Raw genomic sequence first — 72089 nt, forward strand, 5'->3', positions numbered from 1 at the left:
GCGCGTGCACGACTTCGCGGCACCGCTCAATTTCGTCGATACGTGCTCCTACAACGTTTCGTCGAGTTTGTTTTGTTTCGTTCACCACGGGGATTGCATTATTGGTTGAATTTCGTTCGCCGCAAACCTACCTCAACTAAAGCGGACTTGCCCAGGCGACTCTGATACGCCACAAATGAATTGGCGATCGCCGCTTTCAAACCGTCCGCACTACGCGCTGAAACCCTTCGCTCCGCTCGGAGACACTTTAATATTGATTGAGAACATGTTTATTTACGCATATCGGATACGACCATACATTTCGCCTAAGAGCGTAAGCGCGAAACTTTACTCTCGAGGCGCGAACTCGCACCAGGCCTCATGCGAACCGCAACGGTTTCGTCAAGCACGCATCGCCTTGGTCGCCGACCGAGGCGATATGTGCGGAAAGACGCTTCCGATGAAGCGTCGCAAGGTTGGTCGATCAAACGAACACGGGTACTTTTCGATGAACCTAAGTGGCATTAAAACGCTGCTGCGTCGACGAAACCATCTGCCGGTGTTATATCGTTTGTTTGATGAACTGATTGCCGCCGGGTCTAGTTTTGAAGTGCTAGGCCTCGTTTGCACGCTAACATGGACGAGTACGAGCCCGACCGCGTCAGAGAGCGAGCGCCTATCGTACAGGGTAACCCTGCGACTTTATGAAGTACGTTCTGAAATGACTATAACATTTCTGCTGCTCAACAAGTAGCCAAAGCAATCAAAACTCACCGTCCAATCGGTTGCCACTCCGACTGCATCCGACGAGGCTTCCACCGCACCGCCACAGGTCAACTGGGTCAACCGTCACCTCCAGTTCAAACTCGGGCGCGCGCGCGGCAGTCGGAGAGTAGGTAGCAGTGTTGCCAATTTAGCGGTTTTCCCGCTAAACGTAGCGGTTTTTGGTTTTGTTTAGCGGGTTAAATTATTGCTTTGCGGGCGGCGGGATTTTTAGCCGGTTTTATGAAACCTTGGCGGTTTTTTAGCTATATACAAGTTATATCGATTTACTGTCAACTGTGCACCTTTCATATCCATAAAGACAAGGATAATAAGCCACAGTCGCCTTCGCTTACTCTCAGTAATGTTCTGGTTTGTGAGTGTAACGCCTGTGACGTCATCAAAACATTAAGGCGTCGAATGTCGGAACATGCCTCCCTGTTTTGTGCGCGCACGTTTGAACAGCATGAATGTTTCAATTTTCCTTTGGCATTTTTGTCACTGTTTCGTGAAATGGGCGTGGTGAAGTACGCTCAAAAGTTTAGAAAATACTGGCTATAAAACCGTAAACTTAAAGACTGGCTACTGGAGGTTCCTGGTGTTAGCAGACGAGCCAGGTGCCGCTATTTCAAAACAGAACTATCTGCGAAGAATGTGGATTTGGTCGCGCACGCTGCCACGAAGAAGCATGTTTCGGCCGCTGCACATTTCTCCTCTGGTAGCAGACGACTCTACGAGTTGAACGGTTCTGACTAGTCACGCACTGCTGAAGGGTCCCTTGCCGTGTTCGCATGCGCTCACTCTGCAATTTCGACTTTGGATCACCCGGGTGAACTGTGGCGTGGCGTGACAGATTTCTAGTCAAAACAAAAGGAAAGCTTTCTTTCAAATGGCATTGATATGATATATACTGTTATTATACCTTTGTCAAGAATTAAAGCAAAAAAAAAAGTGTCTGAAAAGTCGTTTTGCGCTGTGTTTTGGATTTAGCGGTTTTTCAGCGGTTTTCGGAATTCCAATTGCGGGTTTTTAATTTTTGAGTTGGCAACACTGGTAGGTAGCCTCGTCCCCGGTGCCTCCGCGTCGCTCGGATTCCGTTCTCATGTTTTTCGCGGCCGGAAACATTCACCGAATATGCGCGTGTAGTCACAATTTCTAAATCCCGGGGCCAAAATCTTGTTTTGCCAAGGCTTCTTTCCAAAATAGCTACTCGAGTGATGCTTCGTCCACTTCATCGAAGGCTTGCGGCAGCCATTATTGGCGAGGGGACTAAAGTATTCGTTAGGGGATCAACTCCAGCGGGAGCAACGAAATGCCCGCGGGACGAACTGCTCGAGTTACCGCTTCTGAATAGAGGGCGCTAGGGTCGCGGGGATGAAAGATGGCGATTGGTCCCTTTGCGCACCTTTTTTTTTAAGAGTGTAATGAAATGCTTTCGAGACCCGTTGCTATGTGCAGCTTTCAATTTAGCTAATAAGTCACGCTTATGTGACTAAAAGCACGTTACGACGATCGATCCACGTGCGTTGCCTTCGCTTCGCCGCGCGCTCCCGATGGCCTTCCCTCGCGACGTCACGAGTAGAGCGCTACAGCCTTGTCTTCTAGCAGGTGTTGCTATAACCCAAGGAGGATAGAAGGTTAGGAGAAGGCATGACGCCAGCCGCGTAGCCTCCACAAGCCATGCTCCATTGATGCCTCGCCTCTTTCTCATTTTTCTCCTTACTCTCCTCACTTATCAGGCCAACGTGACCACATCACGTGACCATAGCTAGCCTTCGTCTAGCTATAAGGTACTAGAATACACCACAGTCTAGCCTTCGATCTGATAAAACCTACCGGACGGAGCGCGCGCAAGCCTGCAAGGAATCCTTCTACAAGCAACCATCCATCTCAGACGTGACATGTCACGCGCACCAATTGCCAGAGAGATCTACGGTCACGTTGGCCACAACATCCTTAAACTTTTTATGACTAGGCTTCACCAATATTGCAACGTGCCCCCTCCTTGTACTTCTAACCTCCTTGCTATAACCAGTCAATCCAGTGCGGCCTCTGTTGCTATATGTCCTAGAGTCTCGAAATATGCACCCCGCTGCCATCGGTTGGCGCTTGCAGAAGGTATTCCCTAGCCCATTTCCCCAGCCAGCGGGGCTGTGGTGCCATCCCGTGGCAACGCTGCGAACTTCGAATACGTGTTCTCCAACCAGTCCAAGATCAGCGCATGTACCAAGGCACTAATGCTGGCGGTTAAAAAAAAAAATCAATGACTGAACTTACCTCGTTAAAAAGAGGAAATAGAAAACAAGAACCTGTCCCGGGCCATCTACGCCGCCACTTCGCAGACGATGCATGCGTACCGGGAAGTGCTGCCGAGAGATGGCGTACGCCGCGTCGAATGAGTGCCGGACGATTCGGGTTAATCTTGGTAGCAGACGATTTCGCAAAATAACCTGAATCGGCCGGCGCTCTCCAGAAAGCATAGATTGCGGAGAGGGTCCATCTCTAACCATGGGGAGCGTTTGCAACTTAAAGGCGGACTCTTCATCTGGATAATGGTCGCAAGCGCGCATGCGCTGCGTTTTCGCGTGGCGAGGTGGAAAGAAGGCAAAAAAGGCAGATACCGTAATATCCTGAGAGAGGACCCACCCTTGAAAGATAACCCACACCTATCATCGGCATTTTTTTTTTCACTTTTTTGAAGGCAGTGAAAGATTACTTCTAGTAATTGTAGGGCCCTGGTCAATGGTGACTTTCGCGGAAATGGTGTTGCTTACCTACAACGGGAGACAAGCGAACATTGCTGATTTGGAATACCAGTCATCTTGGCTTCATCGCCCCTATCTTCGATGACAAGTTTCACAAATCACAAAACCTAAAACTATTCTTTTTTACAGATTTTTTAATGCATTTATAATGCTCGTTTTGACGAAAACCCAGCGGTCGCTGCGTGCGACGCTCTAATTGGTCCAACGTGCTAACGTTAGCGCGCGTGAAACTCTATCTTTCTCCCCGGCGCTGACAAATTGACAGACACCGCCGGGTTTGCGTCGAAACGAGCCCTTTCGTTTTCGGCAAACTCACGCGCCAAGCTGGCGCGGACTCAGAGAGGGGGAGGCGCCGCGCAACACCTCCTAGATAACAAAGCCGTAGTGCTGAATGAGATGACTTAATCAGATTTTGTTGTTATCCCGAGACTGAGGCAGGAAAAGAGGAAAGTTTCAAAGTAGAAGAAAAATGAACAGTCGAGGACACCTCTACGTGTCCTCGACTGTTCATTTTTCTTCTACTTTGAAACTTTCCTCTTTTCCTGCCTCAGTCTCGGGCTAAGAACAAAATGGTTAACATCCACCAGCTCGCCTGCGCAATCACTACATTAACACTGAATCAGAGACGGCCAACGCGTACACAGATTTAAAACGAGTGCTGCGTCAGCGCTGGGCTTCGATTCAAGTTTGAGCCGAACGTAGACGCAATCGTCGTGTCCAATCTGTGCCCAGCGTTGGCCTCCTCTGATGACGCAATCTCAATCAGCACTACGCTTTGTTATCTGGGAGGTGTTGCATCGCGGCGGCGTGTACCCGATAGCCTGGACCCAACGCGGCGAGGAACATCGCGGCGCTACGCTTCTGCTCCTCTCGGCGCCGAGGATCATCGCATCGCCTGAGGCATCTATATCGTCGGCCGCTGCAACTTCGGCAGTAGCGAAACGGGGTCGTCCACGCCTGTGCACCGCAGACGAACTAAGAGAGCGGAAGAACGACGTTCATGCTTTCGCATTCACAACTCATAAGAAGTGCTTTGGTGTCCTCGTAATTATTTTTTTAACAAGGTAGGGTTAGTTGTTTCTTTTTTCTTTTTTTTTTTGTAAACTTTTAACACCTGCTTACACCTCTCTAGTAAATTGCAGCGCGATACGTTGAGAAACCAACTATTGCGGGCCGTTTAAAGTCGTCTGTTTAAGGTCGGCAATTTTTTTAGCTACCCCAACTCTATTTTCCGAATCATCGGCTTTTACCTTTTCCGGTATGCTATTTAGTACCTTGAAATTCTGAATATTTATTTTGAAATCGGCAAGCGAAATAACTTTCAAAACTAGCATTCAAATATCCTCGCGCTTTCCGTGGTGTGAACTCAGGGGAAGGCAGGCTTAGAAGTCGAGCGAGTACTCTAAAAATGAACTATGTCACGGATTTCTATCGTGCAGCTGCGCGGATGCTGGAGCGGGCGTTGAAAGCACTCATTTGACACCATGAAACTGCTTGCAAACAGTTGGGAACAATGTCTACGTCACATTTTCATTGTTGCGGAGACTCACTTTGAAAAAACACGGTGAGGACCAAAATTGTATAATAAATAGGCTTCGCGAAAAATTTATCTGAGCCCAATATTTGGGTTACCATTTCAGCGAAGTTTGCTCTTGCGTTCAGCAGATTCTCAGGCAAATCGGGGACTATGAAGAAACCGCCGGAGTACCCCTTAAAAGCATTTGTTTACGTGCTGTACTTTGTCTTCGAGTTTTCTTCCCCTCTATATGTTTTAACAGCATGACTAGCACTGTTTTTTGTGTGTGTGTTTTCGTGCTTTTTCCATCAAAATAAATGCTGCATTGCGAAACGCTTGGTCCCCGCCCAGACGTAGCGCTGGAGGTACCAAAGGCCAAATTTTCAAAACTTTTTTTTGTTTTAGTGGTAATGGGTGATAAAATTTTCAATAGGAGAATATGGCTCTTCGCGGTAGACGCTGTTCATCCCTGTGCATGCGTGGCCTTCGGCGGCCACCATTGTCCCACTGAAGATTCACGAATTTCGCTTATAACTTTGGAATAAGTTGACGGCAAGCTCTAAATCTGGGGCATCTGGTACAGAGCGTTAGTGTTATATTTGGACAGATGGCTGAGCGTTCGGCGGTGCGTAGTTTATTTCTAATGATATAAAAACAAATCTTATATACGGTGTTGTTGTTTGTTTGTTAGTTTTTTTGTTGTTTTTTTTTTGGGGGGGGGGGCGGTGGGACTCGTACAATATGTTAGTAGCACGATTATAATCACGGAGAAGGTAAAGGTTCAAGTTGAATGATTCAACTTGATGCTCTCTGATGTACCGCTCGCGTGTTCATTTTACAATCGAGTTCACATCATAATATGATACCGATACCACTTCAATGGCACGTCATTAGGTCGCGCATAAGATATCCCTTCATAATTACTCCGGAATTTCAAGCATGTCTCGAATTAAAAACGCTGCTATCAACTCTTTAATGGACCAACGTCAGTTGCACCTGGTGCCACACTGGGAAAAGCTTCGTCATTTTCGGGCAACCCATGCAGATGTCTGAGATGAGTGAAGCTGCGTTTTGCATTTACTTCGTTCGACCCGCCCAATCGCATGCACTGTGGCACAAACGTGAGGTCACCACGTTGCCACAGTTGACTAAGAGTTTCATTTAAATATTTTCATTGACCGTATATTTTGTTGTAAAAATCGCGGTTTAAAATTAAAAAAAAAAGTCCGCCAGAGCGTTTTCTATAACATGGTACGACTTATATGCATTATCTTTACAGGTATAGCCCTTAACACCAGATATTTGCCATCGGGGTTATATTTCTTGTTCACTTCCCTGATAAGAATATTGACAGATCTCACTTGCGCGTATATTGCGCTCATAATACACATCTGTGCGCGTATCAATGCAGTTTCGCCGCGCCGACCGTACAATATATATGTGCGACTTATACAAATGTGTAACTTGTAACAGCAATTCATAAAGAGGGAAAGGGGCGGTGGGGTGGATTTATACGAATGTGTGGCCATTGTACTTAATTTGGCATCTTTATCGCTGTAGTTTTCGTCTCATCATAAACCACTAAAACCGAAATTTGAGGTTCGAATTCTAAAACCTTGACAGCAGCAAAGAAAAGAAAATTTTATCCTGTAAGACGACAATGATGATAACATTCACTACAGAGGGGGAGGGGAACAAGCGGACAAAGGACAAACAAATCTCCAAACACAGCTTGGTGACTGGTGATCAACCGAAAGATCCCGCCTAGTGTATCGAACCAGGGACTTCTCCATTTTCAGTGGAGCGTTCTACTACTGAGCTAACCAGGAGTTAGACGCCAGTATAGCAAAACGGGTTTTATCAGCTGCCACCAGTCTAACACCTTCGTGGCGTTAGACTGGTGGCAGCTGATAAATCCCGTTTGCTCTACTGACGTCCAACTCCTGGGTAGCTCAGTTGGTAGAGCGCTCAACTGGAATTAGGAAAGCCCCTGGTTCGATACCAGGAACAGGCGGATTGTATCGGTCGCGCACCAGTGACCTAGCTGTGCACGGAGCCTTGTGTTTGTCCTTTGTCCCTCTTGTCCCCCTTCTCCAGGGATTGTTATCGTCATTCTTGTCCAGCTCGTTTGCATGAATCGCATTATCATCTATCCTGTAAGTTAGGAATACTAAAACAGTCGCGCCCCGAAAATCTACAAACTCGAGTGGAGTTGCTCTTGAATGTTTTCTTGACGTTTTGATACAAATGTAGAGTCTACTGTTCTTGTCACTGCTTGCTGCAATCTCAAAAACGGCGGCTTCTCACCACTTCAGGCATTTTACAGCTCAAGCTGGACACTTAGATCTGACAACAATGTCGCCTCTGCTCGTTACCTTATCCGCCGCTCTGACACTTGGCGGAGTCCTTGATGCCGCCAACGTTTATAATTCGGCCACAAAGTATCCAGAACTGAGGCCTGAGCTTGGGAAATACCAGGACTTTTCGAAGGTAACCCTTTCTGTATTTAGCATGTCTTGGTATATAAACATGTCTTAAAGCTTCCTGTTTTTGTGCCTGTGTGTGTGTATGTTTTTTTGCCGATTGTTGTATTAGTTTGCAAACAATCGACATTGTGATCGCATCGATTACCATCGCGTCATTTGGGATGGGCGTACACTTTAATTTAGAACGAAAAACTGAAATATATCGCACCTTGTGGGAAAAAAATTAAAAAGACTTTCATTTTAAATTTACGAACCTCCAGGGGAACATGCGCGTAAAGCGAATACTTGGACGACGTTCCCGTACCGATAATGTAGGGGAACAAGGTGAGGCGTGTTGTTCCTAAGAAAAAAGGAGCCGCGCGGACGCCTCAGTATAAGGACTGTTTTTTGGGGTAAAAGCAAAATAAACCCATAGAAAATGAATTTATTCTTGTTCTGCTTGGCACTTCTTGTATAAATGAGGTTTCAATTCGGGGGTCTCTGTCTTAAGTTTTTGTTTTTTGTTTTTTGTTTTTTATTCAGACAGTTTTGGGGTTTTATTTTCGTAGTTTATCGGTGTTTAGCGAAAACACGGAACCCTATAGTTATAATCCGTGTCCCTCTTCTGAAGTGTTTCCCCGTGAAAGAGAAATGGTACATGACGTACCGAAGCCACGAAATCGACCCAGGCTTTGGAGGCAAAGCTAAATGCTTGAGGGGGTCTGTCACCGGCTCAATGGCCGCTGGCACGGCTCCGGTTCTTCTTGGCATTGGAGGAACCGATACGTAAGTGAAGCAAATGACCAACATCTATTTCATAGAGGCTGGAATTGATTACAAGCGCATCGTTAAAGCAAGGTAGCGCATTTTCCATGGCCAGAAATTTGTGAAAGGCGCTTGTAGTTCACTTATCTGTCCCCACGTGGCGTATTCACCTTTAACTTTTACGCCGTGTACAAAAATCTCTCCAAAGCGGAGGGTGTGCCGAGTGAAAAAAAAAAAAACTTTAAAAATAAAAAGGATAAGAAAATTAGTGTCTTGCGGTTGCAACATACTGATAACTTTATCATTCTCCCTTACAATTTCATGGCGATACTGCGATCAAAGGAAGAACATCGGAACTTCTCAACACTTTCGGAGCAGTAATTATCGCACGTATTTCTGCAGTTCTTACAGTTGACTTGAAGGTCGATGTGGGCACCCTGGAGATCTAACTCAGTGCCTATACGCTCGCCTCTCGTTTCGGCGTCGCGCGTACTTATCGGGAAGCGACCTCGGCAGTCGCAGCCCGACTGCAGTGGTACCCCGGTGAGTGCTGCAAGGTCGACATGCCTTCTTGGGCTACCACACTGGCGGAAGCGCGATAGCAGCGTGAGCGGCGGCGGAGCTCTACCGCTCTCCCTACGCTCACTCAAAAGTGGCCGCGCGCGGTGCTGTTCGCTGGGCGATCGGTAGCGGTTCCTAGCGGACGCAGCGTGACCATAGTTAGGTACCTTTAGAGATAACTGTATATTGACTTATTGAGTGAGTAAAGGTCATAAAACGTATGTTTTTATTAATGGTTGATTCCGCACAGGACGTATCTAAGGATGGATTGTAAGCTAATGTGTTGCAGAAACACAATATCTTATGCCTTGATTTATATTCACGTTCCGTCCGGTGCAATGTTGTCACCAATAAAATTATCAGATTGATTTAGAACGAAAAAGGGACGTTTGATGAGTCGAACATGTGCCTGAAACTTGAAGAGAAAGGTGCCACGAGTTTTGCTTCGGGGACGAAAGGGTGACTGACCCGAAACAGTTCGTTACCGCTACTTTCATAGAAGCGGAACATTCAAGAACGCTCTGAATAAGAATACTCGATGACAGCTGTGAATGAGCTGGTATTTCTTATAATAATACAAAATTAATAGAATGAGGATCCGGGCCGAGTGGGACTCGAACCTCTTTCCTCTGCGTGACAGCCGCATCCGTTGCCCAATCCACCACGTACGCGGCTTTTTTTATTTTGTTTTTATTTATTTCCTGATTTGGACGATGACACAAGGCGGTGACACAGAATCGCGAGAAAACACAAAAAGACACCAGCCATATTGGCTAATGTCGAACATGCTACAAGGCTTTGAAACTAGACAACAACTCAAGAAGTTGCAGCCCCTCATGTGTAGGCCCATTTTCTTCAGAAAGCACATTTGATTAACAAAATACTTACGCACGGGGCTAACATCGACATCTGCGTGGCGCACAGCTACGCGACACCGCCACATAATTTGCAGTCCCAGCAGTAGGATCATGTCTGGAACGTAATTTTCCCCTTTTACCGCTCAGTCTTTTTTGAGGATTTTTCGCAGGACGTCCCAAAAGAAGATCGCTTTCCAAGAGTCCAGGAAAGCGTGACCAATCGTTTCCTGCATTTTGCACAGTATGCAGTTGGCAGACCAAGCTACTGGGATACTTGTTTCAAGTAACCAGGCTTTAACTAAAAATGTATAACTATGCAACTTAAAAAAAAAAAAAAAATCGTGTTAGGGGTTGCTACCATTCGCTTGACTCACTTCGATAAATCCTGCCCCGGGCCTGGAATTACAAATAACGACACAGAGGAATAGTAAAAAGACAAATCAATTAAATCCTTCGTCAGTCGTTTGCGCGACACACCAGACAGTATTCGAGTGCGAAACGCGTAACTCAAAGCCAATAAGCACCAACAATATTTTCCATGTACCCGCGTACAAAGGCACTTAGATCCATGCTTGACGAAACAATAAACTCAGGAAGCGCACCACGCAATCTCACTTGAATAACGGTATGTAAAAATGGATTTCTGTGGTCTCCGAAAAAAACTTAATATATGAACAAGTTGACTCACGTACAGGTGAGAAGGAGATATCCCCCCGCCCCTCCTTTTCCCGGCCTTCACTCTACGAAACAGGTTTGTAGGGCTCGTACATTCACAGTCTGAGCACCAAACAAAAACAGCAAAAACACGGTGCATACGTTGTATTTTATATTCGCGAGCAATGAAGCAATGTTAAAACATTTCCATTTAATGCCGAACTCTTCCCCATTGTCTCTTCCCAAATCTTCAAGATGTCAGCGAACCGTTTTTACAAAATATTCATAATTTAGAAGCTTTGCGTTAAATTTCCATAAATCCCAATCAATCTTGCTTCTTTAAAGGTATAAGGCATAAAAGATAGAAGAGCGCGATCACTAAAAGACACGGGATTAACCTCATACTGCTCGCACCCTCTGACAAGGTTGAGACAAACGTAGGGTCTAAGCGCGCGTGGGTTGCACCTTGAGAATACGAAAATGAACTTTTTTTGGGGAAAACCGGTCTAAAAGTGGAGAGGGTTCGGCTGTTTTTAAGCATTGAGTCCTCTTTTCAAGTTTGCCCACCTGTGCCTCGCCAAAGAGTTTTTTGAGGACACCCCGTTTCCCAACTAAAGGTAAAACATAAAATGCAGAGCCCTCTAGCCCACCCCGGTGCTATGGCAAATACTCAAAAATGAATATTACTTAAGAAAACTGGTCTGAAGGTGGGGATGGTTGAGCCATTTTCACGCATTCGTTCTTCTTTTGAAATTCGGGCACCTGCGCCTCATCCAGGAACTTTTTGAGATAGGCCGAATTCTTAGCCGCTGACGAAATACAAACTTTATGACCGCCGACTACAAGCTGGTGCCATTGCAAAATTTTGGGCTCCAGCTCTCTTCAGATAATGTGATATAAAGTAGGATATTTCAATACGCTCCTTTTTTTTTTGCAGAGAGATTGAGATAATTAATTTAATGTAAACATTTAGTATGCGCGTAAATATTCTTTTTTTTGACAGGCGAATGTCGAGTTTAAAAAAAACACAATTATCCTCTCATAAATCATTTATTGACCGCAGTGCTCCCATTCCCTACATTAAAAATGACTGTTATAATCACATAACATTAATAATTAGCAAAAAATATTTGTGGTCGTAAACGTTTAAACGAGAACGAATCCACCTTATTTAAAAAACTGGTCTCAGGAACCCAACAAAATAATTTTGAGAAAAAAACAAGCGGACCCATTACATTTTAGATTCGTTTAGTTTAGTTCAGTCATTAGAAAAATTTTGTATTTAGCTGTGTTCTTAAATTGTGCTCGTTTGAACATCGCTGTTTTCTAAAAATTCCTGTGATGTTCCTCCGAAATATGTTTTTCTATGAATGTAATATACTTCTTAGACTCTACAGCATTTGTCATAATATTAAGGAAGGATCCTAATTTATACAATCATAACGAGTTGTTTATACATAAGAATAAAATTTACACTTCGATTAATTTAAAACTATCCGCCTTGACAATACATAAAAAAAGTTTATTCAACTGAGCAACCTGCAGTGTTCACGTCATCATCTTGAAAATGTGGTAAAATGGTAGAATGGAGTAGTAGCATAGCATATATTGCTCAGAACGTAACGTTTCAGTGTTATGGTCATATTTGCGTATTTAATAAAAGAGCTTCTATGGGAGTGTTGACGTAATCCGCTAAGAGATGGCGCAAGCGTTCGATGGCACAAATTTCCTAGGATGCGGTGCCCAATTTGCGTTTTTTACACAATCCCTTTACACATGGAAACGCGTTTTTAATGTTCTGTGGAGTTACGCGAGGTATATGAGAACTAGTCGATCGAAAACTATTGCATTGCAAGACGACTCTGGATATATATCTGAGCTGCCCGATGTCTGTCATCGTTTTGCTACGTTCTCCTATTTCGTCGGTGACTTAATTACTCCGTGCACTGTTATGGCCGATGCTCCTCTTGAATCTACCCGCAGCTTGGCAGTTCCGAATCTTACGCTTGAAGATGTGCTTTCCGGAATATGAGCTCGCTCCAAAAAAGTCGTGCGGTGAGGACAGAATTCCTGCTTTCATTATAAAAGGACTCAGGGATATATTGCCGGTGTTGATGCATGTTTTGAACATGTCCTTAGAGGCCAATGTATTTCCTCAAAGATGCAGGAATGCAGTAGTTGTACCTACACATACATCTGGTCGCACTGACTACGTTAATAACTATAGATCAATTTCTCTTCTTTGCTCTTTTTCTAAGGTATTTGAAAAGGCAAAATATAAGCGTATTTATTTTCATTTTAAATCCTCTCTTTGTCTCAACCACCATGGTATTTGTCAGGGGCGTTCAGTGAAAACAAACCTTGTATCATTATTGGAACACACTCAAAGTTTTTTATCTCGTAGATCATAAGTTGTTGCTTGCCAAATTTTCGGTGTTGGGCATGAGCATCCCGTTTTGCAGTTGGTTGTCTAGTTACCTTGGCGGAACACCTAACAGAGTGCTGAAGGAATTGTGCTTTTCTGCCTCATATGTTTCAAATACTGGAGTGCCTCAAGTGTCCAATCCGGAGCCGTTCTTATTCAACATTTTTGTCAATAATTTGGTAGACAGTGTGCTTGTGCAATCAGCATCTTTGAGCAGTTACTTAACTGAGGTAATCTAATAACTTTGGTGTGGGTAACAACGAGGGGAGGGCCTTAGAGCGATAAACTCGCAACTGAAAGTGACCCCCGATTGGCCGCCGCCATGTTTCACATTTTGACCACTAGAAACGTGACCTTATTGTTTTGCGTCTAGGTTCTAACGAAGTACCGCGCACAAAAAATTGCTTATTGATCTTTAATAACATTACCGACGAGATAAGTTATGTTTCGTTTGTTTGAAATCCGAAGTGTGGTTTTACGACAAAAGCTCGAGCAGTTTCCTAAAACCTCCGCTAGATGCCGTTAACCGCGGTGCTGTATTTTGTTTTTCTTTTTTACCTTGACACGTGTCTCCGGAGCTAACAGTATTGAAAATATACTTTATCATGTTTTTTTACAGGATCGCGATACAAATCTTGGCTCAGTTTTGCGTAAAAGCCTCAAAATTTGGTACGGTCACGTGTCTAGCGGTCAAAATTGGACAACATGGCGGAAGCAAGTGGGGTCACTTTTGCCTGGGGAACGGAATACCAGTTTTTCGCTCTAAGCTCTCTACCTCGTTGATGGGCAACGAACCGCGCGCATTCGACATATCACTCCGCGGTTTTACCGGTCGGTGGCGCGAGAAACCTTAGTTTGCTATTGGCTGCCAGTGGTCCTGGTCTATACTTCAGAAACATCCTCAGGGCACCGTTAAAGGCATTGTTGTGCATGATATAATGTTATGTTTATACCCCAGGAAAGCAACCGTGACCGTCAAATCTACCGAGGGTTATCGAGACAAGAACGCATTGGAGTTCAAAACGCCCCGTAAGTAGTCGCCTTCGTATACTCACTTTCCAAACTAACAACGCGTGTAGCGAATGCCTGCGTTATACCCATGAAAATAACATTACATTTACGTAATACATGTGTTGGTGCTCAAGCTACTGTCTTCAATACTCAATATACAGGGTGATACAAGGAGAGGCCAGGCTCTTTAAAACGACCGGACTCCGGCCGAAACGTCGAAGAATAAATCGTCCGTTGTTGCTGTTTTCACTAAGGGTTTTTTCTTCTCAGTTATATACCCACGCCTTCGGCCTCCTGCCACCATGCCCGTTGTATATATATATATATATATATATATATATATATATATATATATATATATATATATATATATATAGGAGGCCATGCGCTGATTTAATGGGTTCCAGGGCTACCTATTAGATGGCGCCAGTGTGCCAGATTTATAAAAGCGCTGGTGATTCTGACTTATCCAAGTACCGCCATTCTGTAATGGATCGTGCCGCGAGCACTCCTATTGGATGCCTGCGACGCGTCGCCATTTTTTGGCTCATGGCGCATCCCGCATCCAGACGCACACGCTCCGATTAGTCTGCTGTGGCTGCCGGTGATGCGCCGCCGTTTGCGAGCACGCTCCCATTGGTCTATATACTACAGATGCCGGCGCCGCGACGCCGCGACAAACTAGACTGGGGGCGACGCTCCGCCATTCTTGGCTCAAGTGCGTCCCAGCATGCACCAGCTTGGCGGTAATTGTTCATTAAATTCAAATTCATCCAGCGCTTTAAGCGTTTTGAGTGGAAAGCGCCTAAATGACATTAGTGTAAGAAAAAACCTGAAAAAGTTTGTGAAAAAAATTGCGGTGGCTTAGCTCTGCTATGCCAGGATATACGTAGCGTGAGCTTATGCGCACAAAATGAGAGGCGCTATCAAGCGGCTCCGGTGCACTCTCAGACTTGGCTACTGCGCAACGGAGGCACACAGCTGGGCACGTGGCGGCGACAGTGCGTCTGCCGCGGCTATGACGTCACTCTGGAATGCGCAGACCGGCGAGGCGGGCGAGGTGGGCGAGGCGGGCGCGTCGGCAGCGGAGCGCGCGGCGGCGGCTACGTGTGGCTCTCATAATGAGCCGTGCTCATTATGCGAGCCGTGCTCATTATGCGGAGCTCCACCGCCGCCGCCGCGCACTCCGCATAATGAGCACGGCTCGTATAATGAGCACGGCTCATTATGAGGGCCACGTGAAACTGCTCAACCTCGCCAGTGTAGCTAACGCTACAAAAAAGAACGAGTTTAAGGGCTAATTTTAGCGTATTTTGTCTTGTGAATTTGAATAGCACAAGCATTTGACCCGAACGTATCGATAAACGCGAGAAAAACCGCAAGACCAACCGATAGGTGTGACGTCATACCCAGAGGTTTCAACTGCCTTGCGCGTGCCGCTTGTGAGGGAACGAGTGCGGTGTTTTTGAATGCTGGAGTAAGGCTTGCGGAAGGCGCGGATTGTGATCTCTGTAACGTACGCCACGACTCTCTCCTCCCAGCGAAAGTGCTGAGGAGGAGGGGCTTCAACGCTACTTTGAAAACGCTGTTGCGGCTAACTGAAAGCAGCAATTTAAAATAGAATATCGACATTCGTGATCTTGGAGGCCAAATAAAGATTATTTAACCGTATTCTCTCAAATACAGAACCGCTTTAGTTTTCCTTTAAAGGGGGGGGGGGGGGGGGTGCAACGATTTTATGATTGAGGATAATTTGCATCTTGTCATTTTTACGTTGTTTATCGTGTCCCAGAGGATAGAGAAATTATCTCCTTCATTAAAAATGTCGCGATTCCGCTGCATAATCGCAAAGCAAAAGCCGATCTTTTCCCCCCACCTGCAGCCGCAAGTGGCAGCCGAAGGAACTACGGCTAGAAGATTACGTGACCTCGCTCGGCTCTAAGCTGCAAAATAACGCCCGCTAATGTCAGCAGAGAGAGGGACAGGAAGCGGCCTCCGAGATAGCACGCGGGAACCTACACGGCACTCCGAATGACGTCACTAGGAGGGGGACCAGGTGTGACCCTGAAGACTGGGAGTGAGTTGAGGGGTGCCCAAAATGCCAATATTTTTTCTTTTTTTTTACGCAACAACTAGGACACGCAGGCGAAATCGGTTTTCTGTTCTTTACTTCAGAAGTGTCAGAGGCCAACTTCCACAAATTTTTGACCGAAGTCCGGAAATCGTTGCACCCCCCTTTAAACAGTCACAAGGGAACGCCAAGTAGCAGCACAGTCCAACGCAAATGTCTGAACCAGCATTTAGGCTTTCGATTTTGCCGTGTTTACAAAGCGTTTTAATGATTTCTTCATTCCTTCACAGAGGGATCGGTAGACGTGCGCGTTGCCTACGTGGACTGCGACACTTGCAAGGTTTTTAGGCATCCCTATATCAAATCAGGTGAGGCTTCCAGTTTCATTTCGACTTTGCCACGTGTTGATGACTAGATTCTGCTCCCACTGCAAAATCGAGGCAGGAAATCATCAAAACCTGTTATTTTTGAACAAGGTTTGCCGCAATTAACCGGCGAATTTGAACGGGCACTCTACACTGTAATGAAGTTGACAGCGCAATTCCTCTTTCGAAAGCGAAGTTCCTACTAAAAACATGTCTATTTGAAACACGTACTATTCCGGTTGTTAAGAGCACGACAAGCCCGCAATTGGTACTTCGCGCGCCTGCCAGCCTTAAAAGATGCTCTAGTTCAGACTACAGATCTAAAGCTCCAAGCTCAAGTTCCAATCCTTGAGCTCTAAGACAAATCGTGATCTGAAGAAGGCTGTGGGTGCCGCAGTCAAACCAGAAAGCCCGATCGACTGCTGTCATTCAAATCGTGTGTGGTCTGTTGTATTAAATCTTTATCAAATTAATGTCCAGATTCCGGTCTCAATACGTCGTTTTCCGTAATCACTTTCAATACCTGCGAAAAAAAACATACATAGCATTCTGCTTTTTTTTTTTTTTTAAGGTTCTAGGAATGTCCAAATGCCGAAATTTCAGCTCGAGTTAAATTCAAAGCGAATAATTCCGAATAGTAGCCAAAACTTGGGCGGTGAGATTGGCTAGTGAAAATCAAATATTTAATTTTAATGCAAACAAAAACGAAACACCAACCGCCTACACTAGACAAAATACGCTATATGTTTATTCTACTACTCTGAACGAAGAGCGGAGTGTAGCAATCAAGACGGGGGTTAATCAGCGTTTGCCATATTTGCTGCCAACAAACTTGAGACGCAATTGAGATGTGTTTCACCCATTCGCGTTTGAATACACACGGTCGACAGCGTGATTACTGTCATGTAGGGCTGAACGGCTTTAATCTGAGCCGCGCTTTCAAAGTGCTTGGCAGCTGGGACACAACCGAACAGTTTATGAAGGCCACCGAGGCTCTAATACGATTTCTGAGAGACACAGGACTTTCGGACAGACTCTAAATGACTGAGAACTTTATATGAGACTGCTTACATAATTCACTAGATCATAATCATCTTCATTGACAATTTTCACCTCATATTCCTACCCCACTGCTATGTCTTTCCTTCCCCTTCTCCCTATCCCCGGTGCAGAGTAGCAAACTAGAACTGACGTTCGGGTTAAAATCTCTGCCTTTCCTTCATAAAGCACTACTACTACTACTCAAAATAGCGACATGCGTGGTTTGCCGGTTCCTTTCGAGCACGTCCAATCAGATCGTACGCGAGTGCTTTAAGAAATATCTATTTTTTTTTATTCAACTGGTTAGTTAGTAAAGACTTTTCAAGGCAGACTTGATTGTTATTCGACCGAAAAGATTCAAGGACTTCGTCACCGAAAAAAAAAAAGTTCTTCAATAAACCCAGATTTTGTCCAGCAGAATATTGTGTGTCGAATTAAAAAACTGGAATACTAGTATTTCAAAAATTGTACAGAATTATTTGGGCAATCACTATTCGAATCGAAGGTGAAACTCGAATATCCTCACACCCCTACTTTTTTTTCCTCATTCGCAAAATGTTTTGCCTGGGGCTTCGCCTTAGGTTGGAGGCACGCTTTCAGCGTCTACTTTTGATCTAATCTCTGCGCGCTTAAAAGATGGATCGTATAATTGTTTTTCTTTGTAATTCCTTCGTCTAGTGAGACAAGCGAGCGCTGCTGTATCGCTCGCTTGTTTGCCTATGTAAAAGTGAAAAAAAGCTATTTGCCACTCCAATTTAGGAACAAAAAGCTGTTCGTCTATTTCGCCAAGGATTGGGCACGGCTGTTGGAGAATGATACCGACTGCTATTTTCACCTTGGCTTCAATCGCCACCCCCTTCCATTGCGATCTGAATGAACATCGTACGGCATGCGGTTGTGTGTGATGCACGTTGAAGGCCAAATGCTTGAAGTGGTACTACACTGGCTGAATGTCTTGTATACAGCTGAGACGCCAGACGCCTATTGAAGCTGACTAACTTCCGGCGGTATAAAAATGCGCAAAACACCATTCCTTAATTAATGAATTGAATAAAAAAATAACAATGAATGAATGAATGCCGTTTCACAAGTATCACAATGTATTATGTACTAAAGGCCATCTATGGGTGCATACTGATACTCTCTTGTTTTACATTTATTACACTTTTTAGATCACAAAAGGTGTGCAGTTGTGTTAACAATTTACCAGCTCAAACTTCTTGTTAGCATTCCTTAAATTCTAACAGCGTAACTCTGCTGCTGGTGTCTCCACTCTTTGTATTTCAGGTCCTGCTTGCAGCGTTTTGGTTACGGAGAGTAACCTGGGAAAGACCACCTTCTGTGATTTTGTCTTCGACCTGCTTTGCGGTGCCTCTCCCAAATATCAAATCTACGAGGAAGGTTGCAAATAAAAACGCTAAAAGCAACAACTGTCTGCATTTTGTTGACGAAATACGTGTAAAGAAGTTGTAGACGCCTTTTACGTCCCAAGTGGAAAGACCCTAGTCAAATAATGTCGACGACATATGGAGAATTGCATTGCAATATGTAGGAGGTAAACTAAGGTGGCGCGTGATTTATTACTTGAGAACGGAAATTTTAAATTTCCGTTCTCCGACTTCACTTGGCAGCAGCGGCGGTGGCATACGGTCAGCAGCTAAACAGCTTGCAAATTTTCTGGAGAACGTTGGCTGGCCCGTCAGCAAGATCAAGTGAGCATCACCTGTGCGGGAGCACTTTTCATCGCACCGTCACGTTTTCAAGCCAGCACGCGCAGCGCTGTCATCCGCGGCGCCACTGCAGACAAGGACAGCCCAGCTGATTGGTCCGCCAGCATCGTTACCACCAGCGAAAGCCCACAAAAGGACGGCATCTCTTCTTCGGCCACTTCACTTGGCAGCAGCGGCGGTGGCATACGGTCAGCAGCTAAACAGCTTGCAAATTTTCTGCAGGTTAGTAGTTGAACTTCTGCTTTTGATTTGTACTTACTGTTGTTGCTGCTGCTGCTGCTGCCTTGCTTGCTTCCAACTGTATTGTTTACTTACTTTTTTTTTTTTGCCATTATCTGGAATATTGAATTTCTTCCGGGGAACTCTAGAATTATTTTGTAATGGCGTCTTGCGTCGGTTGTGACGAACCAATTGATGAAAGGAAAAATTCAGTGACATGTGTGGAATGTAATTATTTATACCATTTGGGAGCCTGTTCAGGTGTCTCTGAATCAACTTACAAATCGAAAGGTGAAACATGGCGAAATGCATGGCGCTGCCCGACATGCAGAACAGCTAAGTCAAGGAGCAGTCAGAGTGGGAAGCAGAAATCAGATGACAGCGATGCGACCGCTATACTCGCTGGAATTCATGAAAAACTGGAGTCGCTCATGTCACTAAAGGCAACTGTTTCTGCCATCGAACTGTCTGTGAGCATGATGTCGGCGAAATATGACGAGGTACTCCAACATATGCGTCAACATGACACCGACATAAAAGATCTAAAAAAAAGGGTGACAAACATAGAAAACCGTGACAGAGAAATAAACGTTCAACATATTGCCCAGGACTTGAACGCACTCGAATGGCAAAGTAGGAAAATGAACCTTGAGATACACGGAATTCCAGTGTCTGAGCACGAGAACCTTGTCGAAAAGTTAAACCAGGTCGCTGTAAAACTGGACGTGCCGGTACTTTCCGAGATTGAGGTTGTTGCCTTGCACAGGCTACCGGCGCGACAAGACAAAGTGCCCGGAATTATCGTTCGCTTTGCAAGACAGGACACCCGTGAACAGTGGTTCAATCAACGGAAGAAACTAAATCGCACAGGAGAAGACGCATACATTCTTGAGAACATGACTACCCAAAACCGTGCTCTGCTCTGGAAAACAAGAGAATGGGCAAAGCAAAATGATTACCGCTACACGTGGCACCGAAACGGTGAAATTTTCGTGAGACGAACCGACGGTGATAAGGCCATTCTTATCAAGAGCGAGATGAACTTGCAGCATTTGAACTGAATAATGTTACTGTTTTTTTTTGTTTTTTTTACATGACTACTTCCATAAAAATTATGCCAGAGCCGAATTATTTTTTGGCCTCTGAATTAAAATCCTATCTCGGGAATGAGTATAGTAAGTCATTCAAATGTTCAGCTCGGAACAAAACTGAAGAGCTTGCTTTATTTTTTAATGAATTTTGTTTTTTGTTCGATGTTATTATGTTTTCAGAAACATGGTACTCAGACGACAGTGATGTTTTTGAACTGCCAATGTATAATGGATACTTCCTGAATAGAACAACTGGGCGCGGAGGAGGCGTGTCGTTAATGCTTAGAGATAATATGTGTGGTGAGGTTTTAGAAGAATACTCGATCATTAATAAAGACTATGAAGTGCTATCCCTGCTTGTGAACAAAAATCTTATCTCTGTGTTTTATAGGCCACCGGACGGGAGTTTGACGTCTTATTTTGCTTTTCTAGAAACATATTTTAGGTTCGCAACAGAAAACAGATATAATATTATTCTGGGGGGTGATTTTAATCTAAATATGCTTCAAGACACCCCAAATAAAAGACAATTAGAAGTACTGATTAACAGTAGTGGTTGTACGAATGTCATTACCTCACCTACCAGAATTACAGCAGAATCATCAACTTTGCTCGATTTGTTTATAACAAGTTTTGAATTACCCTGCGTAAAATCGGGGATAATTAGTACAGATATAAGTGATCATCTAGGTATAATTTTGTGTGTGAAAAAAGAAATATCTAAAACTACAAGGAACAGATTTCGAGGATCCTTTCAGAATATTACTGAGTATAACCTTTGTGAATTTAGGACTAAAATCTCGGAACTAGACTGGAACGAAGTCTTTAATGAAATGAACGCTGACGAAGCATATAATTTGTTCTTAAACAAATTTCAGCAACTATATAAAGTGTGTTTTCCTTATAAATCTGTTAGATTGACCAAAAGAAATCGTAAACCATGGGTAACACCAGAGCTTCTTATTAAAATTAATAGAAAAAATGTTTTGTATAAAAAGTTTGTGGAAACAAGGGAGCCTGAACACCTTAAAGTTTTCAAATCATATCGAAATAGACTTACAAAGGAACTAAAAACAGCTAGAGCAAGGTACTTTAGTAACTACTTTATATCATCATCAATGAGGACAGATGTCACATGGAAAAAGCTTACCAATGTTCTAAATCGTTCACATAACATGAAACATATCCAAAAAATACGCCTGAATGATAGGGACCTAACGGATCAAGCACTAGCAGACGCTTTCAATGATTATTTTGTAAACCTATCAAGAGATGATCCCGATACAAATGCTTGCGCGTATATCGAACACAGAAGTAGTAGCTCTATCTTTCTTCAGCCAGTAACTGATAATGAGGTGACACAATCATTTTTATCACTAAAGAATAGTAGCAGCTGCGACGCTGACGAGTTACAAATAGGTCCGATAAAATACGTTTTAGATCTCATATCGCCCTGTTTGACGTATATCTTTAATTTGTGCTTGTACAATGGGGTATTTCCCCAAAAAATGCAGATTGCGAAAGTTAGCGTTCTCTATAAAAAAGGTGACAAGAATGATATAGGTAACTACAGGCCAATCTCAATTTTATCAGTGTTTTCAAAAGGCCTCGAAAAAATTCTACTTTCGCGTATGGTACATTTCGCAGATAAACACGGTTTAATCTCCCCATCACAGTTTGGGTTTCGCAAACACCGTTCCACAGAATTGGCACTCCTGGAGCAAAAAGAATACATCTTGAAAAGCTTTGAAGAAAAAAAAATGACTCTTGGTATTTTTATTGATTTCAGCAAAGCATTCGATCACTTAAATCACAGTCTGCTACTAAAAAAATTACAAATGTATGGATTTCGTGGACATGCATCAACTCTCATAACATCTTATCTTGCACATCGTAAACAGTACGTTCATATAAATGGTTATTCATCTGACATTAAACCCATTCTATCTGGCGTTCCACAAGGAAGCATATTGGTCCCTTCCTTTTTAATTTATATGTTAACGATATTGTCAATATTAATAAAAGTGTTAAATACGTAATTTACGCTGATGATACAAGTTTATTTTTTGCCGGTAACTGCTGTCAGGAACTAGCAATAAAGGCAAATCAAACGTTGAAAGACCTCGCTACTTGGAGTCAATGTAATGCTTTAAAAATAAATGATAACAAAACAAAAGCAATTTTATTTCGCCCAAAAAGTAAGAATGATTATATAACTACTGATATTGTTTTAAATGGAACCAAAATAGAGATTGTATCTAGTTTTAAGACACTTGGCGTTATATTCACGGATGGAATGAGTTGGGATGAACACGTAAATTATATTTCGGTAAAATTGTCACGAGTCGCCGGCTTAATGTATCGTCATCGCGATATTCTGCCCACAAATGTAAAATTAATTATTTATAATGCATTGTTTCTCTCCCACATTCATTATTCCTTCTTAGTCTGGGGTACTACTACGAATACAAATTTAAACAAAATACTTGTGATACAAAAGAAAATATTGCGAAGTATTTGTAACGTGTCATACGATCACCCTAGCGAACCTCTCTTTAAACGTTTAAATTTGATGCCTGTAAATAGATTATATAAATATCGTTTATGCATGACCTATAAATCCGAAGTACAAACAAATCTTAATGCCCTTAGTGAATTGGCGTCTCTCTCGCTAAGAGTAGCAACATATCCTACTCGAAACACGGAAATTTGGACGCTCCCTATTTGCAAAACTAACTACGGTGAACAAATGTTAAAGTATGCACTTCCTCGACTGCTTAATTTTCTTGTTACTCACAACATTGACCTTCCGACAACATCTGTAAAAAATCTCCGAGCATTTTTTTCTTTTGCAAATGTGATTGCTTAGTTGTCATGTTTCATAAACTAAATTTTTGCTGAATTGTATAATGCTTTGCTTGCATGTGCTTTGATTTTGTTTGCCTTTTTGTCCTGTTCTTATCTCTGAAATTGTTATCTTTTCTCTTGGTTTTCTTTTTGGATTACTTGTGCCACTGCTGCCATGTGTAAGGAGGGGGGGCCGAGGGCCCGTCAAGCTGCATGATGCAGCTTTTTTCCTCGGTCTCCCTCCGTCATTTGTGTTTTGACGGAAAATAAACATTATTATTATTATTATTAAATTAAACTCCCGTGGCAAATAATGGCTCACGTCAGTGGGGCCTTTTTTTTTTTTCAGGCGCAGTTTGGTCGCATCCCAGGAAGCACAGAGCATCGTAGCGGTGCGCGGTCGTGTATTACACTACTGCATAGAGCACGTTAAAAACTCCAGGCTAGCGGTTGTACTGCACTGGCTAAATTGCTCATCTACAGCTGAGAGACAAGTCTCCCGTTGAGTCAGACTAACGTCAGGCTGTAAACACATGCACACAACAACACGAGAAAGCACAAAAAGAAAAAAATTGCCACGAAATTAAATGGGAAATATATATTACAACGCGGGTTCTGAAATTCAGTCTTAAGGCTGGATCACATGTCCGAAAAACCGACCAAACATTTCACAAAATTTTCAACATGCAAAATATCGTTATATGTTGAATAGTGGTTTCAGAACTATGCAGTATTTATGGCTCGATGATTTTAAATACGGTATAGTTAAAAGAAGATCTGCCATGTCTATATAGTAAATACCCTCAAGTTGTTCGCTTCGATGGAAAATTTCAAAAATGTATCTAACTTGAGAACTTTCCCTAAATGTTCTCAATTATATATAACCGCTTCTAACAATCTCTCACTTCCCTAAAAACATTTATTCTCTGCTTCGATGCTTTAGAGGTTCATGCAAATCATAGGCACCAGACAAAATACCGAAATACAAAGACAAGACGTTTTATACGACGGCATTCATAAGTCTAATGTACCAGCTCCTTGGCAAGGAACCGTCCAAACTACCTCTACGGCGCATGCGAACAACTGACAACCTCGACATGTGGGAAAAACAATATGATAAATGAGAACTCAGCCTAAAAACGACAGATCTAGACTAATTCAACAAAAAAAAAAGTTCCACAACGTTAAAGTGCTCAACGTCACCACCTGTACCGAAACGTGTATTCCCTGGCAAGCCACGACCATAACAACAGGTGTTGCACTGGGTACATCGATATATATTTTCGTGCTAAAAGCTTCAAAACAGAGATGAATGTGACGCGCTCTTATTTTTATTACGCCTTAATTTCCAAGAAGCGTGGCGTGACGCAGCACGGTTATACTCATAAACAAAATTGTCTTTTATTTCCTTTTCGCGATTGCTTTTTTTTTTTTTTAAAGCCAATTACATCGATGCACGCAGGCAGCTCGGCGAATGGAGAGACCGCAAAATCGTTTCCACCCAAAATATAAGTTTTACAATATCACCCTGGAGCATGACGTTTTTTTCAGGTGATCGCACCATGCTTAGATTCACGTTGAAAACATAGCTTTATGTCAAAACCGTTAATGTGCTTTCACCACTCTTCTTGCTATACGCATCCGTAAATCGCAGTGGTTAGCTCTGTAAGCGGTGTACAAAAATTACACGCACAGTTTTTTTAGTGCGCTGTTTTACTGGTCGAAACTGCTCTACACCACTCTTCCTGCTTTTGTAAGGGTAAGGTATCGTCTACGAAGATGCTTATTAGACTTCTAGTTGTGGTAGCGATCAGTTTTGTTGAATTCTTTGGGTCAGTTGAAGGAAAAGCAGTAAAACAACATTACGCCACGGCTTTACCCCACATGGCCACGTATCAGAATGAAGAAGCGGTGAGTATTTTCTTTATCCGATTAATTTTCAACGGAAAATCACACCCTCGGGTGTATCTGGGAGTACAGTGCACAGCAGCGCACCCGGAATATCTATGAAATTAGTCTTTCTGAAATCTGTTCATTTAACCAAATGGGAGATCGGCATCGTGCGCCAATCGTCACGCAATGTCAATTGCCTCGCCTTTGCCGCTGATACTACGCGACCATGGCAGCATGATAACGGTTCTCCTATATACACTTTGGTTAAACTGATATTTAAGGAATGCGAACCACTCGTATTCCGAACTTATTTTGGGGCGGTATATATACACAGTGTGCAAAACGTGATTTTTTTTTCTTGTGCCGTAGCTTTATTATTAATTTTGTTTGCAGTGCTTCGCAAATCCAGAGATGTGGTACTTGGTGTATCGGTCCTTCGAGTACGACCCAGCGTTCGGCGGCAACGCGAGATGTGCCAGGGGCATTGCCGTAAACCCCTGCAACGGTTCCGGCACTATATCCTTCCAGTACGGCCAAGACCAGGCATTGTACGTGACCTGACGACCGTTCTATCCATAGCATTAAGGGCGAGTGCTCTTGTTAAATGCTTGTGTCTCGCGGTAATTTAAGCCCATTCACATGGTGCCGTTCGACTACACTCGACTGCGTTGCGGGGCCTCTACATACAGAAGCTCGCGCCTGTATACTACCACGTAGTGCTTTTCAGTATGCGGTGACTTTTTTATTAGTTAGGCCAATGCGAAGGTGATTGATAATATGTAATAGCCGTGCGATCTCAGTGGCTAGAGGAGTGGACGCCTTTTTATTAATGAGACTGCACGCCCATTCGAATATTATACAAATCACATTGCTCGTCGGTAAAACTAATTGAAAAAATATTATTTCGAGCGCAACGCGTAATCGTTTCTGTGTGCATGGCGGCGTATTATACGTTATGCAACAACTGAATGTGTGCGTCATGACAAGACTTTTCGGGCACGCTCAAAGTTTCACGGCAACCAAGCACCGCAGGGTTTATTCCTTATTGTATCCAAAAGTATTAAGACATAGTCAAACGTTGTAAAGAAAGAAAATGTAGTCAAACGTTGTGTAATAAAACAAATGCCACTCTGTGACGGCAACTTTATGCTAAGAACAAATACTGCGTGTCCACCTTCCCCCAGAGAAAGCAGTAGTGTCAAGTCCTGCGAGCTCCGGCGAAGAAGCCAGCATTTGACGAATACCAATGTCGGTCTGGCTTGAAAGCGTAATGTGCGCGGGTCAAACGGGAACGATACGACTTCCCATTGTCCCTGGCGAGGCACGAACCGTTGACGTTGCGCTTCGTCATTTCTTTAACACTCTTCATCTAGATCACACTCGGTGATCGGTACATCACTACGTTCTCTGCGGGGGAGTATGCGCGCTGGGATGTTTTCGCGTGTGCTGGAGATTGGGAGCAAACGACACCCATACGTCCTTTGAAGGCCCCAGACAAGCTTGCTTTGTATTTTCTGCTCTAAATACATCATCAATTTTAACATTTGAGAGGCCTCTATTTGACTGTGCGGACTTTTGAAGCAACATCAGCACAAAAGTATTTCTGAAAGTAGTACACTCATCAGAGACCCCTGCATGCACACTTCAACAGCGATGCACTCGGAACTCCTATCACCTGCGGTCTTGTATATAGTTTATAAGATGAGAAAGGCGGTTTAATTGTCACACCGTCTCAGTGTCGGAAATCCGTCAACATCTTTCGTCACAGGCAACGCCGTAACCGTTTAAACATGATAACACCCTCACAAATCATTGACTATATGTATCTGTATAGGGCGTTTCTGCGAAAGCTTTAAATAATCCCTAAAAATATGCTGTTTGAGGTAAAAAAGAACTTTTTGTGGGAACAAACTACCACTCTTAGCGGACGTCAAGGATTGCAAAACATACTAATTAACAAGACAATTAACTAAAACTTACTAATTAATTTTAATTAATGAAAATAAGCATACAGTTCCATTGAGAAGCTTGCTCAGCGTCCTCGAAAACCAGTAAATCAGCTCTTATTTGAAAGATGTAAGGCTGGGGCAGCATTTTACGGTGTTCTGAAAAAAAGCGCTGAGTTTGTATGCGTCTCTAGGTTCCGGTTTCTTATCCCAGCGCATCTTTGCGCCCGCGGTCCTGTTCCCCGGTGGTCGCGGCGTGAAGCCACCGCCTCGCCTCCTTCGTAGGATTGGAGGGAAGCACGGCGGACGTGAGTCACGCGTCTCAGCCCCTGGGGAGCAGGACCGCGGGCGCAAGGATGCGCTCCGATAAGATAGTGAAACCTAGAAACGCGTCCAAATGGAGCGTTGTTACAGAACGCCGTAAAATGGTGCCCTGTCTTATATATTTCCAAAAATAGTTGATCTAGTGTTCTCCGAAGATGCTTGGCAAGTTTCTCAGTGAAACGATACTTTTATTTTCACTCATTTAAAATTAATTAGTCTATTTTAGTTAATCATTTTGCTAATTATTATCTTTTTGTAGACCTTGACGTCCTCCGAGGCTGATAGTTCGTTCCCGCAAAGAGTTTCCTTTTATCTCGAACAGCATATTTTTAGGAATTTTTGAAAGATTTCGCAAGAACATCCTGTAGCGACTGAAAGAATACCGTTTATTCAGTTGTGCTTCAATTATATCGCGGGGCAAGTTTTACGCTGACAGATGCAGTGGCCTATGTGATTGCAGTAAAAATGAGCGTTCCCATAAATCATTCTTGAGAAGATTTGGACTACACAGCGTGTACTCCCTCCCCAACAAATTCACAAGTACTCTTGTTTTTTCTTTCGTTTTTACAGAAATAACTTGCGTATTGCCGAACGCTCAATCGCCTTCCAAATGTAGCGCTAGTGGTTCGAACAAGGTACCAAATTTCTGAACTTGCCTTCATCTCATTCAAACGTTATTAAACCGATTTTCGAAAATTTGTAATGGGAGAATCCTTGGCTGCCGACAAGGCCAACGGATACATTGAGACGAATGGCGTCAGCTAACAAGATCGGGCCCCCCACCTTTTCGCAATGCAAGGTTTCAAAATCACTCCTAACTTTCTAACAAGACAACAGTTAGTCCTGAAACTTTGCCACCTGGACTGGACCGCCGTTTCTGCACAAACGATACGATAAGATCGGCTCTCCGGTATGGACTGCGCATGCGCGAGTTCACTGCTGCCTTACTGCAGTCCATTGTCCAAACCGTAAGCTGTGATCGTGTTGTCAAAGCGGCAGACATCAGAACGGTTTCGACTCGCTCATAGAACGGCTGTTCTGCTGCGGGAAGAGGCTTGCCAAAGCTTCGAACGGGAATTAAAGCATTCATGGTTGTGCCTGGAAGAAATGTCATGGTGGCGGTAAGAAAATCAAGTAGAATTCACGAAAAATAAAACAGAAAACAAACGGAACGTGGACAAGACACCGTGGCTTTCTTACAGTCACATTGTTCGTTTGTCTCACTTGGCGGGGATGGTGGGTTGGAGCGTCGCTCTTCCATTTTGATGAAGGCGCCGACGACATGGGTTCAAACCCTGTCCGATGACCCAGCCATTAGTGGCTAGGGTGTACTGGATTTTCAGTGCGGAGCGGAGATGAGCTACGTCGTCTTTGTGGAAGCGAAGTTGGCATAGCGCATCCACTTCATATATTGATGCGATGTCGAACGTCCCTAGTCTCGCCGTCAACAATCTCGTCCTTTTAGATGCGGAACATCTCTTGCTCGGGTCTATGTTCCGCGGCGTCGTAGTCCGCACTCGCACTACGCATGCGCAACTCTCCTCCTTCCCTCTCTCCAACAGCTGCGCGTTACTCTCTCCGCTCTCTCTCTCTACGCCAGCTGCGTGCACTTGGCGTGCTTTCGCTTCTACTCACACCGCGCGCGCATGCGCAACTTTCCTCCTCTAGTCTCCTCTCCTTCAAGTGTGAATATAAGCAGCGGTAGCGCGCTGCTTGCGTTCAGGGGAGGAAGTGGTCGAGTGGCTAACGCGTCTAGCTCGGAGCATGGAGCACGGAGCGAAAGCTTTCGCTGGGAACCTCCTGGCTTCGATCCCCGCCGCCCGTTTCGATCTCGATGAGTTTCGTACCGGCACATGAGTGATGCACGTTAAAAACCCCAGGTTAGCGGTTGTACTGCACTGGCTAAATTTCTCATCTACAGCTAAGAGACCGATTACCCGTTGAGGCGCATCTCCATCAAGGCTCTATAAACATAAAGAGCAAACCAATTCTGCGCGTTCACCCGCTGTTGACTCCACTTCACTCCGTTCTTCCGATGAAGTGTGATGGAACGTTGCTCCGGATCACCCCATGGTTCCCCTCGAGAAGATGGTGTAATTTTTGGGTTATCTGAGTCATATAAAAGCTCTTTCTCTCAGTTTTTCTCGCCGAATAAAGTAAATTCGAACTCGTCGTCAAAGCGTTCCAGCGTCACAATTGCCGTGATAGTTGTCTGTTCCTTTGGTAGACGAACTGTTCAGTCACGGGGGGGGGGGGGGGGGGGGGGGGGGGAGGCGCCGCCTCATATTTAGCGTTCCCATTCAATCAAAACGAAGCAAAATATGGTTAGTTCCACGAATTTTGCTTCAGGCTATTTCTGAAAAGAGGTGTTTTTCCTTCTGTTCCGTGCAATTACCACCCCCCCCCCCCCTCTCCCCACAAAAAAAAAAATAAAAAATAAAAAACATGCCCTTTTTGTGCCCACTTTACGAAGCCATTGCGCATTTCCGTTGCCAGGGGGCGCGACCTTCACAAATCGTCTGCTAGGTGGTGTAAGCTGGCTAGGTGGCGTAAGCTACCGCCCGATCCAAAGGGCTCAGCCGTAACGCGATTCCCTAAAAGCCGTTTCATGGAAAGCTACCTGTCGGAACTCTCGATACGATGTACCGATTGTTTGGTCTGTCGACCGTGTTTTATTCTGGTTCTCTAAAACTCTTTATTAGTTCAGCGATGCGTAGTTTATTTTAGCTGCAATATAATAGTCTCGTTGTTTTTGTCTTTTCTTTTTCTTTTTTCTTTCCTTTTGGGGGGGGGGGGGGGGTGGGCAGGGGGCACGCTGTACATTTGATTATTAAAACAAATGCATTGTGGAGACGTTGTTTTTAATTCTTATTCGTTTTTACCAGCAACGCCAGTGTGACATTCAAGTCTTCGAAAGGATACAAGGTGCGAAATTACATGCAGCTGAATTTCCCATCCGGTGAGGAGTAATCACACTATTTTCTCTGTATTTGTTCACTTGGAAGTGTGCGCGTTTCTGCACCAACACACTGTCTACAGAGCAAGCCTGCGTTTGCATGCGCGTGCGCAGAAATAAGATTCGCGTGAGGCTTCTGCGCATGCGCAGTGCCGACAGCAGCGCCACCGCAGTGGCGTTCCGTCGGAGCGTTGAGTCGGCCCATAGAGAACCCAGGTGCGGGATTTGCCATGTGGCGACCTAAAATTACTATATAATGTGAATTCGCGAGCTTCCCAAACGCTTATGTGCAAAGACAAAACACGCCGCTTGTTAAAAAAAATATGGTCTTCGCCAGAGCAAGACAGACACGTCTATAGGAGAACGCGGCCATTTTTTTTAAATCACCGGTGCATGGAAGAGGGGAGACACCATCTGGGGCGTACCCCAAGTTTTAGGACTTTTCGCTAGCCCATTTTTTACTGGCCAAAGAATCAAGATGCGAATATTGGTTATGGTCACATACAGTTTAAAAAACGCGGGACCTATCACGTTTGCACTTTAAATCGATTGCGCAACGATAATAAAAAGATCAGGAGTCGGCGGAGTCGAAGGTTATAAGCGTGGGTGACTTAAAATACAGCCCACGTGATCTGACAGTCGAAAGAGTACTTATTGGTGGAATACATATGAATACATCCGATGCGCCTGCCTTACCGCAATCTTAAACCCGGTTTAAACTTTCATATAGTCTTCAGTTTTCTAACGCCACCCCTTCCTGCTTTTGGTTGCGGCAGCAAATAATTTAACCTTTAGATTATGTTTAGTTCGCTCGATAACTGCGTCCGTACTGGAAGAGTCCCCGCTGCTGTACACCACGTCCTTGCGTCTCCTATTGAGCAAGCTACCTCAATGCGCACTCTTACCCAATCTCTCGATTGAACAGCCACCTTTTTCGCGAGCTGCGGCTTGTTCCTGTACTATACTGTTGCGAGAGAAGATGGGATTTATCTAGACATCCCTAAACTCTGTTTCTATGTACGATAGATTGTAGCGGACGGAGCTATGGTTCTCAGCCAATTTATCGTATCAAGTGACAACGCGTCACCGCGCCCCCCTCAAAGGTCACGCGACGCTCACGCGGCATTCGATTGACTTTTATGACTTTGGCGACGTCTCTGTTCCATCGTAAGTTAAAAAAGATGAAAGCCGCTTACAACTCCCTGTAACGCCGAATTAGAGCGCAGCTCTTGAGGAGGAGGAGGGGAAGGTACGGAGAGGGGGCTATGCCTTTCCTCCTCTCCTGCTCGCGTCCCATTTAGGGGAAACTTTTCCGCTAAATTTGGCAGAGAAATTTTCTTCTAGATCTAGCGGGGAATTTTTTCCCAATAAAGTTTGTGGGGAAATTTTTACGCTATATTTAGCGCGGAAAATTTTCTGCTAAATCTAGCGGGAAATTTTTTCGCTATATTTAGCAGGGAATTTTCTCCGCTAAATTTAGTGGGGAATTTTTTTTCGCTAAATTTAGCGGGGAAAATTTTCCGCTAATTTTGGCGGGGAAAATTTTCAGCTAGATTTAGCAGGGAAACTTTTCTGCTAGATTTAGTGGGTAAAATGTTCCGCTAGATTTAGCGGAAAATTTTCCCCGCTAAATCTAGCGGGAAATTTTTTTCTCGCTAAATTTAGCGGGAAAAATTTTCCGCTAAATCTAGCCGGGAACCTTTCCGCTCAATTGAGCGGGGAAATTTTTTCGCTAAATTTAGCAGGGAACTTTTCCGCTACATTTAGCGGAGAAAATTTCCCGCTCAATTTAGCGGGGAAACTTTGCCGCTAAATTTAGCGGGAAACATTTTCCGCTAGATTTAGCAGGGAAATTTTTCTGCTAAATTTAACGGGGAAAATTTTCCGCTAGATTTAGCGGGGAAAATTTTCGCTAAATTTAGCGGGAAAACTTTTTCGCTAGATTTAGCGGGAAAGATTTTCCGCTAGACTTAGCAGGAAAATTTTTTTGCTACATTTAGCTGGAAAAGTTTTCCGCTAAATTATAGCGCAGAAATTTACCCATTCTGCACCGCGCAGTTACGCCGACGGCGACGCCGCTCAAGCCGTAAACGGGTGCCTAAGAGCTGTGCTCTAAAAAGAGCATATATGAACAGGTGAAATTAGAAATCTTATGCCACAACCGATGGCGGGCGTGACGATAAAAGAATAGCAAGTTGCACCTAAAACTATTTTTAAGTCTCCTTCTTTTTTTTTTTTAATTATGGTAATATATTAGAGCAGACATGCAACTCTTTCTTTTCTTCGTTTACAGGTCAAGATACCTATAGCAATCACGACTTCCGAGTGTATTCGTTATACACAGATTGCAGCACTTGCTCTGTCTTTTGGAGCAACTACGTGGAAGAAGGTAGGACAAACACACCGTTAACTCGACACCCCCCCACCCCCCCCCCCCCCCCCCCTTCCACCCTTTTCTTGCTACGAAGTCCGTCCTTGCGATTTTCTCTCTAAAGTGCTTTGCGGGAGAATAATAACTTCAGGTGTTCTTGGTTGTTGTTGTTTTGTTGTTGTTGTTGGTGTTGTTTTTTTGTTGTTTTTTTTAGAGAGCCTGTGCAGTGTACATTTGCGAATATCAGCGTGTGAAATGGTCGTTTTGAGAGAGACCATTTATGATGCACATGCTAATCTCGACTCGCAGGGCCCGCTTGTAGTCTGGTCGTTCCCGAAAGCAACGTTGACAACATCCCGCAACACTGCCATTACATATACGACATGCATTGTGGTCCCACCAAATACTGGATCTACGACAAGAGCTGCGGTTCGAAGGACTGACCAATTGAACGACGGCATGCCCTGAGAAGCTCGTAAATGTACAAAGTGTCCCCCCTCTCAACCCCCCCCCCCCCCACCCCCTCCAAATTTTTTTTTTTGGGGGGGAGGGAGGGGGGGACACTGTACTTTGTTTTGCATAAATAAATACTTTGCACATTTTTTTGCATAAATAAATACTTTGTACATTTTTTTGCATAAATAAATTACGTATTACCGAACGCTCACTCTCCGCACTAATATTGCCCTACCGGTTCGAAACAGATGCCAAAGTTTAGGAACTAACCGTTATCTTATTCAAAAGCTATAACCGATTTTCTGCAATTTCCAATGGGAAAATGGCGGCCGTTGGGCACTTCTTATAATATATGCATCTTAATGGCAACAGTTACCGAAAAACGGGCGAAAACCGGCCCCATTTTGCCATTAAAAGTTTCAAAAGTTCACTAATAACTATTGAATAGCATAACGGCTAGTTCCTAAACTTTGGCACCTGGTTCGGACAGTTAGGGCTACATTTGGGTGGAGGATGAGCGTTCGGTGATACGTAGTACATTTTTGCGGTACAAAAAAAAAAAGGTACATTTTTTTTTGTTTGTTTGTTCATTTTTCCTGCTGTTGTTTTTGTTTGTTTTTGTTTTTTTCTTGGGGGGTGGGGCACTTTGTATTGCTATAGTCGCTGACGACTTAAGAAACACCCGGCGTGGCCTACTATAATCACGCTCGGCCTTTGGGTTAAAAAAAATACAATGTTGGTGCAGACGTTGGGGAAAAATCTTAAAAACAGCTTGACTAGTCCCGACTCCCAAGCTCACAAAATACAGCGGCAGAAAAGCATCATAAATAAAAGATGAATATCAACGCATAACCAAAAATAAATTTACGTCATATATACGAATGCATTCTATACAAAAAGCATTCACAAAATCTTGAGACAAAGTTTGAAAATAAGGCACTATTGCCGCGCGCAGGGTCACGGACTTTTAGAACTTTCTCGTTTATTCTTGCTCCGGACATAACTTCTGTCGTTTATGCCTGCTTATGTTGTTCTAGAAAGTGCGTGTTCATTCTCGCCGCGAGCGGGCTACGCTCGAACCTTCTCCGCCGAATCTTCGAGATAGTGACTCACTCTAGATAAGACGCCGCTCGCGACCTTGTCGAGTGAGTCTCGCCTCTGCGCTCGATCCTGCGGTTTCGCCGACATCGGTGGAGGCAACGACGCCGGGATGTCGTTGGTAGTAGGAGCCGCGTGCTTGGAGGGCGAGAATGAACACGCACTTTCTAGAACAACAAAAACGATAGAAGTTATGTTCGCAGCAAGAACAAACGAGAACCCTCTGCAAGTCTGCGCGCGGCATTAGCCTGTTGTTGTTCTTCACCCCAGTCGAAGTTCACGGCGTCTTTCGTAAGGTGCGTTAGCGGCGCAGAAAGCTTGGCGAAATCCTGAACGAATCGCCGGTAGTATGCGCAAAGTCCAAGGAATCTTCGGACGGCAGTTTTGTCGGTGGGTGGTGGAAAGGCCGCTACGGCGCGAGTCTTCTCAGGGTCAGGACTTACACCTTCGTTGCTCACCACGTGGCCCAGGAACTTCAGTTCTCCGTAGGCAAACCGGCACTTCGTCGGCTTGAGGGTGAGTCCTGCGGTCCTGATTGCCTCTAAAACGGCCCGAAGGCGTCGTAAATGCTCGTCGAAGTTGGCCGAGAATACCACGACGTCATCGAGGTAAACGAGACAGCTCTGCCACTTGAGGCCTGCCAGGACGGTGTCCATGACACGTTGGAACGTTGCCGGCGCCGTGCACAGTCCGAAGGGCATCACCTTGAACTCAAACAGTCCGTCGGGCGTGACGAAGGCAGTCTTTTCTCGGTCTCGTTCGTCGACTTCGATCTGCCAGTAGCCACTCTTAAGGTCCATCGACGAAAAGTATCGGGAGTGGCGCAGCCGGTCCAGCGTGTCGTCGATGCGGGGGAGCGGATACACGTCTTTCTTCGTGACCGCGTTGAGCCGCCGGTAGTCAACGCAGAATCGAAGCGTTCCGTCTTTCTTCTTTACCAGCACAACTGGAGAGGCCCACGGGCTGCTCGAAGGCTGAATGATGTCGTCGTTGAGCATCTCCTGTACTTGTTCATGAATGGCCTCTCGTTCCTTTGGGGAGACCCGGTACGGCGGCCGATGCACAGGGAGCGCGTCCTCGTTGGTAATGATGCGGTGTTTCGCAACTGTTGTCTGGCGCACCCTCGACGTCGTCGCAAAGCAGTCGCCGAACTCGGCGAGGAGGTCTCCGAGCTGTCCTCGTTCCGTGGCGCTGAGCTTGGGGTTAACGTCAAGCTGTTGCGGCACTGGCTGACATGGCGAGGGCTCGTCGGAGACCTCCTCGCCGAGTCTGAAGCGCTACTCTGGACCCTACAAAGTGCTTCGTCGACTCGGGATCTGAACTACGAGGTGATGCCCGATGGAACACGGACTTCATCACGCCGCCCTCCAAGACCAGAAGTCGTCCACGTCGTGCGCATGAAGCCGTACTACGCTCGATAGGACTGTGGACCTTAAGTGTTCCAAATGACTCTTTAGTTTACCGTTATTTCTGTTTGCTTTGTTTTCGGTTTGTGCTGCATCGGGACGATGCGCTTTTAAAGGGGGGGATAATGCCGCGCGCAGACTTGCAGAGGGTTCTCGTTTGTTCTTGCTGCGAACATAACTTCTATCGTTTTTGTTGTTCTAGAAAGTGCGTGTTCATTCTCGCCCCAAGCGCGCTACGCTCGAACGTTCCCCGCCGAATCTTCTAGATAGTGACTCATTCTAGATAAGAGGCCGCCCGCGACCTTTGTCGAGTCAGTCTCGCCTCTGCGCTCGATCCTGCGGTTTCGCCGACATCGGTGGAGGCAACGACGCCGGGATGTCGTTGGTAGTAGGAGCCGCGTGCTTGGAGGGCGCGCTCCATGTTCGTTGCTTCCGTGACAAACGCTTAATGTGGCAAACTTGTGCCAAAAATAAAAGGGTACAAAAGAAAACAGCAGAGCGTCGCGGGCGTCGATATCGGCGAAACCGCAGGATCGAGCGCAGAGGCGAGACTCACTCGACAAGGTCGCGAGCGGCGTCTTATCTAGAGTGAGTCACTATCTCGAAGATTCGGCGGAGAAGGTTCGAGCGTAGCCCGCTCGCGGCGAGAATGAACACGCACTTTCTAGAACAACATAAGCAGGCATAAACGACAGAAGTTATGTCCGGAGCAAGAATAAACGAGAAAGTTCTAAAAGTCCGTGACCCTGCGCGCGGCACTATACAGAAAACCATCAATGGAATACATCCATTAACTATGTGAATTAGGAGGTAAATGAGCGAGAAAGCAAAGAGACGAACAGCAACCGTTCAAGTTCACCCGATTCAGGTAAAAAGAATCATTTACCGTAAGCTGTATACCGACAGTGCGTCCAGTTCTACATGCTGTGCACTAAGTTGATTAGAAATGGACGAAAAGGCGTACGACTTAGTTTGATGACTGAAATTTGTTCTGAAAAATGCTACTGTCCTGGGTTTTGTAAGACGTATGTTGGATATGATTGTACTTTTATCGTCAGATTAGCAAAGTTTTCAAGATAATGCGTTTGCATGTTTTTGCACTCTTATATTTTGGACATGGGAAATATTTATACTTTTTGAAAAAAACTAATACACCAATTGGGTTGTAAAGGACCTCTGTTGGTACATACCTCGGCAAACATCACTCATGAGGACCCTCACTCACTCTCATCTTTACAGGTGAGGGAGGGTGAGTGAGTTTCTGAACCAGGAAAATTCATGAGTGTGAGGGTGAGTGAGGGCCGTGAGGGCTCTGAGGGCTGTGAGGACCGTGAGTGCGTGAGGGCCGTGAGGGCGGTGAGTGTGTGAGGGCCTTGAGAGCGAAGAGTGCGTGAGGGACGTGAGGGGTGTGAGGGCCATGAGTGCGTGAGGGACGTGAGGGCCATGAGTGCGTGAGGGACGTGATGGCCATGAGTGCGTGAGGGACGTGAGGGCCATGAGTGCGTGAGGGGTATGAGGGCGGTGAGTGCGTGAGGGGTGTGAGGGCCATGAGTGTGTGAGGGGCGTGAAGGCGGTGAGTATATGAGTGGCATGAGTGTGTGAGGGATGAGAGGGCCGTAATGGCGGTGAGTGCGTGAGGAGTGTGAGCTAGGGCCATGAGTGCGTGAGGAGCCTGAGGGCCATCAGTGCGTGATGGCCGTGAAGGCGGTGAGTGCTTGAGGGGCGTGAGGGCCACGAGTGAGTGAGGGGCGTGAGGTTCAGTGAGGGTGAGTGAAGGGCTGAAGTTGAGTGTGACTGTGAGGATGAGGGTGAGTGAGTGGCTGAAGGTGAGTGCAGCGGTGCGGGTAAGTGAGGGGTTTAGGTGAGTGTAACTGTGAGGGTGAGGGTCAGTGAGGGCGACCTAAAATGCCGACCTCTGCTATTGGATGTGCGTCTCCAACATTTCAAATGTTTATCAGTATTTCTTTTTTGCAACAGGAATATTTTTGAAAATGCTACCAGTAGTTGTAGCCTACACTAGATGGCAATATTTTTTTATAATTTAATGAAACAATAAATTATATGCTAAAAACTTTGTTCTAAGAGGCGAAACATGATTGCGGCCATATAACCTGCCAACGATGCTGGACAGTTTGAAAATATTGCAATTCATCTGATCATTCCATACCATGTTCTCCGAACAAAATACGCCAAAAGTTGTAAATTCTGGGAATAATTTATTTTAGTAGAATATAAAAAATATAAATATCCTTGCTCACACCAGCATTTTTATTCTTCAACCAATATAGAATGGCCTCGGTTTTATTCCAATTTATTTTTTAAACAGTTGACTTGCTCCATTTGTCTAGTTCTTTTCCTAGTGTATCATTCATATTATCTACGAGTTCTGAGGCGCACAGAACAGTAAACTGGTACAGTTGGCATAAATAGTAAGCTGTGTTGATTTTCCTATGTTGGCAATGCCATCTACATAAATATTGAATAAAAGAAGGTACCAGAATACACCTTGGGGAATTCGTGATTCGATTTTTTTAATTACAAGTGAATGACCGTTTATATGAACATATTGTCTACGGAAGCACAAGTACGATTTAATAAGCAGTGAGAATAGACCTCTAAATTTATACATTTTTAATCAGCAAATATATGATCACGATAGTCAAAGGCTTTGTTTTGTCGATATATACAGCAAAAGTTATTTTTTATTTTGTTGTTTGTTCAACATTTGGATGATATGTTCTTTTCGCGCAAGAACAGAAAGTATAGAGATAACTCTTTATAAACTTGAATTTGCAGATTGTGTCAACTTGCAAATATTCTAAAAGAAGTAAAATGCTTTCAAAACCTTTAGAAAACACTGGCAAGATTGAAACATATCTATAGTTACCAATCTTATTTTTATTACGATTCGTGTTAAAAACTTGCATTTGCTTGGGAAACACTGTTTATAAAGCGGAACTTGAGGATATACGTCAAAAGAGGGGAAAAAAGGTCAATAACATATTTCACAAGTTTTCAAGTTTCATCAGCATGTCATCGGAGTGGCAACGTTTCTTATTTTAATGCATTAAAGGCGGTTAATACCTCGATATCAATTACCGGTCTAAGAAATATCGCAGGAGAATTTTGAAACTTAATAAAGCAGCAAGCATCTGATGTTGAACTTTCCTTAGTTAAGTTAACAAAATACGCATTGAACATATTCGCTGATGCTTGACATATAACTTTCTAACCATTGTAGTTTATCTTTTCCAGGTACTTTGGAGCAAATGTGCGGTTTATTAACAGAGTTTAGTGGATTTTTTTAATACAGCATCGGGTCTAGTTTCACAAGTGGGAAAAATTGCAAAAATACTTTTCTCAAGCGTTCCAAAGTTTTTTTTTAGCGATAATGTTTAAATACCACTAGCTTCCCACTTTTTTACTATTTTTTTTTAAATGACGCACGTTTAGTACAAAATTTTATGAGTAATTCTCTCGTGATTCATGGTTTTCGTGCTTTCCTAAAGGCGCCTATCGATTTATAAGAAAAACAGCTTGCATTAAGTTTTCGATATTTAGTCAAGAAGTTATATGCATATCGGCATCCCCTTCTTGAAGGACATCATTCTAGTCAAAATCAAATAATTTCCGTCTAAAGTCGTCCATGCTATCTGGCGTTATGTTCTGAAAAGTTTGATGACTGACTAATTGCTTTCTTGCCCACAAATGATTTTTATGTACAAAGCATATACCCAGGTGATCGCTTATTACTGGATGCCAGATTTAGTTTGTGAAGAATCAATTCTTGTAATAAAAAAATCAAGCAGTGTCGAAAACTCAGAAGTTGTACTTGTGGTAGAAGATATCATATTCATACATCCGCTTGCTTTGATCAGCACCTCCATCTCGCTTTTGCATGTCGTCTCAAGTAAAACGTTTATGTTGAAGTCGCTTCCCAAGATAATATTGTATTTATTTTCATTTGAAAATTCGAAAAAGAACTCTAATTATTAAAAAGATACAAAATATGCCCATCCAGCTAATCCGTTGGGCGATAACACACTGAGATAATACTCTAGCCCGGGGGTGGCCAAGCTGCGGCTCGCGAGCTGCATGCGGCTCTTTCCATGTTAAAGTGCGGCTCGCGGCTCCCTCCCCAACCTCCCCCCCCCCCCGAAAAAAAAAAAAAAGAAATGACTGCTTTTGACTCGGATAGACTAAAGTAGTTCGAGTTTTGTTTTTTGCTATGCACAAAGATGTGCCCCCCCCCCCCCCCCCCCCCCCCCGCGGTTCTTGGAAGTTTTGTGGCCTGTTTGCGGCTCTTAGGCCGGGTCACCCTGGCCACCCCTGCTCTAGCCTATTAATGACAACAGCATCTTGTAGTTTTGGTGAACAAAACACAATAATCGGTAAGCATCTCGCAGAAAATTTCAAAAAGTGAAAGTATGCAGGCGAGCCGGTTAAGAAACATGATAATCTAAACCCTCAGACAAGGAGAAATAAAATAACGAACAAAATAGCACAAAATCTCAACTTAATATTTCGTGTCGTCTTGACCGTTTTTTTTTTTTATTTTTTTATTTGGGTACACACGCTTCATGTCGGTAAAGCTCTGGCAGAAACCAATGCATACTTCTAGGGGCGAAGCTCCTTAGGGGCTAGCCATGTCCGTATGTCCGTCCGCCGTCCGGCGTGCCCCTGCTTGTGAGCTCACGAGCAGGAGCTCACGAGCTCCTGCTCGTGACTTCAGCAGCGAGAGCAAGAAAAAAAAATGAAAAAAAGAGGGGAAAAAAATAAGAAAAGAATAGGGGGCTCTGAGATGCCATCCCATCTGTCTTCTTAAAAAAAGGAAAAGAAGAAAACCACACATTCTTCTACTGACATGAATGAAAACGGCACCATCAGTACTACCTATGACCAAAATCAGTATCAAGAAAAAGAAGAAAAAAAAGAGTAGGGGGTTCTGAGTTGCCATCCCATCTGTCTTCTTAAAAAAAAAAGAAAAAGAAGAAAACCACACATTCTCCTACTGACATGAATGAAAACGGCACCATGAGCACTACTAGAGCCACTAAATGAGCTGCGCTTAGAGTATCGCCACTGCGTTCCCCGGCATTGTTCTGGGCGCCGCCATTTTGGCTCGTATGCAGAGCAGACGCAAGTGCCGATCGTCATGATTCAAAAGTGCGACTTCCTCAGCATTCGATTCGGTGTTAGGAAGCTCATGTAATATTGCTTTGGTCTGTCGCGAACTGTTTAAACATTTGTGGAGGGTGGAAAGGCGTTTTCCTGTGACTTCAGATGAAGCTTCAGACAAGTGGCAACCATGATTTTAAGACACAATATGGCCAAGTGTCGTTACTCTGAAGCGTAGCTTATTTAGTGTCACTAAGCACTACCTATGACCAAAATCACTATCATCAGCACCACCCGAGCTTCGCCCCAATCAACATCGTTCACCACGTGGAGATGCGGTAACTTTTCCTTGTACAGACTATTTTACCTCCTTATATTAAAATGTCAAATAAAATAAGATTTTCTTTAGTCCTTATAACTTAAGTTGAGGCTTGGGCTAGTTGGATGACATAGTTGGAATGATAGCGCTGTGGCTGTGTATTTCTTCATTCATTTGTCATTGCGTTTGCAATGACATTTGTCATTTGCGTTTGCAATGACATTTGTCATTTGCGCTGTCTTAACTCGTGTTATAACTTATATCAAACTTTGTGCAATAAACATTATCTTTTAAAGCTCTTTATAATTTGTTGCCAGTCATTTGCGGCAATCTAGTATATTCATAACTATTAAATATTTTAACATCTAAAAGGTCCCAGCGAAACAGTATAAAATTTTAAATGGTCACTAAACTGCCGACATATATTTTCAAGCTAAAACATAACGATAATATACATTTTTGCTGGAAACAAGGCATTTTTCAAACACTATTGAAATCTAGGGAAAAAGCTTTGGGGGAAAAGTGGCTCCGGGCGTTTGCAGCACCGCTTGCGGTGCTATTTGGAAGGTAAGTATTGTACATCGGCAACATTTACAAAAGTGCTTGTGCCCGTTAAACTTGGTTCAACTATTTTATATCTGAAAATTTCAAAACAGTTTGCACCCGTCCAACTACATTTACCCATGTTTATTATTGCCGAAAACATGACTAAGTTACAATAAAAATACAACTAATAAGACAGAAGAGGGAGAGAGGAAAATAGGGGCGCTGAAGCTGCCTGGTGTGATGTATCTACCGGCACAAGGCCGGCGGGCAAGTCTGCGAGCGCTGCGCACAAGCGCGTGGGTTTGTCTCGAGAGCTGGCGGCGCTCTCGTGAGAGATAAAAAAAGAATCACGACCGTTTTTTGATGCTTCGAATGACTGCTTTGTCATTACCCCAGCTAAGGTCGTATACCTAGCTAAGGTTATTCCACACTGGCGACGAGGTAGTGAATGAACGAACACGCATCTTCGGACGTCTTCACGTTGCCAGCTACCCAGGGTAAGCTGGAAGAATTCGACGGCGGCGGGTGGTCATCGTGGGCAGAACGACTGAACTTCTACTTTGAAGCGAATGGGGTAACTGTCGTTACGAAGAAGAGGGCACTTCTCCTCACCTTGTGCGGCGCCAAGACCTATGAAACGGTGCGAACATTGGTGGCACCTAAGAAGCCTGGCGAAGGGGCTTACGACGACATAATGAACATGCTGCACACCCATTTCGACCCGCAGCCGTCCGAGCTCTTCAGCAGAAGCAAGTTTCAGCGGAGAGACCAGGGGGGCTATGTTGCGCTTTTTGCACTCCCAGGAGACTAGGGAGAGGGAAGTGACGTCAACGACACAGCAAACGCAGATTGGGTGTTGATTTCGTTTTCTTCTGTCAACATCCAATCTGCACTTGCTGTGTCGTTGACGTCACTTCCCTCTTCCAAGTCTCCTGGGAGTGCAAAAAGCGCAACATAGCACCCCTGGAGACAGGCGAGTCCATCAGCGATTATGTTGCGGCACTAAGGAAGCTCGCCGTCGATTGCAACTTTGGAGTTCCGACAACCGCAACAGCCAGCACCAGCACCAGCACCGACACCAGTGCGAGCGGCGATGAGCCGGTCACCGCATCGTCCACAACAATGCTACCACTGGAGGTGATGCTCCGGGATAGGTTCGTATGTGGGATTGCGGACGAACACCTTCAGCAAAGACTATTTGCAGAGCCGGACCTAACATTCCAGAAGACGTTTGATTTCGCATTGAGAGGAGAGAGTGCTGCAAGACAGCAAAAAGACGTCAAAGCTCGAAAGACCACCATTAACGCCGTAACCAAGGGTCAAAAATCAACAGTACGTGAAAACCAGAACCTAGGCAAGCAAAAGAAATAGGACTTCGTATCAAATGAACAACGATGCCATCGCTGTCACGAACAACACGTCGCAGCAACATGCAGATTCCGCACGGCACGCTGCAATTTTTGCCGAAGGACCGGACACATTGAAAGGGCGTGTTACCAGAAGACTGAAACAAATCAACGGCGGTGATCAACACACGCGGTTAGTCATGATGAGTCGGCACCTCCGAGTGATGACGAAGATACCCAAGACTTATACGAGCTGAACAGCGTAAATTATACCGAGTCGGTGAAAAAGTATATGGTCTCACTCAAAGTCGAAGGACGACCCATGGAGTTCGAAGTGGACACCGGAGCTGAGTGTTCCATCATCATTGAAGACGCATACAGAAAAACCTGGCCAAAGAATGCCTTTTCACTGAACAAAGAACATATCACGCTCCGACCATGGGCAGGAAAACAACTACAAGTTCTCGGGTCGGCAGAAGTGCGCGTCCGACACAAGTCAAAAGACTATCTGCTCCCGCTAATCGTGGCCTCAGGTTCGGGCTGCAATCTGCTTGGGAGAAACTGGTTCCCGGCACTCAATATCAGAGACAGCGGGATATACCAGCTTGACCAGGGCAAGACCCTTCATGACCTGTTGCTGACACACGAGGAAGTTTTTGATTCACAGATAAACGGGCACAAGGGCCACGCGGTACATCTGGAGCTGAACGAAGATGCGACACCGCGCTCTTTAAAGGCTCGACTGGTTCCTTTCGCAATGCGAACCGCAGTGGAGGCAGAACTGCGGATGCTCCAAAACCAAGGCATAATCGAGCAGACGCAGCACTCCGACTGGGCAACACCGGTGGTGATCGTACGAAAGAAGGACGGCACTATACGGATGTGCGGAAACTATAGGAGCACGGTGAACGCGGCTGCAAAACCAACGGTGTATCCAATGCCAACGGTAACGGACCTTCTGGCAAGTGTGCAAGGAGGCACCATATTTTCGACGCTGGATCTCACTTAGGCATATCAACAGCTCCACGTGACAGCAGAGACAGCAGATGCGCTCACCATTAACACCATCAAGGGACTATACAAGGTTAAACGAATGCCTTTTGGAATTTCGGCCGCACCAGCGATTTTCCAACGCTACATGGAGACAATCCTGGCAGGACTACCCGGCGTGGGAGTCTACCTGGATGATGTTATTATCAGCGGAACCACAAAAACAGAGCACCTTGAGCGTCTCGAGGCAGTTTTGAGCAGGTAGGTGAACGCCGGGCTTCGCTTAAAAAGGTCAAATTCCATTTCGGTGTCGAAGAAGTGAAGTTTCTGGGACATAAGATAAATGTAACGGGAGTACACACAACAGAAGAAAAACTGAGAGCAATCAAAGAGATGCCGGAACCGACCAGCCGGGCCATGCTTCAGCCTTTTCTAGGAGTCCTGGCATTTTATGACCGCTTCATTCAGAACCGAGCATCAATAGCCAAGGTGCTGTACATGCTACTTGAGAAAGACGCTCCATGGCAGTGGGGTGCACGACATCAGCAGGCATTTCTGCAACTGAAAGAAGCCATCGCGGAACGTACAGTTCTAGCTCATTATGACGACAATAAGCCGCTGGTATCATCGTGTGACGCATCACCATACGGCATCGGTGCGGTGCCGTATGGTGATGCGTCACCATACGGCACCGGCAAACGACGACGAGCCACAGCCTCCCGGAGATGTGCTCATGCTGGAAGCGTTTACCAGGCCACCGATTACTGTCGAGAAACTAGCAGAGAAGACAAAAGAGGAACGCTACTCTTTCCCGTGTGTACGACGCAGTTCAGAGTGGAAATTTCAGGAACCTTAAGGAAGATATCTTTCAACCATTCAGGAACAAGGACACTGAACTAGCGACACATCGAGGATGTTTGATATGGGGATCACGTGTTGTGATACCAGCGTCTCTGCGGCCTGAGTCCTTGACTCTTGTACACTCAGGACATCGTGGAATCGTGGCCATGAAAGCCTGTGCCAGAAGTTACATGTGGTGGCCAGGAATTGACAAAGATATTGAATTATGTTTGGCGGTATGTGCTCAATGTCAAACAAACCAGAAAACCAAGATAAAAGTACCGATGACAAATTGGGAACGACCATCAACAGCCTGGGATACGCTTCACATGGACTTTGCGGGTCCAGTGGAAGGGAAAATATTTCTGGTCGTTGTAGACGCATACACCAAGTGGCTGGAGGTGCGAGTAGTTAGCAGCATGGCATCAAGCGCTGTAATCAAGGAGCTGCGGGGATTATTCGCCACATTTGGAGTGCCAAAGAAGGTTTGTTCAGACAACAGGGCTGCGTTCATCTCAGAAGAAATTGCGACGTTTTACCGCATGAACAACATCATCGCAGTCACAAGCGCACCTTACCACCCGGCAACCAACGGGCAGGCGGAGCGGATGGTACAGGAGCTCGAACAAGCTGTATCTAAAAAAGGAAGGGAAGACCTGTCGTGCGTGTTGTCACGTTTCCTATTCAAGCAACACACGACAGTGCACGCAACAACGGGCAAGACTCCTGCGTGGATGATGTACGGCCGAGAATTGCCTTCTGCACTGGATCGACTCAAGTCATCCCTCTTCAAGCAGTGGCCTGAAGAAAACAGCGATACACACAAATTTGCTCGTGGACAACCCGTGTGGATTCGACAGTTCCCAAACGAGCGAAAGTGGATGCCGGGGTCCATCGCAGGCCGCGCCGGACCACGATCCTGGATGGTTGACACAGAGCGGGGTCAAGTCAGACGACATCTAAACCATATTCGACATCGCGCTGCTGGGAGACACAGCCGCCACCACCAGTTTGGGACATGTGCTTACACGATCGCCAGGGCACACATTCGGGCGCGAGTGGTCCAGAACAAACAACTAAACAGCACAGCACAGACGACGACGTTCGCCCATTACCGACAGTGGGATCTGCCTTGTCAACCGCGACGCGGGTGAGCTCCCGGGCGCGTCGACCACCGGACAGATACGGTGCCCACGTCTAAGGAGGGGGGGGGGGGGATGTATCTACCGGCACACGGCCGGCGGGCAAGTCTGCGAGCGCTGCGCACGAGCGCGTGGGTTTGTCTCGAAAGCTGGGTGCGCTCTCGTGAGAGATAAAAAAAGAATCACGACCATTTTCGGATGCTTCGAATGACTGTCTCGTCATTACCCCAGCTAAGGTCGTATACCTAGCTAAGGTTATTCCACACCTGGAACCCATGTTCTAGCAGCAGGGCTCTTCTGTGGGCACGAAGGAAAACAAATGGCCTCTAGGATGGGCAGCTGGTGTCGGATACCACGTGCTTCAGGGATCCACAGAAAGAAGCGTAGACAAAGTCGCAAGCAAGGTTGTCGATTCCCAAGTGTTCCTTTTTTTTTGACGACGCTGCAGGGGTAGTCTGCGTAGCATGCCAAGGAACGAAGAACAAAATGTGAGCGCGCAAACAGACTGGTGAATCCTCATCGCAACGGTTTCGCTTTACATCTCCGTAAAATTCCTACTTCAAATTCAGTCTTGAGTGTTGCCGGAAGAAAACAAATCTGGCATCTGTATTTTTCTCCGTCGATAAAACCGTCATATGGGGAACTCTAATTTATGAGAAGCGGTGTGGTTTTAATATGCTTAGTTTTATTTTTATTATTGACACACTGCGATCAATTCGCGTGTGCGTGTGTGTGTCTCTTTTTGTCTTGTTTTTTTTTTTTTTTTTTTTTTTTTGTTTTTTTACTTTCTTGGTTTTTATTTGTAAGTAATCTGAAGCGTATACTCTCCCGTAAAGCATTGAAAAGAGCAAATCGCTGCAACCTAGAGAGAAAGCTTAGTGAATGGCGAGGCTGAGGAGATTAGTCTTTTAATAAACACGGTCTACGATATAGTAAACCTATTTTCAGACTCGTCAATAGCTGAGCTCGCTCCGCAAAATAGACGCTCCCAAGGGCATTGCAGGAGAGTAGACGCCCCAGAGAGTTTTCTTTCGACTTGCACATTGGTCGAGCTGGGATTCCGTCGCATTTTATTTTATTGTTTGCGACACGAAATACGTTCACCCAGCAGGAGAACGATGCCCAGACTGAGTCAAGAGAGCGTCGTGTGGGGTGTCTCAATCCATGCTGACAAGCGACGAGTGTGAAGTTGCGTATTTTGGAGTACGAAATTAAGATGCGTATTCTGTTTGCCAAGACAGCTGTTTGGAGGTCCGGCCGATTCTCTTACCCTCCGTGCCCGTCCGAAGCACCCCGGTCTGAAGACGCGCTTCAGACGACACAAAATCTGAGTGCTTCCGTTAGAATGCGATTTTGCATTAAAAATAAAGGAGCCAAAAGAAACAAATCAACGTGTGGCGGCCTGCAAGAATTGCTCTCACCTACATTCTCACGTGGGTCTGCATTACTAGTAACTGGACGACTGTAACTTGGAGGTTTGGGCCAGTTCGTTCATTACAAACAAAGGCGCCGAAAAAATAGAAGGACACTGACGAAGGGTTACCGAGGCTCCAGATAGGCCCGTTCAATGATGACACCAATCAACCATCTTATTAACTGAACCCATTACAACACTACGAGTGAACGCACTATCAATGATTGATCTTGCGAGTGCATCGCTCTGACATTGCAGTATGCTCTCGGGAATTTTAGGAACCTTACATGTTCAGTGGTAGTTCTTACAACTTTGTGTCTTCTTTGTTATTTTGTTCTTGTCTTTGTGTGCGGTTCTGTACATCTGTACCAGCCCTAAAATGACTATGTCCGTAAGTGCGAATAAAAAACAATCGCTGTTTTTCCAAAGTGAGTACACGGGAACACTTACCGTCGATGTACAGATGTCTTATGACGATACGACGAACAGTCGCGGTACACGACGCTGAACTCCGCATGCTGCGTGGGATCTGCGTAAACGTGCATTTTAATTGACGACGCAACATGCTGTATTTTGCGTGTGAAGACATACACGCACTTTCACCAGCTGGCAACCGGTGGAGGATTGAAGAATGAATTGTAGTGAAATCCACTGGTTAATTTGAAGAAATTTAAGATAGCCCCACACTTGCGCTTAAGGGTTCGAAAAAAGCTCGCTCACGCTTTTTAAATTAGAACTGAAGTACCAACCAATTATCAGAAATCCTCTATATAACCGTCTTCATATTTCGCCAATCAAATACTTAATCTGCGATTCGTACACTAAAAAAAAAAAAGAAAACTCATTTTAGTTTATTTTGTGCACATCATGGAAGAGCTTGTTCCACGGATATGAATTTGTAAATGACACTTATAATCCCTGGAGAAGGGGAACAAAGTAGAACATAGGGCCTCACTGGCATATTTGGTTAAATTAAGGAATCCAATTTAGTTACAGTATACAATTACTTTGCTCCAGACGAAGTTATTTAAATTAGAATGTCCTTTGTCCCCTTTGTTCCCCTTCTCCAGGGATTATTATTGTTATTCTTGTCCAGCTCGCTTGCACCTTTCCATTAATTGCATAATAATCATAAAATTGTAGGACCGATTTTATTTCGTTTATTCTTTCTTTCTCTCTCTGTCAACTTTTCCGTCGAACTATCAATTTATCTATCTATTTAGCTCATAATCCATCTGTCAGTCTACCTCTATGACTATCTATCTATCTTTTTTATATTGGGTGTACCTATTTCTGTTTATCTGTATATCCACCTACCTATGTCGGTATATTCATTATAATACACCAGTGAGCATCTTACGCGATATGTTTTTCAACCCTATCGTTTGTTTCAACAGCAACTAGTTATGTCCAAGCTTTTTCTTATGGGCATATAATGTGATTTATTTATGTACAAGTTTTCCAAGGTGCCTTTTTTTTCCTTTTTTACTTGTTAATTGCATAAGTCCGCATTACAAACCCTGCTCCACTGCTGCTACATTTTGGAGGGCGTGGAACCAGTCAAGCTGTGTGTAAGCAGCTTTTTCCCCCGTCTCCCCCCGACATTGCGTTTATTGGAAAACGAAGGGAATTATTATTATTATTATTATTATTATTATTATTATAATTATTATTATATCTCCCTCTCTCTCTTTCCCTTGTTTTTCGGTTCAAACGTATTGACCATTTCAATATCAAATCCAAGTCAAAAATTATATCAACCATGGGATTTACATATTGCTTCAGTCCAGGAACATTTTCTTTAAAGAAAAACTGTACTACGCCATCAAACTTACAATACTTGCCTTCTACGGCTGTCATTGTGAACGTGTTTGTACGAGTGAATCCTTCGGGCGTCTTAAAACTTAGCGTTGTGTCCCTGCGAGAAGGCCGAAAAAAGGCAGAAACCATTAGGAGATCTTTCTGTACACTCCGGTCAAAACGATTTCTTGTTGTTGTCGTTTCTTTTTATAATAAACGGCTTAAATTAGGTGAAGCAGTCTTATCGAGAGATCGCAACTTACCACGTGTCACTTGGAATGAAATCAGATTTTTCATACCGCCAGGCTAATCAAAGGACTCCAACTCGTATAAAGAAACGTTATGACATTTGTGACTGCTGCGCGTGATGGCGCGAAATTATTTCTTCGCAGTAGTCGGGGTTTTTTTAAAGATTGTTTTTGGTACGAGACGATTTGTAACGGTGTTCTTTTTTGTGTGTGGTAAGTAGGCGATTCTGATGTTGAGCCTACACTCTTGGAAAACGATTAGTAAAATATAGTGACGGCAGCAGTTACTACCTCTCTATGGCCGTTTAAACGATTTGATTAGCTGTTTACCATCTCATACACGCCACAGGGAGCAAATGTTGTTGTTACTTTCCAAGAAAGTCTAGGTAGTAATCATTATGTTTGTGGACAGCTTTCTGGAGCTGTGCAGTCGAAGCTATGGGCGGATATTGGCTCGAGCCCCATAAACGCCTACCAGAGCTATGCACGAGGACTCTTAACTTCTTCTGAAACGCCACATAAAGCTGTCCCCGACTAGTACTTCTGTGGAGGTATACGGAGAGGAAAAAACATGGGCTAGGAAGCACGGGTGAGCAGGCTGTTATACCAGCTGTCAAAATAATTTCAGCGTAGTGCTTTCTTTTATTAAGAGATACATATTTATTGAACCCTTCAAACTCAATTCGGAGGAATGGCATACTTCCGAGAAAAAGCAACATTCTTGTAAAATTATTTATTTCTGAGGTGATCATTGAGAAACATTTTGCCCTGAAAATGTTGGGTATAAAAGGCACAAGAGCAACCGGCGAAACACTAACATGAAACACTAACGTGCTTTCATGTTAGTATTTCGTGTGCTCTGTTTGTGTATATTATCCATGTTAGCGATACGTCCAGCCGATTAATGACGTTTGTAATCTCTGCGTAATATGAAGAATAGGAAATGCTATGAAAATATTTTGTAGCCTTTGAATTGAGCAATAGCTAGCGCCACCTAGATTCCTGAGCTAAGTGGCAACTAGGTTTCTCGCGGCAGATTGCGTCTGTTTATAAATCCGCCTAGTGGTCCCCCCTAGGTTTTGAAAATGAGGCTAGTTCCCGTTACAACACTTCCTTGGTTAGTAACGGTTAAGAACACTCTCCTTACTAACCACAGTTACTATGAGGCCGGTAACGTACGTGACAAGCAGTTAGTAACCTATGGTTAGTAAATGTACTGCGCCTTTTCTTTCTTTTTTTCTCTCTCTCTCTCACTAACAGTCGAGCTCTAAAACAGGCCAGAAAAATCGGTGCCTCCACACAGCGAGCTCAATTTTTTTCATAAAAATAAAACGTCCTTATGAATTCTAACGAAGGGTTACGCCACAGGCGACCATGTTCTAGTAAATGTCAGACATCATTTGTTACCATAATTTTAAACTTGCTGACATTTCTTGTTGATTTACACTTAGTATTCGTTGACTATATGTACTATTCAATCCAGATTGTTTTCAGCAGTTGTAAAAGTGTGTATTTGTGGATTTTTTCTTAAGTACTTCTTTATGCGCTTTACAATGTTGTTGTTATTTGATTATTTTGTGCTTTATATTATTAATATAATTTTATAACGACTTTGAACTTTTGTTTCCGGAGAGGACGTCGTTGGGCAGAAATTATTCTGTCTCTGCCGTCCATCCGGACGTCACCTGCACAATCCAATAAATAAATAAATCGGCACAAATCTGTTATCTACGTCGGTATCCGTCGCTGAGATTTTCAAAGATTTCGTACTCATGTGTCGCAGCAACGTAGTTTCGTCTTTAAATTTTCACCATAAATTTACCGCTAAGTGTCTTATTCATTATTAACCGAACCTGTGATCGGCAACCTTCACTGTTAATGTTTTGTACTAGATCACCGCCTCCCCTTCTCCCCCCCCTCCCTTTTTTTTTCCCCCGTCTTTCCTTTTTATGTAATGTACATTATTGAAGAGCGTGTAAGGAATATTAATCTGAACTGAACTTAACGCCTTTGACTAAAGTTTATTCCTGTGCAAACTTCGATATTATTTTTTTTTCAGCGCACGTTAGAGGGAGTTTTAAAATCATAAACAATTCTGTAAGGAGCATTTTTTAGAACTTTTACCCTCGGAAATATGGATTACCAACTAGCCCAAGTGCATACCCTTTTTTAGGAGCCACATTCCAAAGTCTAGTCTGGCCACCAGGAGCTGAAAACGCTTTGGTGGGGTACCAGTCTGGTAACCGTGGTCGCGTCCTGCAAGGCTTGATTATCAGTATATCTACACACACCAGCAGCAAGAGTGCGGTGAGCAGAAGCCAAACTTGCAAATGTGCATAACTTTTTTTTTAGCTTAATGTTTTGGGAAGTGCGACGTTGTCTCGCGGGACGTATTCGAGTTTTGTTTTGCATGAAAACCATAAAGTTGTCCTTGAGAGATTTATATCGAATCACTGGGTGTACTGAACCAAGTGATACAATACGATACGAACTTTATTTACGCCACTAATACACGTCGTAATATAATGGCCAGAATTTGATTTCTAATATTTTCAGAAAAAAAAATACATTATTGGAAATTTAAAAAAAAAACGCTTCAATTTCACGCTCTTGGATGTCTCGATAAAAATTAAATTAGCAGGATTGACTAAAGGCAGTTTTCGGCACCCAGCTGTAAGTATTTTGTTTCCTTACTCGACAGAAAACATTTTAATGTCCCGCAACAAATTCTGCCAATACGCTCATGATGGTTGGGAGAAGAGTGTGTTGGTTCAAATGATGGATGAATAACAAATAACCAATCAACACTGGGATAACACAACCACATCTTTCAACTAGCAACATACGATTAAAAATTCCCACGGCGAGCAGCCGACTAGGCCCAGGAGGGAAAGTGGGGAGAAGGGAGAAAAGGGGAGATAAACAAAGTGAAGAGCAAGTCAGAGAGGTGGGTTTATCTCGGATTTTAGAAATTCAACCTCCGTTTTCGTCAACAGGAGGGAAGGGTTAGACACGTTGTTGTTTGCTGTGGTCATGGCGAAAAGCTCTATGATCTCTCTGCCGAATCTGCTGTTATGCCCCCCAGGATTTTTGTTTCATCAAAGAGGTGATGACAAAGCGAACAAGAACGGGCATGTACTACTATGGGGTGATAGGAATCTGGGAAGGCCTTCGGAACTTCGTTGTGATGTTCCCGGAGTCTGTGATTGGTGCATCTGCGAGTCTGACATACGTATTGATGGCCGTAGCTCATGGGAATAGAGTACACTTTGTTTTCTTTGCATGGAATAAACTTTTTTTCGTGCTTAACAGTGCAGCTAATCGGGATCCGGTTGTTCACTTGTTGACATAGGTCAGACCGGCGGATGCACCAATCACAGACTGCGGGAACACCACAATGAAGTTTCTAAGGCCTCTCCAGATTCCTATCACTCTATAGTCATACATCACCATTGGTGTTCGCTTTGTCATCCCCTCTTTGATGAAACAAAAATCCTGGGGGGGCATAACAGCAGATTCGGCAGGGAGATCATAGAGTCGTTCGCCATGACCACAGCAAGCAACAACGTGTCAAACCCTTCCCTCCTGCTGACGAAAACTGAGGTTGAATTTCTAAAATCCGAGATAAACCCAACTCTCTGACTTTCACTTCGCGTTTTTTATCTCCCCTTCTCTCCCCTTCTCTCCCCTTGCTTTCCTGGGTTTAGTCAGCTGCTCGTTGTGGGAATTTTTAATCGTGTGTTGCTAGTTGAAAGATACGGTTGTGTTGTCCCGGTGTGAATTGTTTATTGTTGCTTCATCCACCACTCATGATGTTTTAGATTTCTCAAAATTTAAAACAGCCATTTAGAAAGTACTTCCCTATTTGGAATTGGCACTATAAAACAGACTCTTTAAATTTTATATCAAGTTAGTAAGAACTAAAATACAACACTTACCTGCGACGTTGTGCTTACCGTTCAATGTTAGGGGCATACTTTAGCCTTATAGTAGTGGCACCTTCCTCGAAAGGTCCGACATCATAGCCGTGCACGCATTGCGCGGAGCCCCCGAAGAAAGGGTCGTGCTCGTGTGTCCTGTACTCAAGGAACCAAGTGCCCTCCAAGGGATAACACTGAAAATCATTGAAGTTCCCCAATATTTCAGACGGTTTGTAACAAGCTACGGAATATACGCAACAACAAAAGCAGAAAATAAAACAGAGGGTTGCTTTACCATATGAAAACCGGAATACGTCTGCTCATCATTGAATGTAGGCATGCGCACCGGAGTGTACGTTTGATCGGTACTTTTTAAAAATTAACATATCTACACCACAAACATATCTGGAGCGTCTACTTGCCCGCAAAGCATGTGGAAGAACCAATTGCTGGATTCTAAGAAAACAATATTCGGCGAATGACGAGGGTTAAAGTATGTGTACTCATTAAAAAAAACTGTTCGCACTGTCGTTGTTGTTGTTGTGCTATATTTGTGTTTTACAATAAGGTGAACTCACAGATGTCTTTTTTTAGTGCGTACGATGAACACGGCATAACCAACGAACTCTTACAAAACAATGGCGATTACTATCTCCAACTTAGCAGAAAATCGAAGAGTCGATTGCATCACCTGCGCGTAGTTTTGAAATGGTTCCAACTCCGGCCTCCTCTCCGGAAACTCCGAGTTAGCGAACACACAGAGTACGAGCAAGAACGTGATCCTTGCGCCCCGCATTGTGCTCTTGATGTTCCCGAACGGTTAGCTTAAACGTCTGCGGCCGTCCTTCCTTACGCTCTGATCAGCACGACTCTGGAAGCCGCTTATAAAACAAGCTGGACGGTGTGCCGGAAGATCGTCCCGCTCACCTTTACTTCTACCGTCGTAAATTTCTTTTTGTCGTCTTGGGTACGCCAATACTGGGTGATTCCACGTCAGTTCATGCAATGATGGTCCGGGTCATAATTTAGATATTTTTGTTAAAAATATATATGAAAGCCATGTTCTTGGGAGGAACATTCAGCTAGATATGAACGCCGTAACAATTTTTTTCGCTGAGATATAAAATAGAGAAGCTTGAGGCGTGGAAATTGAGAAGATTTCACAATGCTACTTTGCACAGTCGTCATTTCCTTATCGAACCTTTCACAGCACCATAACTTTTTTAATAGGTTTTACAAACGTTATATACAACACATACACAAATAATTAAAGATATCCATAAAATATTTCAATGCAAACAAAAATATCAAACATGGCACAAAAACGCGTTTTAGAGACATATTCACAATTTTTTTGCAAATAAACCATCTTTCATAATACTTCACAAAACATATCAAAATGCGCGTATTTAAATATTCTTTACGAATATATAAAGATAATATGCCCACCCTTAAATATATTTTTGTTATCAACGCGGAAATGCGGCTGATTTCTCAAAATGTCACAAGATTGGGCGTCGATATTTAAAAAACTCCATCTTTTATTTTCTTTAAACTCCCCTTGGCACTTCGCAGTGACTTGAACTAACCTGTGATGGCAAAAGATTGAGTAACATATGACCTCCAAGCGGGAAAAGCTACGACAAACCTTCACTCGGAGCGAGCCGACGTCTTCGTCATAGCGGCTTTGCCGCACAGCACCAAACGTTTGGGCGTTAGTTATGGCATGTATTTGATATTATTCAAATTCTTTTTTTATACGCGGTGAGTATTAGTGACGTGAAAAGGAACTTTGAGCTGGAATACCATTAATTAGCTTACAATTCACAGGAATAAAACGGCCCCACTCTGCAAATCCGCTACCTACGCATCATACATAAGCTTAAAACTCTCAGTTGCGCGAACGGCCATGTATACATCTGGCCTCTCGGCATATGATGACTTTCACAGATGAGTTTCCTGGATTCCTTTGACAGGTTTTACGGTGGTCCACTTTGCTTGCTTCACCGCACGAAACTCTCGAACTCGAAGACAGTTGTGAGCACGGCGCAGAGTGGTTTGACGCGTTTTGCGAAGTGCTGAAGGCATGTAGTTCCCACCAGGAACGCAAGCGATTGTACGTGCTTCTGCCACCAATCATCCTGAAGAAAAAAATATTGCGTCTGGTGTCGGGTGCGACTGCCTACATGATTGATCAAACATGAAAACTGAAGCGCAAAGGTGGTGTTTGGGCAACCCCTGATCCCTACATGGGGAAAAAGGCGAATGCCGAAGACGTGGGGGTTGCAGTTGAGTACTACACACGCGACGACCTCGCATGCTCTGTTCAAAGCCCCAACAAAAAGGACGTCGTCAAAGCCATAATCAACGACATGTTCAAAGTCGTAAAAAGGTTTATGACCCGCTCTATTAAGGAAGCTTACCAGCTGTTTAGGAAGGACCATCCCCATCCCGAACTAGGCATCTCCAAATTTTATTCCCTACGACCAAAATGGGTAAAAAAAAAAAGTCCCGAGCACGAGGTGTGCGCATGCATATATTGCGTCAATTTTCAGTTGCTTTTAACGGCAATAACAAATGCCCCAAAGAAGACGTTTACTAAAGACGACCTCAAGCGCATCTACCTCTTCTGCGCTCCACAGAACGATTGCTTTCTGCGCCGTTGCGAAAAGTGCCCAAAAACGCAGAGCATCTCGCTGCAGTCGCTTCATCTCGACGAAGACGAAGAGATCTGGTTTCGCGTTATGGGACGCTGGCGAACTCGTCAAAAAGGTTATGGACACTTCTGCCTTCCTGCGGCAATAGGAGAGCGAAAAGTATATGAGGCATTCTTACATCCTTGACCTTGAACGAAGCCTGATACATGACACAAGAACCGCCTTACCACCCAAGGCAGTGATGTTCCACTTCGATTTTGCGGAAAAATGGACAGTACTCTTTCCAACCGAAGTGCAGAGTTTTCATTAAAAAAAAAACTCAAGTGTCTCTCTCCACAAGTGTGGTTACGTCCACGCAAGGCGCAAAGCTTTGCCGTTGTCACCGATGGTACACGACACATGACACAGCTCACGCTCTTCTAGCCACATAGGCCATAAAAGAGTATATTAATGTTCATTTCCCAGTCTTTTTTTAAATACTTTTTGTATATATTTGTATTTTGCGGCGGCGCTTTTCAAGAATCGCTTCCAATTCCACGAATTGTCTCGGAAGCCGCACTCTTCGGCAAGATGGACCTTTTCAGCCACTGGACACAGAGAAAGCGCTTGTGATAAAGTAGGTGGAAGAACCAACGCTCACCAAGTTGAGATCTTCGCTCAACTCAACGATTGCCACCGCTAAAGACTTTGTGGATGTGCTACGTAAAAAAAGTAAGAAATGTGTGCATGTTCCACCTGTCTGTGGAACGGGTTCGAGAGTTTCGTGCGGTAAAGCAAGCAGAGTGGACCACAATAAAACCTGTGAGAGGAATCCAGGCTTCTCATCTGTGGAAGTCATCATATGCCGAGAGGCCGGATGTATACATGGCCACTCGCATAACTGAGAGTTTTAAGCTTATCTATGCATAGTTAGCGAATTCGCACAGTGGGGCCGTTTTGTTTCTGTGAATTGTAAGCTAATTAATGGTATTCCAGCTCAAAGTTCATTTTCGCGTCACTAATACTCAGCCCTTATGAAAAAAAGAATTTTAATAATATAAAATACATGCCATAACTAGGGTGTGTACTTTCCGGTGTTTATTTGTGAGAAAAATCCGCAGATGTTTTTCGGTGTTTATTTCTTTTCGAAACACCGGTGTATTTCGGTGGAAGGTCTCACGACGAGGCTAAAATCGGTGATTATCGGTGGAAAAAAATGTGATTGATCACAGACAGAGAGTTCTAATTTTATTCACATATTTCATACACTTGTCGAGGAAGCATATATTTCTTACACTTGGTTATTATAGTGGATGCAAGCATAGCTCGAGAGGCTTGCATCCGTCATGGCAGCACGTTCCTTGCGGTTCACAACCCGCAATTTTGAAAACACACGCTTCAGATTTTCGCTGGACACAGGAAATCCCAAAATGTCCAGCCAGGCTTGGGACAGTAGTGGTCAGTCAGGTAAATGAAGTTTCCAAAATAACATTGGATCAACGGTGCTAGTCACAGCATACTGGCGGTAACAAAGAAACTCTGATTCTAGGTCACTCAGCTAGCTCTCGTCTCGGAGGACCAGCCGATAGATACTTTCATAAGGCACAAATCCCTCTGGCAGCTCCACGTTTATGCACGGATTAACAATTGGCACGCGGAACCAGAACAATGATTCATCCATGAAATCTGTAGCGTAGTCATCCTGAGCTTTCCGCTTACTTCCCATCCTGGTGGCCCTCTACTCCGCGAGACGACGAAGGGAAGCAAGTCTCAGGTTGAGAAAACCCGCAGACGCGGGACGGACGCGCCTTCTCAAACACGTCTACATTTTTTTTTACAGAACGGTTCTTTTATATACAGCCGAAAAACTCCCCCGCCAACAAAACCCTTTTTCCGTTTCCCCAAAAGCCCATGGAAACTAAACAGATAACAAGGAACGCATCTCAGTTCTGAAAGCTCAGTAGCCATGTACGACACGGATGTTGGTAGTGTCTTCCAGGAACCACAGCAACCTCTGAATACATGGCTTGCACCGACATTACTTGGCCAGACACAATGGGGAAAAGGCACGTGAGAGAGTACCCTCCGCTGCGTTAATTTTTTCACAAAAGGGGGCCATGGGCGACACAATGGGGGAAAGGCGTGTAGAGCTTAGCTTTCACTGCGTTAACTAGACGCTTTTCACCCCCAGAAAGGAGGGCAAACTGACGCCACGTGCAAGCCATGCATACACACTGGAAGAATGCAGGATCCACGAGATAACACGTGTGACGAACCTCTACGGGGAAAGGGTTTCGCTAGGTCGGAAACGTGCAACGACCGGTGTTTTTCGGTTTTAACCGGGGCAAAAATATCCAACCACCAGTGTTTTTCGGTTTTAACCGATTTTGTATTTTTGTCACCGACGGATGTTTATCGGTGTTTTTCGGTTAAAACCGGAAAATACACACCCTAGCCACAACTAACGCTCAAAACGTTTGGTGCTGTGCGGCAAAGCAGCCTTGACGAAGACGTCGGCTCGCTCCGAGTGAAGGTTTGTCGTAGTTTTTCCCGCTTGGAGGTCATATGTTACTCAATCTTTTGCCATCACAGGTTAGTTCAAGTCACTGTAAAGTGCCACGGGGAGTAAAAAAAAAATAAAAGATGGAGTTTTTTTAAATATCGACGCCCAATCTTGCCACATTTTGAGAAATCAGCCGCATTTCCGCGTTAATAACAAGAAGACAATTAAGGGTGGGCATATAATTTTTACATATCCGTAAAGAATATTTAAATACCTGTATTTTGATATGTTTTGTGAAGTATTATGAAAGATGGTTTATTTGCAAAAAAATTGTGAATATGTCTCTCCCGTATGGAAATCTTATATCTGGGCCATATCTGGCCATATCAAACATTATATGATTATATACGGCCTATATACAGCCATATCTGGCGTATATACAGACTTATATGGCGTATATACAGACTTATTTGGCATATATACAGACTTATCTGGCGTATATACAGACTTATTTGGCATATATACAGCCTGATATGGCCTACATACAGACATATCTGGCGTATATAAAGACTTATCTGGCCGGCCGGTTTTCAATATATTCAAAAGTTAAAAAAGTAAAAAAATATTCTTTGTTGGCAAACTCTGAATGACTCATTGTTCGCGAGCTAAATATTAGCACAAATGATCCCAAACTTCAGCTTTGACAAGCTTAAGTTTGAGATTATTTCTGCTAGTTTTCAGGAGGATTTCAACGAGGCTTAATTATTTCAAAGTGTTGAAATTACACCCGAATATACAATTTGCTAAATCCCCCAAGCGCCTCGGCCTCCACTCCAGGAATCATGGAGACGGTGTTTCTTCGGCTGCCTAGTGATCGAAAATTTCGGGCAATTCTATGGTTACACAGATTTGACTGTGATTCGGAGTCACCTTGAACACGTGCCGTACAGAACCCAAATACCTGCCATACGAATTTTAAAATGTCCCACCAATGTTAGTATACTGTGCACTCCGTCCAACCTTCAACCTGGATGAGCTGCAGACATATCTCTTACATTATTATCATTCTCATACAGCTTCTAAGACGCTGATATTAAGTTAGAAACGCAAAAAATGCCATAAACAGCTCCGCTGTATCCGAGCTAAATCCCAGTTTTGGTTGTTGTGATTTCTCGGCTTTTAAGTAATTCTTGGTAAAACAACAATCACGAGAATGATAATATGGTAAGAGATTTCGGCGGCTCAGCTTGGTTGAAGGTTGGACAGAATGCACAGCATCATAAACGCTGCCATTGACGAGAAAATTTAAAAGTGATATGACAGGTACTTGAACCCTTTGAGACGCTTGTTCAGGGTGACTACGAATTACACTCGAAACTGTGTAACCATGGAATTGGACAAAACGAGCGATCACTAGGGTGCTAAAGGATCACCGTTTCCATAACTTCTCCAATGCAGGCCGGGGCACTTGAGAGAATTGTAGACATTAAAGAGATATTGAGTGCTGATTTCAGGCTTGTGTCCTTTTGAACTGCCTGGCCAGATCTGGAATTTCCTTACTTAGCCAGATCTGGAATTTCCATTCCTGAATTTCAGGCTATATCTGGCATTGTGAGGCTATATCTGGCAGATATACTATATCAGGTTATATGTGGCCAATTTTTGATATGGCCATATCTGAAATCTTCAGATCTGGCCAGATATAAAATTTTTGTAAGGGTCTAAAAAGCGTTTTTATGCCATGTTTGATATTTTTGTTTGCATAGAAATATTTTATTGATATTTTTAATTTTTTATGTATGTGTTGTATAACATTTGTAAAACCTATTAAAAAAGTTATGGTGCCGTGAAAGGTTCGATAAGGAAATGACGACTGTGCAAAGTAGCATTGTGAAATCTCAATTTCCACGCCTCAAGCTTCTCTATTTTATATCTCAGCGAAAAACATTGTTACGGCGTTCATATCTAGCTGAATGTTCCTCCCAAAAACATGGCTTTCATATATATTTTTAACAAAAATATCTAAAATATGACCCGAACCATCATTGCATGGATTGACGTGGAATCACCCTACTATAAATATATGTTGCGCGCCAGCTGGAGTGACAGATTGCACAATCTAGGAACTACCTTAAAAAGTCGATGTTTTAGCGTAAAATAACCCGCGCCGGTTCTTTTTTTATGCATTCCTTCGAGGGTTTGCGTAAAAATGGCAGATATCTCGAACTGCCCAATACTTGGCAGGTTGAAGTACTATATGACAAACGTAGCGTTGAGTTTCCGTGTTGAATCTTTTCTTCGCTTTTCTTGGAAAGCGAACTACTACTCATCTTAACATGGTTAGTGAATAAATTTGTGTTGCTAGTGTTGCCTCTTCGTGACTCCTCCTTGGTCATGTCGATAGACACGAACTCACGCAAAAAAATTAATGAAACAAAAACTCTAGAAATTAGCAAAGTTTTCTCCGTCAGCCATTTCCAATAAGTAGCATGGGTTTACCTAGTGGCCTACCGCTACACGTAACAAACGTTCATCTGTACGACTGTCATGAAGTCATCTCTCAGTTCGCGTTTATGAAAATTGCAGATAGCTCAAACTATCCACTACTTTACAGTTCGAAGTACTATTACGCACGTAGCGTTCCGTTCCCACGTCAATCGTTTTCTTCGCTTTCTTGCGGAAAGCAGACCGTACTACTCATCTCAACACAGCCGGCGAATAAATGTTCGTTGGTTGTCCTGCCTCTCCGTGACGCCTTCTTGGCTATGTCAACATACACACAAAGAAAGAAATGAATGAAACAGAAATTTTATAAATTGCTAAAGTTTCGCCCGTCAGCCACTTCCGATAGAGAGGCATGTGGCTCAACGCTTCTTCGCGAAAGTATCAACAGCTGTAAACTACTGCCATAATGATTCTGAAAAGAAGTTGGATGCTACTGATTTTCTATGAATCAGTGGTATCAATGCAACTGTGCATTGATTTCACACCTCGTCGCTCGTGGACGTCGTGTGAACTGGAACTGACGCAGAATGTGGCCAGATGCCAGTGCGCTCTTTCGTGCAAGATTTTGTCCGAATAAATAATTGAAAGACGGCGTTTTAGTAACTTCGCAAAATACATAAACCCCACAAATGTACCTCTCGTTTGCAGCATCGGATTTTTTGTCTTGGTGTTTTAGTGTCAAAGTATAAATATTTAGGAATGCCTCACTCGGGCATGAATATAACGTCCCGTGAGTCGCGTTCTACGAAGGGTGTTTTAATCACCAGGATAATAAAAATGAGAGAAACAGAAATTTACAAATTAGAAAACATCCCCTTTTATTTTATTCTTTTATATTGAAGTATGGTTTCTTTCCTCTTCACATAAACGCCTGATTCGACGTCAAAATTAGCAAACTTTAATAACCTCCTCTGTGCCTTTTAAATGTTTTGTTCTATCACGTCTGGGTCATTCCATGCCAAAGGAGTCGCGGCAATTCTTTCATGTCTGGGATATGTATGAAACAATTCATTTAGATAAAAAATCCTCGGGAATCGAAGAAAAAAATTGTTGTGAAAAAAGTACATGTCATTTTTACGGATATTATACTCAAAATTTCTGGAGTTTGCATAAAACCTATGTATTAAGAAAAACATTGCAAACAAACAGTTGCGTACCACACAGATTTAGCTGCACGCCTAATTACTTAATAACATGCCCTATTTTACACGAAAATGAAAGCATTGAAAGACGCCATTCTGCGTCCAAATAGGAGCTCCAAAAAGAAGAGACGTTATGAGATTTTCATATTTTTTGGGTCAACTTGGATTGGGGTGTTAGTTACAATAATTTTCCCGTGTTCTCTTAAAACTACTAATTTATTTTTTTTATTAAATTTTCAAAGCTTGGTTTTGTTACGTTTTAGTTAAATGACAAAATCTCCAGCTCATATCCAGAAAAGACGTTATTAAGAGCATGAAAAAGCACTCTGGGCAGCGGTGCCCGGAACTTTAGAATTAACCATAAGTTATATCCTCATGATGAAAAACAGCGCGAAACACATGAACGATGAGGAGAAAAATATATACAGGACAAGGCGCTGTCCTGTATGTATTTCTCTCCGCAACGCCTTCTCATGTATGTATTCTTCTCCTGTGTCCTTGTGTTTCGCGCTGTTTCTCATCATAAACGTTTACCCACTAGCCCAATAGTCGATTCTTGTAAGTTAAGTCCACCTCAACTGTAAGGCATATCAACAAATTAAAAAAGTTTTTTTTTTTCTTTTTTTTTCTTTTTTTTTTTTTTTTTTTTTGCTGAGAAATTAGTTTTGAAATATAAGCCTCTCCAACCACGCCTCAGGCGCCCGACTCGTAGGCGATGCTCGCCGGCGTTCGCCAGCGAAGCGCCAACGGTGTGAGGCGCCGCCGCGAGGTCTTGAACGCTCTCCTGAAAACACGTTTTATTCAGAGGAAGTGTACTTTATCCTGACTTCCATGCATCCGTATCCTCTTTACGTTACGTAATAATACTGGCGTCTTAATTTTACCCAACTTCTGCCCAGTTACTGCCCACGAACGCAGGCCTATCTACTTCCCGAGTTTGGGAATGCCTAGTTGCGCGTCGGCCCTGTGTGTCGTATGTCCAGATGTAAAAACAATTCAAAGTAGATAACTCTTCACCGATCTGAAATGATAACGGTGGTGTCGCTTCTTTATTGAACTTAAAATATTTTGATAGATAGTTAGTGCTATTAAAAGCAGTGTAATGATAGAAAACGCATTTTACTCTTTGCTGCGGTCGTCTCACACCCTTGAGGTCCTTATATGAGCAGCATATTAGATTCCGAAATATACTTGAGGCCAGCAGAACATGTCTCAAATTTTGAACTTACTGGTATTTTTAGGGGAACTGTGTTTGATAAAAGGTGGGAGTTACAAGGGTGCTGTCTTCGCTACCTGTGTCCGGCTCGGCGGACATTAGATGAGGTAATAACCGTCATGGTAAGTCGGTTTATTAAAGAAATTGTTGATTAAATTTTTAATTAATGTTTTATGGCTCATGTTGCAAGTGCAGTATTGACGCCATCTACTATCGGAGGCTTCACCAATTAACATAATTTGGAAAAGATCGTAGTTCCTTAGATATTGAGCGATCAGTTTTCGCATATTTGTTCCCGATTTCAATATTGCTCGCAAAAAAGATTGCCAAAACCCCTGCCTACAATGGCATTTATAAGAGTGACGTAATCGTTTCCCTCACGTCGTCACTATCTCGGCAGCGCGTCCTTGGTGATGCGCCAACGAACTACAATACATCTTAGTTCTAGAAAATTACATTTAGGTTCAATTCGGATACGTCGTCCTTGTTATCATTTTGCATCGGTGAAGAGATATCCGCTCTGAATTGTTTTTATATCTGAACATACGAGAGACCAGGTCTACGCGCAGTATGCATCCCCAAACTCGGGGAGCAGTCGATACAGGCCTGTGTTCGTCGGCAGTCACCTGGTCAGAAGTAGGCTAAAATTAAGACGCCAGGATCATTACTTAACGCAAATAGGGCACGGATACATAAAACTGAAAGTCAAGATAAAGTTCATTTCAACTGAACAAACCTGCTTTCAGTACAGCGTTGAAGACCTTGCGCCAGAGTCTCGCACCGTTGACGGTTCGCTGGCAACGCCGGCAAGCGTCGCCTACGAGGTGGGCGCCTGGAGACATGGTCGGAGAGGCTTATCTTTAAGCCTAACCTAACCTAACCTAACCTAACAATAAGTACTTTTCTAATTTTCTCATATGGTGAACAGATGAGCTCCATGAATGGAAGTTTTGGCTATTTCGAAAGTTTTGGGCTCCGGAATAGTTTCTGGCTCTTAATATGGCATATCCTAGATAAACATGTGATTTTTTCTTTTGATTATTGAGCAGCAAAACGAGGCTTTGAACATTTAATACAACCAATTCAATTATTAGTTTTAAGAGAACAATAAAGGGTATTATAGCCAACATGCAAACTCGTGTTGACTAAAAACAAATTGATAAAATCTACTTTTTTTATCTCCTATTGGGACCCCAAATGGTGTTTTTTAATGTTTGTATTTATTTGTAAATAGGCGCCCACATAAACTATCAAGCGAATAGGCGCCCACATCAACTTTGTGGTACGTAACCGTTTCCTTTTTCCAATTGTTTGTCTTAGCTTTATAGGTTTTATGCAACCCCAAGGAAATGGAGAGCCAATATCAGCAAAAAATCAAATTCATTTTAATAGCAAAAAAAAAAAAAAAGTGCGTGGCCTTCAGAGGCTTCTTGGTCCAAATTATCTTTCTTCCTTCCTATCCCAGACATAAAAGAATGGTCGCGTCTCCTTTGGCTTGGAACGACCCGTGTGTCAGTCATTAACCCCTTGCAGTCAGTGTTTTTGTACTACGCTCTAAAACCGCGGTCACGTACTCCACATATGTCACACAAACAACAGTCTGCGGGCATTGTCTAGGGCGTGCTTGTTCTTTTTGTGACTGTCACATTGGTCATACAAAAATTGTCTGCAGAAATGTTCGAAGCGCACAAATGTAAATACGCTTGGGTCCTGTCTCTTGTATGATGTATACGAGCAATGTTACAATGTACTACGCTGAACTCGCAACAACATTCGTGAGTAGTTCCTTGGTTCGTTCAAGCAGTGACACCTTTGAGACATAAGACGTCTTCGACCATGGTCTCATATGTCTCAATCGCCAGATGGTCTCAGTGGCGAAACGCGGCGGGGGGGAACCTTTATTTTGGCTGGATCTGCTCGCCCATTGTACAATGAATAGCTATAACAATTCTCATTGATTGAAGCGATATAAACGAGCATCCAAAGGTTGGTGTTCCGGGAGCACTGAGATGCACTATATACTCGGGCACCTCGGAAAGTAAGCCGGTAAGAGTGCCACGAAGGAAAGAGGCTGGATCAGCTCAGCTTCCTTGGAATGGTTTATTACAGTCAACGACTCGACCAAGTGGTAATTTCTAAAAAAAAATAGTGAAAGAGAGCGAGAGAAAAGAGGGCAAAAGCTGAGATTTTGCGAAAAAGTTAACAATGTCACCCTGCAACCATTGTTCTGACATAGAAATTCTCGTTTACACAATTTGAAGATCCTCACTGCCTACTGTTGGGTGATATGCACTCGACATGCCGATAATTTGTCTTCCCTGGGTTAGTTTCGACAATTAGAAAGGGTGTTTCTCTCTACTAGTTAATGACAGAAACGTATGGTGTGACTTCACATGTTCACTTTTCTTGCTTCATGATTTGTTCTTCGATATTCTCATCGACTAAACGCGCAATCACATTGGCATTGGAACGATAATGAGATAATCAAAATTCGCCGTGCGCTACGCGTCTGAAGATGCCAATCACTATACAAAATCATTCAGTCTCAGTGAAAAACAAAAGACCTCAAATCCTTACCTTTTTTTTTAAGCTGTTTACAGTTACACCTTGATTTCGAGCGCCTCCTCTCTTGGTTAGGCTAATCTTTAAAAAAAATACTGACTCGTATTTTGAGCGCGCCACGGTGCCTCTGAGGGTGTAGGTGTAAAAAAGAACAAAGAACAAGAGACAGTATTTAGGCGGGGCAGTTGGTGTCAGACACGACGTACTTCTCAGATCCACAGAGGACAGCGTACACGAAGTCGCAAACCAGGTTGTTCTTCCCCAAATGGTCGTCCTTCTTGGCGACGCTGCAGGCGCGGTCTGCGAAATGAACACAGAGCTAAGGGTTGCAAGAAGCCAAAGTATGCAGCCGAGCTGGTTAGAGATCATAATAATCTCTAAACCCTGAGAAACGGAGAAATAAAATCAACGGACGAGACGACACAAAAGCATAAGGGTTGCGCTTGATGTCTACAAAAAGACTTTCGATTTAAACTTTATCGCCGTACAAATAAAGTAACAAAGCAACGGAAGGAGCAAACAGTTGGACGTTTTACAATTACTTTCGCCTCGTTGCATTAGTTTTATCGAACAGAAAGAAGCGTTCACGCAGGTCGACATCAGCGGCGGACAACGGAGAAGAAAAAACGACCGCACTTTTTGCTTGACCGTACTGAACGTATAGAAGTTATGCGCCTGTCGCTCGTTTATAATCGCTGTGTTTGCTTAGGCGTGTTCCTTAAGAAATAAACCTGTTTCAAATATGCTTTATCTTGAACGATTAGAATCTACCAACGCTGCGCACTCTAAAATCTCTGGAGCGTTTACTTTTCCGTCAAGCAGTTGGGAGAGCCAATGGCCGCTATCTACGGAAGGAATTTGGCGAAGGATGAGGGTACAAAAGCTCTTCGCGCACTTCGGTAGCTCCCCGTTTCTATGCGTCGCGCCTTTTCCGCTGGGTAGTGTCGCCTCATCTGGAATACTTATCGTAGGCAATACTCACTGCTGACGTACGGGTGCCTCATCACCCAGCAGGACGAACAGTCGACGTACATGATGGGAAACTCCTCAGTTTTGCTGGGGTCTGCGTGAAACGAAAATTCGTCAACGGGTCTCATTACTTTAGTTCTCGAAAGCGTACAGCTAAGCGTATTGTGCTTGGCCAGGCACCGCGCCAGAGAAACTCCTAACAAGGCAAAACTATGAGTCCAATCTGGGCCTAATAAGGCTTCGCTCTGAGGCGTTAGTTAGTGGCAATGCATTTCTCTTTGGCTTTTCGATGACACACGGTGCCCGAAGCGCGTCTCCGACTGGTGTGTTTAGCGTCCCACACATCAAACGTGGTCCCGAAGTGGCAACAAATGACGTCACGGAAGCCGGAGTGTCACCCTATCGGATGTCGCGATCCTGGCGGTTAATCGTAGAAATGCTGGCAAAAAGTACGAGCGAACGGTAGTGTCGCTGTCGTTGCGGCGTCCCAACTTCTGGACGCCGAAGGCTTCCGTGGACTGTCACATCGGAGACCGACCTGCAGCGGATCGGGCGTCTGCCACATCCAGCACCACTTCTGTGACACCGCCAGGATCGCGGTCGGCGACAGAGTGACACTTCTAAGTCATAATTAAGCGGAAATCAAGAAAACACGTGTTTTTGTTGTTTTTTACGCGATAAACACAGCAGTCGGAGACTCATTCTAGGCACCATGCTACGACAGTGATCACTGGCTCGCCACATAATTGCCAAAGTGCCAGAGATGAGCCAAAGATGCCTCGTATTGACGAAAAGGCAAACAGCGCACAATAAACGGGTACTAAAGGAAGTGCAAACAGGACAAGCGCTGACTCTCAACTGAAATTTAATCACATGAAAACAAAACAAAGAAAACAGCAACTCCGCCCATGTCACATGGTACATTCACCACGTGTCCAAAAAAAAACATCTCTACTCAAGCCCAGTGACGTTTGGCTTACGCAGTTCGCGCCTGCTTATATAAGCAGGCGCGAAATGCGTAAGCCAAACATATTCTTTGTTTCGTTTTCATGTGATTAAATTTCAGTTGAGAGTCAGCGCTTTTCCTGTTTGCACTTCCTTTTGTCCCCGTTTATTGTGCACTGTTTGCCTTTTCGTCAGTATGAACCAACTAACCCACTTCGCCACCCTTATGCCACGTATCAACCGAACGACCAGAAGTTAAACGCAGCTCGGACATTTTATCGGGAGCTGGGGTCCAAACAAACCAGCTGACAACCAAACAAGGAGGCAGTGAAGCCGAATTCTGGCACTAAATTCTTTCACAATTTAGGGCAGAAATGCCCAAGCTCTAGGCAAATAATATCAGGTTTGGTTATACCTTCCTTGGCTTTTCGATGCTTTAAGGGCCCTAAAATGCCAGACAAAAATGAAAGACGTTACAACACCCTGTAACGCGGAATTGGACCGTAGCTCGAAGGAGGGAAGGGTACTGAGGGGAGGGTATACCCCTCCTCCCTTCTCCTCCCCTCCTCCCCGGATGGATGGATGGATGTTACTGGCTATACCCTTTGTATCGGGTAGTAGCTTGCGCCACCTAGCCTAAGTCTAAGAAAGACAAACATTTGATTTGATTTCTCGCGCCCTTCTAAGCCAATTTTCTACCCCCTAACTATCACCAGGTAGTGGATATCACCAGGATGACCTTCGGGGGATCGCGCAAAAAAAAACTAAAAACATCACCCCCCGCCTCTTCCCCCTCCTCCTCCCCGCGCGGTGGATTATGGGACGTTTCCCATAATGCACCGCGCGGTTTCGCCGTCGGCGACGGCGACGCCGCTCAAGCCGGAAACGGGCGCCTAAGAGGGCGCTCTAAAACAAACAAAGTCTCAAAGAACTGTACTGCTTGAGTTCCTTTCTTCCTGTTATTCTTCAGCAGGCAGAGGGGAATCGGGATCATTTCGCCAAAGTTCGCATTCTTTCTTTCTACCTCACCTGTCTGCTACTTCTAACAACACTCCAATCCCCCCCCCCCCTCCAATTTCTCTCTCTCTCTCTCTCTCTGCTTCTTTCTTTCCGAACGGGAGTAGCAAATATTTCGTCGATATTTCGGCGAGCCAGGGGATCTTACGCAACAAATATAAGTTACAGTTACTTTGTATTATATATTGTGTCCTTAGAAAAGTTGCACCTATGACGATCCTGGGATACCTAACATGCCGATGTTCAATTCAATTTGATTGACTTTATATTCATTGACACAGCAGACATGAAAAGAAAATCTAAATGGCGCAGCTTGAGAAGTGCCTGCCCCCATAAAAATAGGACAGTTTCGTCATCACCTAAATCTATTATAGCAAAAGAAAATCAGAGAGTGAGAGAATGCGACGCAATTGAAGTTAACGAAAAAACAGTTCACAACATCTGCAAAGTTCAAAACGTCCATAATAAAAGTTCACAGCATCCGCTGGTTCTTTTCAAATGTTTTGTCTAAGATGTCTCATTTTCTTGGTAAAACATTTGTTTTGTTTTATTAAAATGGACACTATCTTTCGAGGATGCAATATGTACCTTGCACAGGCGTCATTGTGAACACGTTTCGATGTGTGTATCCTTCTGACGCCTTAATATGTAGCCTCGTGTCGCTGCAAGAAGAAAGCACAGAAATGAATTACGAAGGTGGTCCCAGACGCTGAAGGCTACGCCGAGTATACGTACATATGATTAAACGAATAGCTAGGTACCGAATATACCAATACTCCTCACTCGCTGAAATAGTAAAGTTCACTACTGTTTACTCAGTATCTAAAAAAACACATTACATTTCTCGATTATTTTATAATTAGGGTAACTGGTAGGGAGTCACAAAGCCGTTACTTCGTGACCGCAAACCAACGAGAAACAAGTAAAGCAATACATATAAGTCTGGTTAAGGATACGCATATTTTGAATTCCGTAGGCTGTCGATGAATGACTAATACTCAAAAAGATAGCACGGTTTTCTTTTTTCGGTGTCTGTGTCAATTCAAAGCACGAATGCTTCCATGCAAATAACCGACACTCTCTGCATCTCCACTACCGGAAGTATCTGCAGCATAGTTTTCCTATGTCCACACTTCCAAGATAGAGAAGCTCCAACCAAAGAACGATGTGAATCTTTATGTAAACAACAAAACAAGGAAGTTTGAATAATTTTTGAGGTGCCGTTAGAATACTAAATTTCAGTAGCTGTACGTTGGTATCAATTCAAAAGTTATCACGGTCTAAGGGGGGAAAAAGGGTACGTGAGTTCACTTTCCTGCAGAACACAAGACAACGAATCACAGCAAACAATATCAGGATCTTAGCAAAGGACGAAGATCAAAATACGACAGGAACAAAACAAAATTGCTTGTGTGCAAAGAAAATTAAGCGCGATGCTGTACTGGCTCATTTTTCGTGTACACATTGCTTTTGTTATATCTTATTGTATTTTGAGCTCGTCATTCACTGGGATTCTGGTGTTGCTCTACATAATTGTCTGTCTCTACGCCTTGCGAAAAAGTGTAGAAATGTAATAAAGTTTAGTAAAAAAATATATTTTTAAAAAGCTGGAGAGGTTTTTACATTTCAGCGTTGGGGGAGTGTCGAACCCTGATGGTCGTGGTGTAGTTCTCGTAAGGCCCGACTTGGTGACCGCGCACGCACTTGGCGGTGCCTCCGAAGAAAGAGTCGTGCTCGTGGGTCCGGTAGGTCAGGTACCAGGTGCCCTTTAGGGGATAGCACTGCAAATGGTACGTCGAGCGAGTGTTGTATTTCAGAAATACCCTTTCAAGCGATAACGTTGGTGAGTTCGATGTCGACATTCATAGTCGCTGACAGTAGAAACGCAAGCCTTTTCACATTACGTTCGTGCTTCGTAGCTTCGTGATTTGTTCTATGGCGTTTATACATACTCTAATTAAAGCCACAATTTCATTGGCTTCGGAGAGACGGTCGAGGGGTTGCCACGCTCTGCGTTAATTAATGTCGGTGACCCTAACGTTTAATCGTGCATGTGCTCTTATACACCAACTCAGTTCTCTGACGTCACACATCTGCGGTGGCGCTGCTGTCGGCACTGCGCATGCGCAAAAGCTTAGCCTCGGGCGAATCTGGTTATTGCACATGTGCGGTGTGGACAAAGGCGGATTTGTTTGGAAACAATGTGTTGGTGTGTACACTGTAAGAAACGGCCTCGTAGAACACAAAACGAGGAATCGCACTGAACAATAAAAAAATCCCCAGCGAAGATTATAAAATGAATAAATTTGAAGAATGCCACATGCGCAGAAACAGTGAGAAAGTGAAGCGTCGTGCTCAGTTTTGCTAAATTTGTTTTGTAAGTGGCGCAACAGTTTCATGGACAAATCGATTTAAATGCAAGACCCTCGGATCCACCCCATTCGGGAAGTCCACTATGTTTGGTGTGTCGGTGACGTCACCCACCCAACGCTTGGTGTTCTTTTGTACGCACTCGCGAACTTGGCTTTCCCGATGTCACGCGTTTCAGCTTCCTCGTTTCCCTGCCGCGTTTTGAGCATGGCGTCGACGGCATCGCTCACTTCGTCGGAGTCTTCTACACTGATCGCAGGAGCGATGTGAGTCATTGTTATCAAGAGATGTTGGAAGCTAGTCATTTTTTACTTCGGGTCAGCGACGACGACGAGATCCTCACGGACGACTTCGCCGCCGTCCGCGACGATTCGGCACGTGCACGCCGGGTGAAAGGTCAAAGGGCAAGAGCCGAGTACGAGAGCGAGTGGCAGCGTTGGAGTAGGCGAGGCGAGCTTGGGCGAGCATGGGTATCCCTAGAATGAAAGAGCGCTTGAACTACACCTCATGATCACGTGGTTTATGGGCACCATGGTGTGATTAACATGGGCATGCAGTGTTACCTGGTTGCCAGATGAAAATGATCGACATTCGTGAATTGATTATTGTAATTACTATAGACGCTTTGCAGCAGGTATGCATGAGCGCCGCCATGACCGACCTTCAGTTTTTGTTTCATTTTATTGTGTTTGCTTCACTTCACCATTACCATAGCAGTCAAGGTTATTGCCGTCTTAGATTCTATTGTGCTTTCACTGAAGCTTGTTTCGCACCCATACAGGCGTGTATTGCAGCAAAACAAGCTTCAGTGAAATCGTCCCCAGTCGTTCTTAGCTCCGTCAATTAAATATGCCGTGCCGCTTGTCTGGCTTCAGCATTGCTGCTTCAGAGCAAACTACAAAATCTGGAATCCTCACTTTTGAACGAAAATGAACTGGCACTTGCTGTTTTGTGGGCCATAGAAACT

At 44.1% G+C, this 72089-nt stretch overlaps 2 protein-coding genes across 2 annotated transcripts in view; one reads left to right on the forward strand and one right to left on the reverse strand.

Moving 5' to 3' along the window:
* The first annotated feature begins 7377 nt into the window (after nucleotides 1–7377).
* On the forward strand, nucleotides 7378–33057 carry LOC115321863. Its single transcript, XM_042291378.1, has 6 exons — nucleotides 7378–7512; nucleotides 8119–8273; nucleotides 13708–13778; nucleotides 16122–16199; nucleotides 32537–32632; nucleotides 32924–33057. The coding sequence occupies exons 1-6, from the start codon at nucleotides 7378–7380 to the stop codon at nucleotides 33055–33057; spliced, it is 669 nt and encodes a 222-aa protein (XP_042147312.1).
* A 32936-nt stretch (nucleotides 33058–65993) lies between these two features.
* Nucleotides 65994–72089, reverse strand: part of LOC8038410 — a 9954-nt gene continuing 3858 nt past the window's right edge. Inside the window, exons 2-5 of the mRNA XM_002412585.4 lie at nucleotides 70376–70533; nucleotides 69341–69414; nucleotides 66804–66884; nucleotides 65994–66121 (exon numbers count right to left, since the gene is read on the reverse strand). Coding sequence (XP_002412630.2) covers nucleotides 65994–66121; nucleotides 66804–66884; nucleotides 69341–69414; nucleotides 70376–70533 — 441 coding nt within the window. The remainder of the gene's footprint in view (nucleotides 66122–66803; nucleotides 66885–69340; nucleotides 69415–70375; nucleotides 70534–72089) is intronic.

The sequence above is a fragment of the Ixodes scapularis genome, unplaced genomic scaffold, assembly GCF_016920785.2.
Source record: "Ixodes scapularis isolate PalLabHiFi unplaced genomic scaffold, ASM1692078v2 PGA_scaffold2__306_contigs__length_199485367, whole genome shotgun sequence".
NCBI lineage: Eukaryota > Metazoa > Arthropoda > Arachnida > Ixodida > Ixodidae > Ixodes > Ixodes scapularis.

What these genes read in the sequence shown, in the direction of transcription:
- LOC115321863 (XM_042291378.1), top strand. Translation starts at nt 7,378, where the DNA reads ATGTCGCCTCTGCTCGTTACCTTATCCGCCGCTCTGACACTTGGCGGA. An exon ending in AATACCAGGACTTTTCGAAG is followed by an intron (nt 7,513 to 8,118) that starts GTAACCCTTTCT and finishes CCTCTTCTGAAG; the next exon opens with TGTTTCCCCGTGAAAGAGAA. An exon ending in GCATCCCTATATCAAATCAG is followed by an intron (nt 16,200 to 32,536) that starts GTGAGGCTTCCA and finishes CTTCGTTTACAG; the next exon opens with GTCAAGATACCTATAGCAAT.